Source organism: Mesoplodon mirus, assembly GCF_964341445.2.
Source record: "Mesoplodon mirus genome assembly, chromosome: 12".
NCBI classification, from domain to species: Eukaryota; Metazoa; Chordata; class Mammalia; order Artiodactyla; family Ziphiidae; genus Mesoplodon; species Mesoplodon mirus.
In genome coordinates, this window is record NC_138988.1 from 84,528,915 (window position 1) to 84,601,003 (window position 72,089).

At 40.9% G+C, this 72,089-nt stretch overlaps 2 protein-coding genes across 2 annotated transcripts; both read left to right on the forward strand.

Annotated features, from left to right (window-relative positions):
• Positions 1-11,388: 11,388 nt before the first annotated feature.
• LOC309813166 (glutathione peroxidase 6-like) lies at positions 11,389-18,945 on the forward strand (the record flags this gene model as incomplete). Its single annotated transcript, XM_082637746.1, is given in 6 exon segments — positions 11,389-11,475; positions 13,297-13,450; positions 13,618-13,642; positions 17,876-17,975; positions 18,753-18,880; positions 18,882-18,945. Coding segments are annotated over 6 exon segments (558 nt in total).
• A 42,293-nt stretch (positions 18,946-61,238) lies between these two features.
• Positions 61,239-63,009, forward strand: ZSCAN23 (zinc finger and SCAN domain containing 23; the record flags this gene model as incomplete). The annotated part of the gene is made up of 3 exons (XM_082637641.1): positions 61,239-61,646; positions 61,893-62,040; positions 62,396-63,009. 3 exons carry the CDS (start codon positions 61,239-61,241, stop codon positions 63,007-63,009), a joined length of 1,170 nt encoding a protein of 389 aa, XP_082493767.1.
• Between the last annotated feature and the right edge of the window lie 9,080 nt (positions 63,010-72,089).

Consider the following 72,089-nt stretch of genomic DNA (forward strand, 5'->3'; position numbering starts at 1 on the left):
ATTGCTTATGTTTACATAGAATTTGTAGTTGACAAATCTCCTTCACATCAAGGATTTCATTTAGCCTTCACAATCAGCCAGTTAAAAAGGTAGAACAGGGGCTTCCCTGGTGGCGCAGTGGTTGAGAGTCCGCCTGCCGATGCAGAAGACACGGGTTCGTGCCCCAGTCCGGGAAGATCCCACATGCCGCGGAGCGGCTAGGCCCGTGAGCCATGGCCGCTGAGCCTGCGCGTCCAGAGCCTGTGCTCCGCAACGGGAGAGGCCACAACAGTGATAGGCCCACGTACCGCAAAAAAAAAAAAAAGGTAGAACAGGCATTATTTGCTCAGATTTTCAATGGAAAAGTGAGGTTCAGAGAGGGGAAGTGACAAGCAAAGTCTCATTAATAGTGTAGACCTAGACCATAAATCTGAGTTTTTATTTCAAATCCATTTGTCTCTCTACTCTAGGTTCAACTCCCAATAAAATATACGTTTGGAAATGAAGGGACGTTCTAGAGAGACCACTGTCCTTTTGCATTTAATTTTCATCCTCATGTGTTCTTAACCTTCTGACCTCCTTCCCCAAACATGATAAGGAAGCTCACTTCTGGTCCAGGCTGATTCTGGCCCTGAGCCTTCACTGAAACAGCTGGTCCTGACACACAGATTTTCTGAAGTGTCTGTCACTCATGCCAAGCTTTCCTCCTCCAACCTGCTACAGGAAGAATTCTGCTTCCTGGAGGTTGGGGGAGGGGGATAGGGGGAGGCAGTGAGAGGAAGGATGTGTATATACTCCCTTAGGCAGTGTTCTTGTCTGTTCAGTCTTAATGGGCTGGGGGAGGGCGTGGGAGAGAGAGCTCTATGTCCATGCACAACCACAGGAATTTGAGTAAGGCACACCATTCAAACCCAGATGCCCTCCCACCTGGAAATTCTCCAGTCTGTGTCTCAGGCCCTTGCTGCTCCCAGAGAAAGAATAAATATGCCCATTTCACCACTACACATTGCAAGCCATCACCAACTCAATACAACTGTGGAACATTGAGAAAATATCAAAATCACCAAAGTCCCTTCTAAGGCTGACATTCTTAGTTTATTTTATCAGTTTTGAACGATTCTGGTCACCTTTAAAACTGATTTGATCAGTTATTATCCCTAGAAGATTAGGAAGCGAGAGTAGGAAGCCAGAAATTTTACAAATTTTAAGCTCTAATGTGTCTTATGGTTCGTGTTTCCCAGGCCACAACTGTATACATGAGAAGAAAATGCTCAGTAAAGTGGAGGGACTGCCTCATCCAAGTCACAAGGCCAGGGCTAGACACATCGACAACTCTGCCCCTACAACAGTCTCTATCCTTGTTAACAGTTAGATCAGATTTAGAACAACTAATTTATCCAACAGTTCCTAAACTGACTTTATAACTTCTCTTTCAAACCTGGATTCATTCAAGGTTCATGTTTTGATATTGATTATGTCTTTTTTGTATCTTTTATTTTAAATCTAGAACAATCCCACTGTTTCTCTTTTATGGCATTTTTGAAGTTATAAGTCCAGTTGTCCTGATAAATATCCCACATTTTAGTTGTCTCATTTTTTCCTCACGGTGTCATTCTTCCCCTACACAGGCAGACCTTGTTTTATTGCCCTTCACTTTACTGCACTTTTATAAATTGAAGGTTTGTGGTAACCCTGAGTTGAGCAAGTCTACTGGCACCATTTTTCCAACAGCATTATTTTTTAAATTTATTTATTTATTTATTTATTTTTGGCTGCATTAGGTCTTTGTTGCTGCACGCGGGACTTCTCTACTTGCAGTGAGCGGGGGTTAATCTTCCTTGTGGTGCACTGGCTTCTCATTGCAGTGGCTTCTCTTGTTGCACAGCACGGGCTCTAGGCGCGTGGGCTTCAGTAGTTTTGGCACGTGGGCTCAGTAGTTGTGACTCGTGGGCTCTAGAGCACAGGCTCAGTAGTTGTGGTGCACGAGCTTAGTTGCTCCAAGGCATGTGGGATCTTTCCAGACCAGGGCTTGAACCCATGTTCCCTGCATTGGCAGGCGGATTCTTAACCACTGCACCACCAGGCAAGTCCCGGCATCATTATTATTATTATTTTTTTTTGCAGTACGCGGGCCTCTCACTGTTGTGGCCTCTCCCATTGTGGAGCACAGGCTCCGGATGCGCAGGCTCAGCAGCCATGGCTCACGGGCCCAGCCGCTCCACGGCATGTGGGATCTTCCGGGACCGGGACACGAACCCATGTCCCCTGCATCGGCAGGCGGACTCTCAACCACTGCGCCACCAGGGAAGCCCCCCGGCATTATTTTTTAATTAAGGCATGTACATTGTTTTTTTAGACATAATGCTATATTAAACACTTAATAGCATAGTATAAACATAACTTTTATACCCACTGGGAAACCAAAAAAAAGAAAGTTTGTGTGACTCACTTTATTGCAGTGGTCTGGAAGGAACCAAACCCACAGTATCTCCAAGGTGTGCCTATATTTCTTGTTTTGGAAGTGAGATTAAAACTTGGATGGACTAGAATTTTGTGAATGTTATAGTCATCCCTGAGTATCTGCCAGGAATTGGTTCCAGGAGCCCCTATGGATACCCAAATCTGCAGATGCTCAAGTCCCTTATATAAAATAGCACAATACAACGGATACAGTCAGCCCTTTGTATCCACGTGTTTCGTATCCATCGATTTAACCAACTGCAGATGGCTGACTGTATAAGGTAGGAGTAAAGTTTTAATTTCTTTTCCCATGGATATCCAATTGAATCATCACTATTTATTTAAAGACCATCCTTTATTTTTCTATTACTTTGCATTGTACTTTGTCATAAATCAAGAGTCCTTATATACACAAGTCTATTTCTGAGCTCTCTATTTCTTTCCATTGTTCTATTTGTTTATTCTTAAAACAAACAACGTTTAATGTACCTTGTTTTTCATTGAACAATCTTTTATTGAGCTTCTATTATGTGCCACACATGGTTAAAAAACAAAGACTTTATAAATATGAAAGCTTAGTTTGTTCTTTACCAATAAACTGAATCAACTGAAAGCAAGCTCTTTGTTCCCAAGAATGAGTTATAATTTAGCTGCTTCATTTTTGTCAGTAGAATGCCAACTGAAGTAAAAAATCCCAAAATAAAAGGAACCAATGATGAAATTATTTATGTCACTGATGATAGTGAAAAAGAATTTGTAGATATTGATGAGGATCTTTTAGAAGTAGAAACATTTACACAGGAGGAAATGGATATACACCCATCAGACTATGAAGGTCAGTTCATTTAGCTAATCTTTTTGTTTGACCTTACTAATTTGATATTGGTGACTGATTATCTGAGATAACTTAGTCTTAAATCTGAATTGGCATGTTTATAATAACCTATAGCCAAATATTTAAAGAGAACTTAATATTTATGAAATGCTAAGCATGTTTAATGTAGATTTTAACATATAGTTTTAAAAATGAATTTTGATATTTTATGAAGCAAGTTCTCCCACCTTCTTCAAAAGTGTCTTGACTATTTTTGTCCATTTGTACTTACACTTAAGTTTCTTAAGCACCTTTTCCAAATTCCTCAGGAACGTCTGATAGGATTTTGGTTGAGGTTGCATTGAATCTATAGAATAGTTTATGTAGAATTGACATTTTTACAGTGTTTACTCTTCTAATCCATTAAGATAATATACCTCAGAATTAATTTAGAGTTCTTCAGAACTGTGCCAGTTAAGACATATTTCTCATCATAAAGATCTAGTACATCTTTTGCTGAGTTTACTGCTAGGTATTTGATTATTTTATGTAATTTTAAAATTAAGTTTAATTTTTTAATGGTTTCTGAAAATATATAGTATAATAAAATTTGTATTGATTCTCTTATCTAGCAACTTTGCTAAATCCACATAATTATAATAATTTTTATTTTTTTTTATTATTTTATTTTTTTTTTGCGGTACGCGGGCTTCTCACTGCTGTGGCCTCTCCCGTTGCGGAGCACAGGCTCCGGATGCGCAGGCTCAGCGGCCATGGCTCACGGGCCCAGCCGCTCCGCGGCATGTGGGATCTTCCCAGACCGGGGCACGAACCCACGTCCCCTGCATCGGCAGGCGGACTCGCAACCACTGCGCCACCAGGGAAGCCCAATTATAATAATTTATTGCTAGTTTCTTTTTAAATTATATGTTCATAAGGTATGCTAATGGTAGTTTCATTTGTTTCTAATCTTTGTACGTTTAATATCCTTTTTTTGCCTTCAATTCACTGGCCAGGTTTGCCAATACAATACTGAATTGAATTGAATACTGAATTGAAGCAGTAGTAGAGACATTCTTTCCTTGAATATTATTTCAAGGGGTAATGATTAAATGTTTCACCATTAAGTATGATATTTGCTGTAGACTTGTGTTAGATACTCTTTATCAGGTTGAAAAGGTCTCTTGTATTCTTAATGTGAGTTTAAAATATGAGTTGTTGATCTGAAACAAATAGGCTGCCAGATATTTCTCCAGCAAAGATGAGTTTATTCAGGATGAGCAGAGAATTGCATTTCAGGGTCTGCAACCGTGGTGAGCCACGTGTAAGTCCCCACAGGCAAGGAAAGAGGCCACTTTTACAGAGAGGAAAAGAAAGTTGGGAGGGCTACAGTAAACAAAGAATCCATGGCTTTTCATTGGCTGAGTTCAATTGCCAGAAAAGAAGTTTTTTTTTCTTCCTGTTGGGCTCTGCTATGGTCACAGACTGTGAGAGCTCCCCCTTCTGGTCTCCTAACTCTATTGAGGTTTCTGTTTATTAATTTTTTATAGATTATATAATTATATGTTATATCACTGGTATATTTAAACATAAATAGATATTACCTATCTAAATATATAAAGAGAAAGATGTTTACATGGTCAATCTTAGTAATACATTTACTGTGATGGTTAATTTTATGTGTCAATTTGATTGGACCATGCATTGCCCATATATTTGGTTAAAGTTATTTCTGAGTGTGTCTGTGAGGGTGTTTCTGAAAGAGAGTAACATTTAAACTGATAGACTGCATAATGCAGATTGCTCTCCACAATGAGGGTGGGCCTCATCCAATCCACTGAAGGTTTAATAGAATAAAAGGCTGAGCAAGCAAGAAATCTCTCTCTTTCTGCCTGTCTTTGAATTGGTCTTCTGTCTTTGGATTCAGACTCAGAGTGGAACTTATACCATCAGCTCTCCTGGTTCTCTCAAGCCTTCAGACTCAGACTAGAACTATACCATTGACTATCCTGGGTCTCCAGCTTGTTGACTGCAGCTTCCTGACTTGGGACTTCTCAGTCTATAACATGTGAGCCAGTTCCCTATAATAAATCTTTTTAGATAGAGAGCTAGATAGATAGAGAGCTAGATAGATAGATCTAGTATCTATTTATCTCTAGAAAAAAGAACAAATAGAGATAGCTCTATCTCCTTATCTATCTCTCTCCTATGGGTTCTGTTTTTCTGGAGAACCCTGACTAATTTTCCTTGCATACCTTGTCGTTGGGTGAATTGGTGTTTTCTAGTTTGTCCTTACCAAGAGGTAAGGACAAGCTGTTTACGCTGTTCAGACCATAGCTTAAGGTAGGCAGACTCTTACTGAATGGACCCTAGGACTTGGTGTCTGACCCTTGTGGTAGAATAAAAATTAAATATTTTCTCTTTGTCCCCACTTCCTGGCACAGAGCTTCTTAAAGTTGTTGAAATCTCCTGAGTGGGATGCGTGCTAATGAGAAGGCTGGTGGCTGGGGGCTCCTGCATAACTTCAGGATGCAAGCTGCTAGTCAGGAAGACCAAGTCATACTTAGAGAATTGGAGCTTCCAGCCCCACCCTCTCTCCAGAGAATGGAAAAGGCCTGGAGATTGAATTCAATCACCAGTGGTCACCAATTTCATCAATCATGCCTTTGTAAGGAAACCTCCATAAAAAACTCTAAATGACAGGGTTTGAGAGTTTCCTGGTTGATAAACACTGGAAGCATTGGGAGGGTGACATACCTGGAGAGGGCATGGAAACTCCATATCCGCACCCCCCCCCATACCTTGCCTTGCATTTCTTCCATTTGGCTGTCTCTGAGTTACATCCTTTATAATGTACCAGTAAATGTACGTAAAGTGATCTCCCGAATTCTGTGAGTCATTCTAGTAAATTATCAAAAGTGAAGAGAGTGTCGTGGGAACCCTCAATTTATAGTTAATCAATTAGTAGATGGGTGCCCCCATGCTGGGATTTACAACTGGTCCCTGAAGTGGGGGCAATCTTGTGAAACTGAGCCCTTAAACTGAGAAGATTTGGGAGTTGGTGTCAGAATTGAATTGAACTGTTGAACACCAAGTTGGTGTCTGGAGAATCACATACCCCCTACATGCAAGAGGCCTTCAAATCAGAAATTCAACTCTACCTGGAGAGATATTAGCCCTTCATGAGAAAAAAATGTTATTAGTGTTCAGTTTCTTTTTCTGCACAATTGGCTTGGTAGTGCGTTACCATCTTGTCAGTTCTTAAGCACTCTATGAGAAAGATTAGACTACAGACAGAAAGAGAGAGGGCAACGTGACCATGAAGGCAAAGATTACGGTGATGCAGCCACAAATCAAGGAGAGCCAGAAGCACAAGAAACTGGATGAGGTAAGAAACAGATTCTCCCCTGGAGCCCCCACTTGATTTGGTTCAGTGAAACTGACTTTGGACTTCTGATCTCTAGAACTATGAGAGAATAAAGGTTTGTTCTTTTAAATCACCAGGTTTGTTTGTGCTGTGTTACAGCAGCCAAAGGAAACTAATATGGACTTTGGTAACTAAAAGCAGGGTGCTACTGTAACAAATACCTAAAAATATTGATGTGGCTTTGGAATTGGTTAATGGGTTGAGGCTGGAATAATCTTGAAGGACATGATAGGAAAAGCCTAGAATGCCTTGAACTAACTGTTGGTAGAAATATGATATTAAAGGATGCTTCTGGTAAGGGATCAGATGGAAATAAGGAACATGTTATGGAAAATAGAAAAAGAAGTTTGTGACTCCTTCCTGGTATCACTCCAACCTCTAGCTTCAATTGTTATATCTCCCCTGTCTTCTGTAGTAAAATCTCCATCTGCTTTCCTCTTATAAGAATACACGTGATTGTATTTAGGGCCCACCCAGATAATCCAGGATAATCCATTCATCTCAAAATCCTTTACTTAGTCACATAAGTAAAACCTTTGACATATAAGATAACATTTACAGGTTCCAGGGATTAAAATATGATATCTTTGGATGTTATCATTTAGGCTACTACAGACTTTGGATTTTGGATCAGAACACACTTGAATGTGAGTCCCAGTTTGACACAGATCTGTAACTTAGGGGAATTATTTCTACTTTGTATTCATAACATTATTTATAAAATGGAGAAAATATTAACCTTATGGCTATTTTGGTAATGATTAAGAAAATCTATAAAAATATGCCTGATACAGAGTAAGAAGGGAGTCAATACGTGTTAGTTCTCCTCCTTCATACTTTGTTCTTTATCTCCCATCTCCCTTTATCACTACCTTATTTCTTCTCTATTTCCTCCCCCATTCTATCTCTGGGAGCAAATTCCTCCTAACATCACTTGTTTCTACTGACTTATCCTCCTGAGGTTGTTGTCCAGGGAATACACAGAGTTGGCCCTGAGATCTGTTGAGAAGTGCAGGAACCTACCAGCTGGTGTTGAACCATTCGAAGTAAGGATCATCTAAACTGCTTCTGAGCTTCCACTGCAGGGAACACTGGTTCTAAGATCCCACTCGACACGTGGTGTGGCCAAAAATAAATAAATAAATAAATAAATAAATAAATAAAGTGGGAGAAGTCAAACTTGACCCACTTCTGTCAGTTGCCCCTAACTTGATTTGCTTGGTCCAGTGACAGAGGCTATCCAAGGTCAGAAGTGTCGATTACTCCACTTTTTGGGCCTCTGCCTTTCCATACATGAATTAAGGAAGCTGCAATACTCGAGCACTGCAATTTTAGAGTTTGATGAGTCAATACTCTCACTTCTCAGTCTTCTCAAGGTGAAAGTTGGTCAAATTAGATAACCAAGAGATCTGAACATATTAAAAGATGAGGAAATATTAAAAGACTATTAAATGTGAAAGGACTTAAAGGCAGTCATCTTTTAGTCCAAACTCCTACCCCCAGGTTAATTGTTGCATTGTGGTTTGCAGTATTTGATGAGATGGCATAGTCTTTCCTTCTGAGGGAGGAGCAAGGCCTGAGTCACAGAAACTTTGGGACTATGCCTTGTTGGGGGATGTCTGGTTCTGTGGCCAAATAAATTGCTTAGCTCTTGTGGCTGCTGTGGGTGTCTCAGATGCCTGTGGCTGTGCATGGACACAGTGGCACTTTCCTGGTACATTAAGGTGGAAATAATAGATACGGGCCCTACCTGGGAAAGTACACATTCTTCTTTACGCATTATCCCTTTTGTCTCACCAAACCCTAGAATTATTTCTTGGAGCAGATGAGGATGGAAACTTTGGCAATAGTGGCAGAGCCTATAGGAATACTTTGCTTCAGGGCAAGTTGCCTTAAGGTCCCCAGAAGTGGTCAAAACAGGCAGCTTTTATACGTTTTAGACAAAGACCAATAAATATGTGAGGACTTGACAAGACAAAGAAACTTAGGCTTTGGGTGCTTAATTAGTGAAAAATCTAAACAGAGTTTGGGCTTGGGGTAGTAAATTGAAGAAGTAACAAGGTTTGTTTATACAGGCTTCTCTGCCCGAATTCCCTTTCTCTGGTGATAAGCGTGTCCTGATGCCTCTACACGCAGGGAATGTACCTTTCACATGGGAGATTTATTTCCTGCTTTCAGGGAGACAGAGAGGAGGGTCAAAGTGTCTCTCTTGCATCAATCATTTCTTAAGTAACTAATTCAAAATAATCAACATGCCATTAAGGCACATAAATATATATACTTTAAACAACAGCAATTTATTTATTTATTTTTGGCTGTGTTGGGTCTTCGTTGCTGCGTGAGGGCTTTCTCTGGTTGCGGCGAGCCGGGGCTACTCTGCATTGCGGAGCGCAGCCTTCTCATTGTGGTGGCTTCTCTCATTGCGGAGCGCGGGCTCTAGGCGCCCGGGCTTCAGTAGTTGTGGCATGTGGGCTCCGTACTTGTAGCTCGTGGGCCCTAGAGCGCAGCCTCAGCAGTTGTGGTGCAGGGCTTTTGTTGCTCTGTGGCATGTGGGATCTTCCCTGACCAGGGCTCGAACCCGTCTGCCCTGCATTGTTAGGCGGATTCTTAACCACTGCACCACCAGGAAGGTCTGCCATTAAGGCATATTTTGGGGTGGCCTGCCCTGGGCCCCAACGGAAGTGAAGAGACAAACTAAGGGATGAAAGCAAAGCTCCTGGGTGGAGCTAATAGGGATGTGAACTATGGCTCCGGAGGAGGAGGAGTGAAGGGGAATTGTAGCCCTGAAATACCTTCGGGGGATCAGGCACATGACATGTCTGCGCCTGTCCTCCTGCTCAGTGTGTGCTGTGTACCTTCACTTCTCATCACTGGAGGCCAGGACCCAGGGTGCTCAAAAGCTTAGGAATATTGGAAGAGGAACATGGGAAGTTGGGGTTTTAGACTATTTGACTTACTGATAAGGTCTATTCAGAAGTGTCTCCTCGCCACTCAAGGGCTAGTTATTGCAAGATGAGCGAAAGTAAATCGCCTCAGACATTGATGATTTAGTCACAACAACTGATGATCCATGTGGAACCAGAGCACGTGTTCTATGGTAAGAATCAGGAATTTGCTTTCACTTCACCATTACTAACCTGTGACCTTTGAGATGTCCCTTCTCTCTGTGGGTTTCAGTTTTCTGATGCATAAAGATGAACATGTGGATGATAAATAGACTTCCAGTTGCTTACATGTTTCAGGCCCTGGGCTGAGTTCTTTTCCATCCTCAAACAGCCCTAGGAGGTAGACACTATTATTACCCTGATTTTACAGATAAGAAAACTAAGGTACAGAGACATTAGCTTTTTCTGAGATAAGGAGCTAGTCATGGGTGTTGAACTCAATGGTCGCTATAGCTTCACAGTCTAAGGTTCAGCCATTTTTAAAAATGAGAATGGCGAGAGGCCAAGAAGCTTGGAAATGTGTGTAGGTCTGTACCAAAAGAGGGACGCCTTCTGCATGACTGCTCTAAATGCCTCGAGGACCTGCCTGGCTGGATCAGGTATCAGCCGTCAGGCCATAGATTATAGGCCTTTGAGAAGAAATCTGAGATAACAGAAAGCTTATCTTCCAACAGAGTTCATGAGAATTCAACCCCATCCAGACTTAAGTTTCAGGAGCAGAGAAAGGCTTTTGTGCAAACCTGGAAGAAGCAGGGCAGATGGAGGGGACTGGATGTCAAGGGGCTTAGAACTGAAAAGGAAGAAGTTATCACTTCAATAAACAAGGGAGTTTAGGAAAGCTGAGCTGGCAGTGAAAAGCCGGAAGGGAGCAGATGGGAGGGAGGAGGGGTGGGAGAAACAACTCTGACTCTTCACCGATTCAAATACTTTGCAACAACTTTCAGATTGTTACCTTATTAGGACCTCACAGTAAATAGTTTTATGGAGTAAGTGGGGTAGAGATGATTACAATAACTTACAGAGAATGAAGCTCAGTCTAGCCCAAGGCAGTTCCCTAATGCACAGTTTAGATCTTTCTCCTGGATAACTTCCCCCTGTGAATGTGTATCCGTCATCTGTGTTACTCCTGCATTAACAAGCCCTTCTCCAGGAGACAGATCTCAGGGCAAAGGGTCTGAGACATGCAGGTCCCCACATCTGGACTTCATAATTAGAAAATACAGTGCGCTGTTGACTAAGTGATGAATGTCTGAGGGGACAGTACAAAGGATTAATAGTCATCTGGGACGATACTTCTTAAACTTTAACTTGTGTGTAAATTACATGAGGATCTTAATTTTAAAAAGCCGATTCTGATTCAGTGGTGGTGCCTTTACTTCCTGGATGCAGAGCCAGCACCTAGGAACTGCCTGGAGAAGGTAGAGACAGTACTTCAAGTTCCAAAGAGGGAATCCTCCGCCTTCACCTGCCAGAGCACGGGGCGCCAGAACACCAGCGGGTGGCCTGACCCGGAGGCACTGAGTGCGCTGAGTCTTCAGGGCTTGCAGGAGTGGGCGGAGGAGTGAGGGGGAGGGGAGGGGAGGTTGGAGAGAGGGAAGAAGAAAGGGGAGGGAGAGCGGGGTGGCGGGGAAGCGGGGGTTGCCCGTGTGCTAATGCTGCTCTGCGATTGGAGGGCGCATCTTCAAACTGGTCCCTGCCAGGGGCTCAAAAGGAGCCGAGATCCCTGGGGACCTGAGGCTTGCCTATAACTCCTAGTTCGAGCCATGATCCCGCAGTTCTGGGCCTACTGTCTTTTCTCACTGTTCCTGGTCGGCTTCGCTCAGCCGACCCCGAAGCAGCAACAGATGAAGGTGAGTGTCCCGCAGGGAACCCAGACGGATCTCAGCACGTGATGACTAAATTGGCCGCCAAGGATGCAAGGAGTTCTGCCTTCTCCCCCTCTACAAAGGACGAGATCCGTCTTCCCAGCCCTTCCAAACTGACACCTGCCACTGCCACTGCTGTCCTGTGAGGCAGAGGCTCTCCTAAACTCTCTTTACGTGGATCGTCTCCCCTGAGCCTGGTGGGTCACTGGGCCGAAAGTGGGCTAAGGACGCAGGCTGCTCTCGCTGCGTTCCGCTTTGCTACTTCCCCTGGTGGCCGCTTGATACCCCAGAGCCCGTCCCCTCCACTCTGGTCCGGAACCTCAGGCACCATTGCGGGTCCGGGAAAGAGGACATGAAGTAGCAACTGTATTAGAGGGAAGCTGAACTGGTTGCTCTTAGGGAGGGTGAAACCCCGGGGCAGGTGGAAAAGAAGCTGGTGCTGAAATGTGCCCTAAGGAGTTTTAGGGTTGGGAGAGGGTTATTTTTTTTTTTCAGGGAATAATAAAACACAAAAGGCCCAGAGAGTTGCTGGCCAATTTTAATTTCAGGGGAGGGATGTGGCATCCTGGAAACAAAGCTTGGATCACAGGGTGATATCCATGTGTGAGACAGACAGCTGGAAGCTGTTGAGCCCAGAGCTAAGGCAGCATGAAGACAAGGAAAATGGAGGCACACGAATGACAGCTCACAGGATGATTTCCACTTTTAAAAAAAAATTGTACTAGAAAGAAAGGCAAATGCTAGAAACTCTTCAGCAGAGAGCTGAGGTAGCATGAATGCAAAAGAGAATGCAGGCACATAGATGACAACCCTTTCATGGTGGCTTTCTTAGGCTAATACTCTCAAATATTTGGATTAATGTCTGTGCACCGATGTGTATGGATGTATGGAACACAGGGAACGTGCCTGCCCTGCGTCAGCCTCCTTCTCTCCAAGGATAGTGAAGGGGAAGCTATGCCTGGTATCGTAGTGACAGAACTAACAGGCTTAGAAAATGATAAAAGAGTTTTCTGCCCCACTTTCCCCACAGGAGCTGACCCACAAGCAATTCCTTCACTGCATGGGGCAGACATTTATGTACATAGAATTTTAGAGTAATTGAAACTCACTTAAATTACTCTAAAATTCTATGCCTTTTCTCCACATCTCCAGGAGTCCCTCTCCTCAGATAACAGCATTTTAGCTTTTTGCTCCAGGTTCTGTCAGCTCTTTCCCTTGGCATGCTTGTGCGTAGGAAGTCTCTTCCCTTTGCTTCCTGTTTCACATAGAGATAAGAAGAAAGGGGTATCAAGGATGAATTCTGTAGGTACCAGTGAGCTCCCACCAACAAAACTCTGGAGAGTGCCTTCAGTGGGATCCAGAGGAGGAACAAGTAATTTGCTGGGCTCTGGGGGAAGGAAATTACAGTGTAAGAATATATAGATGAGAAATTTATGTAAAACATATTTGTGTTATGAGAAGCTCTGTCAAAGTCTGTTAAGAATATTTGAGAAGGGGTGGGATGACTGGAATGCGGTGTTAGGATGTGGAGGAGAGTGCAGGTAAATTGTAGGTCGGAGAATGGAGGGAAATTGTGTTCATGTTCCAGGAATGGGAAGAGGATTATAAAGTGATTGTCCCACCGTTAAAAAAAAAAAAAGATTGTAAGTTAGAAGATATAAGTTCTACCTGTGGCATTAGCCATAACTTAAAATATCACTTGGAAAATTCTCTTCAGTTCTTAGAGTTTAAAAAAAGTCCACAGATATTGGGGATAATCGTTTGTCTTATCATTGCATCATTATGGTTATTTGTGTCACATTCCAGATGGATTGCTATAAGGGGGTGACAGGCACCATCCATGAGTATGGAGCCCTCACCCTCAATGGCGAGGAGTATATCCAGTTCAAGCAGTATGCGGGCAAACATGTCCTCTTTGTCAGTGTGGCCACCTGTTGAGGCTTGGCAGCTCAGTATCCTGGTAAGAACTCATGTTTCACCTCTCTTGGAACTAGCTTTGTCAGATGACCATATTCTAATTCCAGAAGGTTTTGCTACTTTGTTATTAGGAGGAAGCAGGGGGATGGGGGGGTAGGTGATCATGTGACTCTATTCCCTTAAATCCTGCCACTGCTCTCTGCTCCTTAGAATGCCAGGAGAATTACCTCCAGATGTGAGAATGAAGATTCTCCCAAAGATTTAGTCAAAGACCACCAGGAACATATCTGTAGTTGAGTTTGTTGCTCAATGTTCTGAGGGAAAACATATACTGTAGACAACCATGGGGCTCTCAGTAAGAAGATGTTAGAATGGACTTGAGGATCTTGGCTGTGTTAGGTGATTTGGGGAAGGGTGCAAGGAATTGAAGCTTTGCTCTGGGTTGGATGCTGTCAGGAAATGGGCACAGGTAAGTGACTGGGTATCTTAATAAATCATATCTACAGAGTAGGAGGAATAAAGCAAGGGTAAAGAAACAGCAATCACTTAGATTGGTAAGAATAGGATGATGCTTGGTCATTTTTGTGATCTGGATAATGTTCATGTTTTGTGTGGTTAAAACATGATTAAGGGGCTTCCCTGGTGGCGCAGTGGCTAAGAATCTGCCTGCTAATGCAGGGGACACGGGTTTGAGCCCTGGTCTGGGAAGATCCCACATGCTGTGGAGCATCTAAGCCCGTGCACCACAACTACTGAGCCTGCGCTCTAGAGCCCACGAGCCACGACTATGGAGCCTGCGTGCCTAGAGCCCGTGCTCTGCAACAAGAGAAACCACTACAATGAGAAGCCCGCACACCGCAATGAAGAGTAGCCTCCGCTTGCCACAACTAGAGAAAACCTGTGCATAGCAACGAAAACCCAACACAGCCAAAAAAGAAAACAAAAACAAAAAACATGATTATGGAGTGGTCCTTGTTTTTGCCTTGATTCATCATGGTCACTTGTATGATATTGATCTTCTGTGAAACTGTTTATGTTTAACAGGAGAACACCAAACCCTAGCTGTGACTCCCAGGCCAGAATCTAGCCCTCAGGGGCTGATTTTATCTTTCTCACTGGTGACTTCTGGTAACAGGAAAGAGGATTGATCTTTGATCTTTTGGAAAACACCTGTTGGGTTCCGCAGGCACCTCCAAATGGCAGAGAAGAGGAAATGTAGTTTACTATCTACATAGTATTTAACTGGAGTGCGAGCTATTTGGGAAAATGCTTCATCTCTCCAAACTTGGCTCAACCTTTGGTGACTGAGGTGGATTTTCCATTTTCTTTGTGCACTCACGGGAAAGAGTTTGGAATTCCTGATGATCCGGAAAAGGTTAAAGTTTTAGATGGATTATACTAGAGATAGATGCAGTTTTTGACATGCCAAAAACTTTATTTTCAGCTTTTTTAAAAGTTCAAGATAAATTCAAAAGATTAATTATACCAGTGCCACCAAAAAATGCATCAAAATAATACATGAACGAATTTTAAGAAATTTTTTCACATATTGACATCAGTATCTAGTCAACTGATCAAAAATATAAAGTCCTATCAATTTGTCTTAATGGCGCTCCAATAATAAGAAATCCAACAATTTTCTCCTTTTTAAACACCACTTAAATTTAGGCCTATTGCAAACTCACTTCTAAGATATATGGTTCACCAAATTTTTTTAAATTAATTTATTTATTTTGGCTGTGCCAAGTCTTAGTTGCAGCACGCGGGATCTTCGTTGCAGCATTTGGACCCTTAGTTGCGGCAGGTGGTCTCCTTAGTTGTGGCATGCTTGTAGGATCTATTTCCCCCACCAGGGATCGAACGCAGGGCCCCCTGCAGTGGAAGCACAGCGTCTTACCCACTGGACTACCAGGGAAGTCCCGGTTCACCAAATTTTGATATTTGAAAATTAACATTCAGCGGGTGCTACAGTTTGAATATTCATGTCCCCCCACAATTCATATATTGAAACTAATGCCCAATGTGATGGCAATAGGAAGTGGGGCTTTTGGGAGGTGCTTAGGTCATGAGGGTAAAACCGTCACAAATGGGCTTAATGCTCTTACAAAAGATACCCTACAGGGCTCCCCAGTTCCTTCCACCATGTGAGGATACAGGAAGAAGTTGGCAGTCTGCAACCTGGAGGAGGGTCTTGTTCAGAACCCTACCGTACTGGCACCATGATCTTGGACTTCCAAGTTCCAGAACTGCAAGAAATAAATTTCTCATTTATTTATTTACCAGCCACCCAGTCTGATATTTTGTTTTAGCAGCCTGAATGGACTAAGACAGTGGGGACTGCTTGATTCAGGCAAAAATTATATTAAAATACCCACTCCACCAAAGCACAACAAAAACCAAATGATTCACATTTACCAAAAGAAGCTAAAGACCTTTTCAATTTAATGTTGAAATTGTGCATAAAAAGATACTCTCAAATTACAGATTTTGAAAAGATCAAGACATTTAAAAGAATTTGGGAGTCACATTATATTTATTATTTTTATGTACAATCAACTTTAGGGAAAACCTGAAAAGTTAAAGACTACTTTTTAAATTTTTATAAAAATCTCAGGATCTAATTATAAGAGGCTAAACAACAGTTTAGTATCATTTAGCAAGTGGGGATTTTCCTCCCTTCAAAAAGTTAAGCTTGAAAAATATGGTAAGCTTAAAAAGTTGTGAGGTGTAAACAGAAGTTCCATGGAATGTAAATCTGCTTTTATATCTGTTTTAATTTAAACTTATTGAATAGGTAATACAGTCACAAGATTCAAAATTTAAAAGGTACAAAAGGGCTTTACAGTGAAATCTTCCACAGTCTCTTCCCTTTGGGCAACCAGTGTCATCAGTTTGCGGTGTACATTTCCATAAATCTTTTTTAAAAATATTTATTTTGTTATTTATTTATTTATTTGGTTGTGCCAGGCCTTAGTTGCAATAGGCAGCCTCCTTAGTTGAGGTACGTGGGCTCCTTAGTTGCAGCATGTGAACTCTTAGTTGCAGCATGCATGTGGGATCTAGTTCCCTGACCAGGGATCGAACCTGAGCCCCTCTACATTGGGAGCTCTGAGTCTTAACCACTGCACCACCAGGGAAGTCCCTGCATAAATCTTTAATGCATATGCAAGCAAATCAGTTTCTCTCTCTCCTCTCTCTTTCACACACACACACACACACACACACACACACACACACAAATGATTCCACACAGTGCTTTTTAACATAATAAAATATCTTTGACATTATTCCGTATCACCACATGATGAGTTTCCTCATTCATTTTAAGATATAGTTTTCCAGGGAATTACCTGGTGGTCCAGTGGTTAGGGCTTTGTGCTTCCATTGCAGGGGGCACAGGTTCCATCCCTGGATGGGGAATTAAGATCCCACATTCCACGTGACGCAGCCAAAAAACGAACAAGACCAAAAAAAGAAAAAAAAAAAAGGATATAGTTTTCCATTGTATTGCTGTGCTATAATTTATTAAACTAGTTCATGTGAATTATAAAGAGCATCTCATTCAAATTTTACTCCAGATGAGGACACTGAGAGTTTAAGGAACTTGCCAAAGGACTAGAACCAAGGTTTGCTAGGTATTTCCGCAACAGGAAGGAAATATTCTTGATGGCTAAAGATAAGAGGGATAGTAACTGAATAAATATATAAAAAGAAGAAGGCACTTCCTTTTAAGAAGAGGTCCTTGGGGGAGATGCCAGCAGATAGAGCTGAGTCTGAATAGGACTGGCTGGTGCTGGTCATGGAATCAGTAAATCTGAACTGAAGATGGCTAAAGTTGGAAATAATGGTACAAGTCCAGACAGAGAGTTGGAAAGCTTCCTGGCAGTGGTAAAGAGCAGTTTGGAGTTTGTAGCCTTGAATCCCAGTGAGTGTTCCAGGAAATGACATCAGTTATGTCACTGGAACTGACAAAAAGGTAGAGAATGCTCTGGAGCTAAGCTTAGCATCTCACTGATTCCTTCAACAACTCCCAGGTTAGAGCACCAAAGAGTGCTCCTGGGAAGGTGACTGGAGTGTCAGGTTGTGTCATCATGGGGCATAGTGAGAGGAAGGGGGTAGCATGTCCATTTTGTTTGCCTTTCCTTAAAATATTTTTGATCAATCAATCAATCCATCAACTAAGGAAGGCAATGGCATTTAAATCTGACTTCTCTTCAGAATCAAGCAGAACCCCCCTCCCCCCAACACACACACACAGAGTACTAACCAATCTGTGCTTTTAAAGGAGGGCTCCTATTGGAGCCTGTGCATGAAGTCCTGATTCCCAAAGACCTCTTTCCTCACCTTCCCTGTCTACGGCCTCTCTTTCTTTACCTCTAATTTCCTTTTGTGGTTAAGTTGTGGTGGCCATTATTATCCATCCTTTTCTTAATTTGGATCCTCTCAGGAACACTCTGGTTCATTGCAGGTATGTACGTCCAGGTGGTGGCTTTGTTCCCAATTTTCAGCTCTTTGAGAAAGGGGATGTGAATGGAGAAAAAGAACAGAAGGTCTTTAGCTTCCTGAAGGTAAGCAAACATAAACCTGGCAAGGATTGGTCAGGTAGGTAGAGATGCCCTGAAAGTGTGGGGCTCAAGTCTAGGATGGAGTTTGGACTCCTTGGAAAGAAATGCTCAGTTCACGGATCATGGCAATATCTGTTGTGAGGCTTTAGCTTCAAGCAGAGGAAACATATAACATATGATTGCTCTAACATAGACTGACCTTCCCTACAGAATGGTAATGATTCATTCATTCAACAATCATTTATAAAATCCCTGGTTGTGTGCAAGAACTGTGCTACACAATGAGTTAACAAATATTAATAGGGCATAATCTCTTCCCTGAAGGAATTCATATCTAATCAGAGAGACAAACATAGAAATAGATATGTAGAGTGTCATGTGGTAATTAACTTTAGAGTCACAGAGTGTTAGAACCACATAAGCCCAGAATGGAAGGACCCCTTTTTTCAGCTAAAGAAACTGAAGCTAAAGAAATGTTATGACTTACCAAAGAAAACAGAAGATAGTCTTTCATTGAAGCACCATGATATAATCATGGGAGTGAGGGAGAGACAGGGAAAGGAGGAAATTTTTCTATTTGCTATCATACTCTCTAGCTCTTGGTTGTTTGATTGTACTGGTAGTGATGTATTGAAATGTCTGTGGTTCGTTAGGAGCATGTCAAGTAGTTAATATACTGAGATATATAATGGTGAGTAGAATTTCTAGGGGTAGGGATAAGCCTGGACCACACAGAAGCAGAAAAAAAACTGTCTTGCTGTTTCCATATCTCTGCTCCAGAACTCTTGCCCTCCAACCTCTGATTTTTTTGGCTCATCAAGCCAACTCTTCTGGGAGCCCATGAAGGTCCATGACATCCGCTGGAACTTTGAGAAGTTCCTGGTGGGGCCTGATGGAGTCCCTGTCATGGGCTTCCATCAGCACAGTCAAGTCAGACATCCTGGAGTACATGAAGCAGTTCAAAAGCAAATAGGAAGGGCCAGATAATCAGAAGTTGCCTCCTACCTTAAGAACACATTTAAGGATCCATCTTTGCTCCAGATTCCATCCTACCCAGCTTCCACATGACCAAAACATCCTGTACGGCCCAAATACGTGTGTGTGTGTGTGTGTGTGTGTGTATCCAAATACCTGTGTGTGTGTGTGTGTGTGTGTGTGTGTGTGGAGATAAAGGGAAAGAAAACCTATCTCCCAACTGTCTGATCCCAAAGTATCAAGTTTATTCCACTCCATTCCAAAGGAAAATCATATTACAGGTAGATGGTTTGGACTACCCATGTCCCTAAGAAAGTAATCCCCAGCAGTCCTGACACCCATCTTCCACATCCTGAAGGTTTAAAGAAAACAGAAACTGGCAGCAAGACTCTCAAGATCTCCTTAATAGCCTCTTCCCTCCTCCAAGACAGGCATGCAACGTTAAACTCTTCCTCTCCCTAGTTAGTTTTCCTTTAGTTCCCTGACACCTGTAGTTCTCTTGTAGGATCTCTGAAGGCAGAGTGAGAGCAGAAACCTCAACTCACATGAAAGGAGGGGCATCTCCATGATGGTGGATCCCAAAGCCCCTGTGGGTTGGACCCTACCAGAAAGCTTCCTTGGTGCCTGTCCCTTAATGCATTCAGGTCATGGCACCTGGGCAGGGATGTTCCTTCTTTCTGAATGATGGGCTTTTTCCTCACCTTTTAAACTCATCATTATCACTACCTCAAATTTAAAAAAAATCTGCAGCATCTGGCTTCCCATTGGTGTTTTCCCAGTCCCATATTTTGTGTGGAGTCATACCACTTCCTCTCTCACTTTGTTTCTGTTTCCTTGACTACCTCACCTAGCTCTTTAGTATTTTGGTTTTCTCAAAAGTGCTCTAATCCTTTTTTTGGCCCATCCAAGAACACTGGGTGGGACTGGCTGCTCATAGAGTTGCTGTGACATGAACACAGACCTCTTGGAGTCAGCCACCTGTACCCCTCCCCCCATTCAGGTCTCCTGGGGAACCCCTATGTGAGAGGAATCTTTGCTTCTTAAAAAATCTCTCTCCTCTCTCTCTCAACAAATATGCATATATTTCTGTTTACAAAATTAATTTCTGTTCACTGCTAAAAATCTAAAATCACATTAAATTAGAAGAAAAGCGTAACAAAACCCACTCCTAATCACAGGAGTAAAGAACATGCTGGCAGCTTTATCTAGCCCATGTTGTTTTATGATTGAAGTTCAGTCTTTTATATGAAGACAGATTTCAGAATATCAGAAACAGGAAAGAGAAGATTGCATGAGGAATAAAATAGGTGTTTTTCTTTTCCTTTTCACAAATTACTATGAACATAGGTACTTGCACTTAAAGATTTTTTTGCACTAAAAAAAGTACACAGAATTTAAATATGGGTGGGTAATGTCAAACATTATAATCCTGTTTAGTACCTAAACAGAAATGTGGTCCCTGACAATCTTTATACAGCAACATGAAAATTGACAGACTAAGCCAGAAATGACCAGGAAAGTGATTCTTAAGACTCTAAAAATTCATAGGTGATAGCCACACATGAGAAATGGAAATATTTTCAAAATATTTGGATGTTTTGTCTTCTTGAACTCAAAATCTAGTAAGAAAAAGATGGATTTAAAAAAAAAAAGAAGAAGCCTGGCTGTCCTTGGCCATAACCCACAGGATTTGAGACGTCATAAGTCTTTTACTAGGCACTATGGCAGTTAGGGCAGTGAGGAGATTACAGAACCAGCTACAGTGATGTTGAGAAATGCGTGTTTCATTTTTTAGTTTCTTTGAAATCTCTGCAGTTCTTGAGAACCTCCAGGAACTTTAACAGTTCTCAGAAGGGTTCCAAATCTGTTACTATTTTCAGATCAGAATACTCAAGGTGCAGGAAGTGGGTGGAGGAGAATGGGATGATACGATGTATAGAATTCTCTCAAGATACTGGTTCAGCCCAAACCAGGAAACTGTAGTTGCTGGACAAAAGTGAATTCTCCAGGGGAACAATATTACCTGTTCCATAGTAAAGACCTAAAGTGATGAAGGTGGAGGACTGTGGCTTCAACCTGAGTGCATTATGCCCGAGTGTCAGGAGAGATCTCAGTCCTGCCACTGCTCTGGAAAATCCAGGTGTCATATTCCTGGTGCCCTCCAGTGGCTGCCCTGAAGAGAAAAGAAAGGTGGTTCTGGGGAGAGTCAAGAACAGAGAAATGAAAAACAAATTTCCTTGCACTGGGAGGTGAGCGCAGGTGAGGGGCAGGTGTGGAAGCAGCAGTCCTAATCAGAATGTTGCAGATTATGATGATGATGATGATGATAAAGTCTTTATAAAGAGAAGATCAAGGGATACAGATTTCCACTTCTCCCTTCCTCACCAATTCATGTAACAGACTTTAGTCCTCAAGGAAAGTCACAGGCAGAACTTTCTGGGAGGGGCAGACTGCCCAGGAGGGTCTCAGGAATGCTAGTCCGTTATAGCAGTTAAAACTTTACTATGATGGAGTTCCCTGGAGGTCGAGTGATTAAGATTCCGGGCTTTCACTGTTGTGGCCCTGGGTTCAATTCCCGGTCTCAGTCGCTGGCTGGAGAACTAAGATCCTACAAGCCGCGCGGCACGACCAAATAAATAAATTAATTTAATTTAATTGCTGGCAGATTTTTTTTTAAATTTTTGGCTGCATTTGGTCTTCATTGCTGTGTGCGGGCTTTCTCTAATTGTGGCCAGTATTCTTCGTTGCGGTGCGAGGGCTTCTCTTGTTGCAGAGCACGGACTCTAGGCTCGCGGGCTTCAGTAGTTGTACCTCACAGGCTCAATAGTTGTGGCTTGTGTGCTCTCGAGCACAGGCTCAGTAGTTGTGGCATCCGGGCTTAGTTGCCCCGTGGCATGTGGGATCTTCCCGGACCAGGAATCGAACCCATGTCCCCTGAATTGGCAGGCGGATTCTTAACCACTGCGCCACCAGGGAAACCCCCCAGCTTTTTTTTTTTTAACTTTACAGTGACTATCATGGTGATCATCATCATCATCATTACTGGCACTACTATTGCTGCAAATTTTTTCCTCGAACCAGAGGTTGCCACAATTTGTCATTTAAATTAGATAGACTTGAGCTAATTGAATCTAAGACTAGTGTTGTTGCATAAATCTACTACCCCAGCAAACCACCTAGTAGGCATCTAAAATCACTAAGGCTCCGCTAATCACAAAACCTTTGAGGAGAGTCCCTGGACAGGACAGCGATGTTCTAAAGTTCAGAGAACCAGGACTCAGACCTTCTCTAATCATCCTACTCCCAGTTTGTTAAGCAGCCCATCCCTGGAAGTAAGGCCCCAATACTGTCTCCCCCATGACAGTTATTGCATAGATGTAGTATCTTCCCTGTAGACTGCATGGACACTGGTGGTTGTTGGACTTTGAGAGTGCCCGTGTTAGTTCTGGAAGCTGGATTCCCCAAATCTGATAAAGAGTAGCCAAAGTCCCTCCCATAGCCAGCACATTGAATCTTGCTCTGTGGTCTCGTGAATACTCTTTGACTTCTTGGCTTCGGGTCTCAGAAAACAGAAGCTGGGACTAGAAGTCAGGTACACATAATTTACTGAGAGAGTGGTCTCAGAAGAGGGAATCAGTGAAGCAGAATAGGGCAGGGTAAAGAGAGAAGTAAGGATGCAATTTCTGATGGAATTTAGCTTCAGGTAAATTGCACTATAATTATTTCCATCTTGAAGGAAGAGAGATGGCCTTTTGTAACTCATGTCTGTCAATCCTTAGCTATGGGCTCACCCTCGAGCCCCAGGGGCATAACAGATGTGAGACAGTTCCCTTTGGCTGAAGGAAATTTTCTGAAGAATATGGCAGCTGAAGTTAATACTCTGAAAAAGGGGCAGCTATGGGCCATTAGGAGCCAACACTCAGAGCAGGTAGGGATGGATGCACAATCCTTCAAGCACATCTGAATCAGGCCATGGAGACCATCTACTACCCTGCATGAACAACTCATTATTCGGAGCAATCCCCAGTAGAGGCCCTCACTCAGTCAACGTTTTCTCTTTCTTGCCTTCTATCTCTAGGGAATTGATTCTCAGAGCATGGTCCCCTGACCAGCAGCCAACAGCATCCCTTGAGAACTTGTTAGAAATGCAGTTTTTAGCTCACTTTCAGACTTACTGAATCATAAATAAGGGTTGGGGAGGGTGGGGAGGCCAGGGTGTGGGTGGGAACAGCAACCTGTGTGTGTGTGTGTTTTGGTTTTTTTTCTTTGTGGTACGCGGTCCTCTCACTGCTGTGGCCTCTCCCGTTGCAGAGCACAGGATCCAGACACGCAGGCTCAGCGGCCATGGCTCACGGGCCCAGCCGCTCCGTGGCATGTGGGATCTTCCCGGACCGGGGCACGAACCCGTGTCCCCTGCATCGGCAGGCGGACTCTCAACCACTGCGCCACCGGGGAAGCCCCTAGCAACCTCTGTTTTAAAAAGACTTCCAGGTGATACTAGTACAGGCTAAAATTTGAAGACCACTGCTCTAGGGAATGGAGAAGCAGCAGAAGGTGTTGAAATTTTAACAAAGGATGAATGAGGAAAATCTCTGTATTCCATGTGGCTACCATGTCCTCTGCATGACCATGGCTACAGTGCCTCCCCCGCTCAGCCATTAGGTGTTCCTAGGACCCCAGGGCTGACATGGACAATTCAGCCCCTTGGTTTTCTGTTTCCTCAGTCTCTGACCTTTGTGGTTTCCACCTGGGTCCAAATTCAAGGTGTATTATCTGACAGACTTCCTTTTTGACCAAACTTTAGTCAGGCTTCTCTGAGCCCTCTTCCCTACTAGTCCTCTACCTTGGCCTGTCTTTAGCAAAAATCCTGTTCTTTATGTTTCACTGTGGAATCACTCCAAGATATTAGAAGTGATTAAGGTGCACAAGAGCATGTTTGATACACTCTCATTGAGTAAAAAGTGGGTTAATGCTATATGCATGCACTTGTCCTTGGAAGGAAACACAAAAATGAGTATGTGTGTCTGTAAGGCTGTAAGGCTCCCTCTCTGGGAGGTGGAGATGAGGTGGGAGACTGGGGAGCAGGGAGCGGGGGCACGGTGGTGAGGGGTAAGGAGGGTCTGTCTGATACTTTTTCAGGTTTGAGACTTGCCAAAATGTTACATATACAACATAAAATCTTTTTACAAAAAGAAAAGTCTATCCTTTTGGACTACAAGTCTTGACCAAAGATCTGAAAAATGAGGGGAAATATGGGGAAAGCTTTTTTTTTTTAACTGAACCTTAATTATCCTTAATTTATTATGGTAAAGACAAAGTTCTTCCCTGAACACGTCTTTGCCAAATTATCAACTCCCCAAAAAATGACTGGAAGGGCTCTCTCCCCTTTATGGAAAGGTCTGTAGAAAAATGATTGGCAGGGGTGAGATTTGAATCTCTGTACCCCGAGAGACTAGCGCCCTCCCCCAGCGCTTTGGATCGCTTAGGCAATTTACCTCTATGTACATGAAAAAAAAAAAAAAAGCAAATTACTTTACAGCTATTTCTAATGCTCAGAAGACATGTAAGGAAAGTAAGTTCAGCGTGAACTTTGTGTATATTACCTTCTCCACTCCCTTTCAACAGACACTCGTCGGGAACTTCACATCCTTCAAGCAGGCAAAATTAGAGTTAAAATTGTATGCTCAGACTATTCCTAGATTCCCAAGCACCAAATATCAGGTGCTCCATCCTCCCTGATTCTCTGCGCTGTAATGAATCTTCCCAGCTACCGAGAAAGAGCAAAATTCGGTTTCGGGTGGTCGCCCCTCTGTCCGTCCAACCCGGACCCAGCACCCCCGAGTTCCGCCTCTGGTGCGGTCTCTTATGAGAACGAGGAGGTAGACAGAGAATAAATCCATTAGAGTCTAGAAAAATCAACCATCGAGAAAACGTTTGAAAATCACCATGGCCGACCTGGCTTTGGAACTGTGACGACCCTGAGATGAGTCTCAGATTTGCCGGCTGAGTTTAGGCGTCGGCGGAGAGAAGTTATATTTCTTGTCCGCAACCGGGAAGCAGACTAACTCCCCTCCCCACTCCCTGCCCCCGCATCCCTACCACCTGGACTTCGAGTCTCGACTTTTTAATAAAGACCCTGTTAAAAGACTATGGAAAGAAACATCTGTGCGATAGACCCACTTTTTTGCTGAATATGTTTATGGCCTGAATTCCCAAAGTTCAGGGCTGGGATGCGTGATGCGCGTCTTCGTACCCACCCGGGTCCTGCGGGTTCTGACCCTGCGAACGCAGTCTGGACTGGTCCTCGGGTCTTCCCTCTCCCGTCCCGGCCTCCCTGCCCGCATCACCTCAGTTGTCTCAGTTCCCGCCTGTCCTGGGGGCCCCCAGACTCATCCCGACTCCCACGGCCCTTCCCCCACCCACGCGGGGCCTTCTGGGGGGCGCGCAGCCGCGAAGTGGTCCAAAGCCCTCCAGCCTTGCTCTCTGCTCGTCCCCGAGGGGATGCGACTGGGAGGTGCGGGGAAGGGGGGTCGCCGTGGGGTGCAGGAACCGAGTTAGAGAGGAGAAGGCGTTACCTCTTCTACGAGCTGATTTTCAGAAGTACCTGAGTGTGAAAACCTAGTCCGAGAGGAACAGAGGAGGACAAAAATTGGGAGGAACCGAAGTAAACAGCCTTTTTCCTGGTTGGATTTTTTCAGATGCTCACCGAATTTCCTGAGGCGGAAGCTGCAGAGGTTCCTGCCTCCCTGTCCGCACTCCCACCTCCACACCCCTCCTGAGAGGCTCCAGGTAGAAGGTTGTTACAACAGATATTGACCGTGCTCTTGAGAATGACAGCACGGGATTTGGAGGGAAACTAAACGGGCTGACACCTGTAGCTGAAGGAAGATGGCCTTAACGCCCAGCCTCCTCGGCTCCACCCGAGAGATGCACGTTCCTCCTCTCACCAATCCGGCACCTTCAGGTACCTCAAATGAGTTACTTAGTCACATATGGCCAGTTATTTCATGCAAATCCTTGAGGGTTTAAAAAAAATTACATATAGTTTTTAAAAGACATATTTCCTTGTAAAAGTCTTTACCACTTATTTCCTAGCCTCGACTTTCTGTAATGCTTTTCCTTGGGATAACAGAAAAATCCTTTGTCTAACGCTACACCTACCTATTACTTTTCCTTTTGTATTTTTCCGTCTCCAGCGCGTTCTGAGGAAGTGAAGCATCTCCCTGGAGTTGGCATATTTTCTAAAGGCAACAGATTAACACTGGACAGTGTAAAGTCATTTTTTTCACCCAATCGAAGTAAAATGGGGTAGATTTGGCTGTGCCCTCACATTTCAGGTGGCTCTATGGCTTAGTTGGTTAAAGCGCCTGTCTCGTAAACAGGAGATCCTGGGTTCGACTCCCAGTAGGGCCTTACGTTTTACCCGGAAGTCAACTCTTCCTGAAAATTTATTTTATATTGGCGAGTTAATTGTGTCTTACTACTAATCCCCCACAAATTCTCACCAAACTTACAGCGCTAGAACTCAATCAGATACATTACAAGTTATTCGACTGAAGTTTGCTCAGATTCCTTACTTCTGAAGAGAAGTAGATTCTTAGGGAGATGACAATTCAAATGCAAACCACCTCCAAAGAATACTGCACATGACTTTACCTCAATCACTTTTCAAATAGGTTTTGCATTGAACTGTGGTAAAATGTTTCTGAGCACCTACAATGTGTTACAGTTTAAAGTACCCAAACAGGAAGGTATGTATAATCTCTCTAGAGTCTAACAATCTCCAGCTCTAAAATTGATTTCATTAAATAAGATAAATTAACGAATAATGAATCCACTACTAGCTATAAAGGAAAATTAGGATGTTTGCAGGGGCATGCTTGCCATTTTGAACAGTATATTCCCATGTTATTTCTCTTAAGGAAAACACTAGAATACTTCAGGAATGATGATCAACTAACTGGAAGGAAAAATGTCCTAAACACAAACATTCTAGAGCTAGGACAAAATTGCTGTGAGAAAAGAGCAAGTTGGAGAATTCTGCCAGATATCTAAAGCAATTGAGTTTCAACCCTAAAGATTTATGGAACTTCTGTGTCTTTTTGTCTCACATTTATTCATCAATTAATTCAACAGCGTAAACTGCTGGTCTTTTAGGTACCAGGCATATTTCTGTCTTTCTTCTTCTTTCTTTCTTTCCTTTTATTTTCAGTTACATTTTCCCCCCATGTTATGGGAACTTTTAAGATCTACTCTCTTAGCAACTTTTAAATATACAATTCAGTATCATTAACTATAGTCACCAACCTGTACATTACATCTTCAGGACTTATTTATCTCATAAGTGGAAGTTTGTACCTTTAACCACCTTCACTCATTTTGTCCGCCACCCCCAATCCCTGCCTCTGGTAACCACCCCAGGCATATTTCTAAGGGCAGGAAATACAGCAGCGAACAAAGCTAACAAAAAGCACTACTCTTACGTATCTTACATTCTGGTGGGGGGTGACACGGAAAATAAAGAAATGAGTGTGTAAAATAAGTAAGCATATAAGATACTGATGAAGTCTGCAGAGAAAAATAAAGCAATGAAAGAATATGGGGAGAGTATAGGGTGGAAGCAGAGTAACCAAAGAGTGTCATCCTGTCCTTTGGTAAAATCACTGGCAAATGTTAAAAAATTATTTTTTAACTTTTTAATGAGAAATAGTTACAAAGTGCCTACTATTATTACTCTAAGAACCATGAGTAGCAATATTGAATAATCAGAAACCTGACTCCCAACAATGCCTGGATCTCACCTCCATTCATTTTGATTAGGGCTTTATTGAACTAGTTCACACTGCCTGTATTCAAACCTCAGCTGCTCCACTTATTAGCTAAGGGACCTTTGGCAAATTGCTTTATCTCAATGGTCATCACTGTGCTCATGTGTGAAACGGAAATAGTAATAGGACTACCTAATAGAGTTAATGGGAGGACTTGAGAGGTGAATACACATAAAATATTTTAGAAGGATATCTAGCACATAAATAAGCAATCAATAAAGTAAAAATTGTGCCCAGAATTGATTATACACAGAGCCTCACTCATTCCAAATTTAGGTGATGATATTTGCAATTTTTGAACTGACGAAATTTAGATGTGTCGATGCTGAAAATGAGTTAAGACTTCGGGGGAACTTGGAATGGCGTTAATATTTTTCCATGTGAGATGGGTGTGAATCTTTGGGGACCAGCAGGTAGACTAAGATGTCCTTTTCCTAATCTCTAAAACCTGTGAATATGCTATCTTGCAAGGCAAAAGGGATGTGATTAAGTTAAGAATCTCGAGATAGGGAGATTATCTTGGATATTTGGATTGGTTCAATGTAATCATAAGGTCCTTATAAGAGGGTGGTAGGAGGGTCAGAGTAAGAGAAGGAGATGAGACAACAGAAGCAGAGGTCAGAGTGATGTGAACATGAGCCAGGGAATAGGGGCATCATCTACAAGCTGGAAAAATCAAAGAATGATTTCTCTCCAGGGCCTCTAGAAAGAAGGCAGCTCTGCCACACCTTGATTTTAGCCCCTTAAGGCCCATTTCAGACTTCTGACCTCCAGAACTGATAAATAATAAATTTTGCTATTTTAAGGTGGTAAATTTTTGCTAATTTTCTAGGGCAGCAAATAGACAATTAATACAGATTTATGGTATGGGTGTGCACTGTAGTCAACATATTGAAAAACTGTCTTGCTGCCAAAGGAAACTGGTACCAAAGAAACCTGCTGAATTTCTTGAAGGACTACAGCCCCATGTATAATCACATCAGATTGACTGACTGGGAGTTAGTCCTAGTACCTACATTTCACATCTCAGAGCTCGATTAGTGGGATAATTTTGTTTACTACCCTGTTTCTTTCTCAAAGGAGAGTCTGTAGAAGTGACAAAACTCTTTTGCCTTCTCTGAGGTTCGAACTCAGGACCTTCAGATTATGAGACTGACGCGCTGCCTACTGCGCTAAGAAGGCACTGACTTATTATTTTTTTCAGTAGAACTATCGATTCTCTTTCATGTTTATACGAACTTTCTAGGAAGTTATATTTTTCGAATAGAGTGAAAAATAAGTATGTGCTAGGGCATATGTTTACCGTTGTTCCGAGTATGTCATAATGATTGATCAAAACTATTTCAGGATTTTATCCTTGATTAAATATGCCACATGGTGAATTTTTTTCCATTATGCCTTAAACATCACTTAGTGCTGGGAGACATTAGACTTCATTAGATTTCACACTGCCCCACTTCACAACATGTGTAGAAAGTGACATACAGATACGAGGGGCCTGAGCTGGGTCCACAGGCATGAAGATTTCCAGACTGCAACAATGAAGGACACACAAAAATGTTTAGCTCTGCTGAGGGCAAAGCTGCTGTCTCCTTATCTAGCTCTGGAACTTCCTTGCCTGCCAATGTTCCTCTTACAATTGATGTCTTTGATCATGATCATGACCATGACCATGACCATGACCTGAAGGCCCCTCTCTTCTGGCTAGAAATCCAGAATAATGTAAACAGAGGCGAGATAAGGTGGAAGAGATGAGGTGAGATGATTGGGAATGGAGAAAGAATATACTGGATTTCAATCCGGCAAAGTAGAAACAGTCCCAAAATGGAAACTGTAGGACTGAAGTGTAAATCTTGTATGTGCCATCTATTAAGTTAGGAAAAATAATTCACTTGGTTTTCTTGGGAATATGTCAATTTTAAAAACTTCATTATCTGTAAAATGGGATAATATCTCACAGTATTATTTAAAAGACTGAACACTTGACACACACAAAAAAGTTGTTCAATGAATACTAGTAAGTGATACAAATGATGATAGCAAACTGTATTAAGTGCTTATTATGGGCGAGGTACTCTTTTAAGCAATTTATATGCATCTTACATGTATTGACCATCTATCTATCTATCTATCTATCTATCTATCTATCTATCTGTCTGTCTATCTACCTACCTACCTATCTATCTACCTATCTATCACTTTAGGCAAGTCTTATTATTGTCTCCAGTTTACGTATGAGAAAAGTAAGACCCAGTAAGTTTAAGTGACTTGCCAGTAGGCTTGTGGCTATGCAGTCGATGTGAAACAGTGGCACTAGGGCTCACTTAAACGGTGCAGCATGTAATGGATAGGCCGGTCAGCGAGAGGATGAGCCGCCTGCAGGCAGAGACCGGGCGAAAAAAGACCAAGGGACTCGCCCAGTTCGCATTGGTGGGGTTGGAGCAGGTAGAACGCGTCCTCTCTGGGCCTGGAGAGGATGGGACGCCCCGCACCAAAAGCAAACTAATTCCCTCCCTGAACTTTGTAAATTAAGACCATGATCACATTCAGCAAAAGGTAGGTCTGCTTGCGCAGTTGTTTCCTTCAATAAGAAATCACACACAGACATACAAACCCTGACTCAAGTTCCGAGTGAGTGGGAAAGGGAGCTTCCTTTTTCTAGGTGAGGACATTAAAAGTAACTTCCCGCTGCTGACGCCCAAACGCAGTTGACAAATTGGAAACTCTTGATCTCTGCGTCCTCAGAGTTCCGGTGCTGCATCGGCGGCGGTGATTTCTAATCATTTTTTGTAACGACTGATTTTCTTCTTTTGAGGGATATTATGCATTGGCTGCTTCTCCCTTTACTTTCGAGTATCACAAACATAGCATAGGAGGCAAAAATGTGTCTCCCGAAGTAGGAATCTATTTGCAGATTTTATTGGTAGTGGGATGACAGTTGTCTGGGGCGGGGGGGGGGGAGGGCCGTGGTGGCAAATGCTCTAGAAAAAAAAATAACACGCGAGAGAACAGACTTGTGTCTTTTAAAGTGTTAAGGAGAGCTTTAAAATGTTCAGTTGTGTGGTAGCGTGGCCGAGCGGTCTAAGGCGCTGGATTAAGGCTCCAGTCTCTTCGGGGGCGTGGGTTCGAATCCCACCGCTGCCAGCCTTGTTATTAAACCCGCTTCTTTGAAAAAATTGCTTAAGGTTAAGAGAACATTTTTTTCCAACTTCAGGGGTAACTAAGGGAAAAACAAAAAAAGTCTGACTGCCAATTGTTTGTATCGAAGAACAGGATTTAGTATCTAAGGGAATTCTTTTGAATGTTTTTTAAATATTCGTACAGAAATAAGTGAAATTTCCACATGGTTCAAAATTACTAAAATAGATATACAGTGAAAGTCTACCTTCATCCCATTTCATTTCCCCTCAGCACCGGATTCTGGTTCCTCACGCAAACATGTTAGAGCCTGGAGTTACCTTGAAGGTATACTTTTTGCATGCAAGCCAGTAGAAGTCTATTATTTTCCTCACATTTTGCACTTTTCGAACCCATTCTACTGCATCTTGCCTTTATTACTTTTCGTATTTTGCCATGGTTTTCATATCAACATAGAAAGAGCTTCTTTTCTTTTTCTTTTGTCTCAAAAGTATTCCATGTTATGGATATATCTTAAATTTAACCAGCCACATTTAACAAATAAACAATGTTGAAATAAATAATATCTGCATTTCATAAGGGTGTATACTAGAGAACTTTCTAAAAGTGCAATTGCTAAATCAAATCATATGTGTGATGGTAATTTCAGTGGTTCTTGTCTTAGTCTTCCCTAAATGTTACTAATTTATCCTCTTATAGAGCCAAGGAAGGGCCTGTTTCCTTGACACCCTGGCCAGCACAGAGCATTCCTGTGACAATGAGAATTAACAGCCATTTAGTTCTTACTAAGCCCCAGATACTGTTATAGTTCTTTACATTGTCGTATTATGTTCTCAGTAATATATAAGAAAGTTCATATGATTATTCCCATTTTACAGAGAAATAAACTGAAGTTATAACCAGTTAATCTCTTGCTTGTGGGTGGAGGAATCAATATGTTAATACTGTAGGGTAGACTAAAAAATGGTCTTCCAAAAGATATCTCCATCCTAATCCCTGGAAGCTGTAAATATTACCTTATATGGCCAAAAAAAAAAAAAAAAAACCCCAAAACAAAAGGTGGAGTCTTTGCAGAAGAGATTAAGTTAAGGATCTCAAAATGGGGACTTTATCCTTCATTATCCAGGTGGAGCTTAAATGCCATTGCAAGTGTCCTTGAGAGGCATAGGGAGAGTACACAGAGACAGAACAGGAGAAGACAATGTGAATACAGAGGCAAAGATAGGAGTAATGCAACTACAAAGCAAGGAAGGCTGGCTGCCACCGGAAGCTGGAAGAGGCAAGGACAGATTCTCCCCTACGGCCTCAACAGGGAGTATGACCCTGTCAGCACCTTGATTTCTGCCCAGTGATACTGACTTTTTGGACTTCTGGCCTCTAGAACTGTGGGAAAATAAATTTCTGTTGTTTTAAGCCACTGAGCTCTGGTAATTTGATACAGAAGCCACAGGAAACTCATACAATGTCTTCAAGTGCTAATAGGCAACGCTACCACAAACAATTTTTGTTTGTTTGTTTACCAGTCTGTTAGGTAGAAAATATTATTTCATTGTAGTTCTGTAGTTTGGGTGTCTCTGAGAAACTCACGAATTGGAAAGAAGAAAGGACTGGATTAGGAGAGTTTCCCACACCCTTAGGTTCTTGCCCTCGGTGAAAGAACTCTTCTCACCTAAACTAATTCCCCGAAGTGTGAATTCTCCGTTAGCTTTTAGGGAAGAGCTTGTTTACTGGGGTTCCACTTGCCGACCTGAGGGGGCTGGGATGTGGCGGTGGGATTTGAACCCATGTTTCTAAAGAAATTAGAGACTTAATGCTGCATCCTAGAAGGCTCCCACACTACCTCCAAACGTTTTAATCAAACGTTTTTCTCATTTCCAAAAAATATTAAGAAAGTTCTGTGCTTTCTTTGTACAAAATAGGAGCTTCGATTCCTACCCCTGGGAATATCAGAGGCGCATCTGCGAGCGTCACCTGCTTAATCCTACCACGATCCCCCCAGTCAGCTCCCCGTAAAGCCTTCTGGGCGTTCAGGTGGCCCGCAGTCGCGATCAGGGGACCGCCCTCAGACCTAGCTCTCTGCTCGTCCCCGCGGGGGATGCGACAGGGGGGGAAAGGGCGAGTCATCGCAGGGTGAAGGAACCGAGTTAGAAGGAAGAAGGTGTTGCCCTCTGCGAGTTGACGACCTATTGCACTGGAAATCAGGCACTTGGTGGGCAGGGAGTGGTCAACGGGTGATTCTCTGGAACCGTAAGGCTCTTCACCTAAGGAGGATTGTACCTGGATCCAGGAAACACCTTGTGGCCAGCAGGGGACCATTCCGCCTCTCCCCGTCCCCCACTCCAAGGGGCTCTACACCTGTGGTTGTCTGATCGGAGTCTTTACAGCGACCTTGACATTGGCGTTTTAGGATTTTGAGAGCGATGTGACTGACTGTGTAGCTGAACTCTACACTCCCAGCCCCCTCTTCTCCGCTCCCGATTCTTCCCCTCCAAGTCACTGCTTGCTAAGTGCAAGTGACGTGTAGGGACACTAGGTGCCCTAGCCCGGCGGTCTAAGAGCCTTCTAGTGGAGTTCCATTTTTAGAGTTCCTCACTTAGTTTATTGGAATGAAGAATTTTAGTTACAGAAGACGAGGTGCAGTAACAGCAAATTTTGCTTTTAGAAGACTTTATCCTAATTGGAAAAAGTGAGTAGCCTCGACTTTTACTGATGGTTATCCTTCGACTAATTGAAGTGCTATTGGTCCCAACATTCAAGCTGCCCGAAACTTTTCCTGCTTGTATTAGCTCTGCAGCGCATCTAAGTAAGCAAAACGTCTTCTTGGAGTTTGTCTCTTTTCTCACAATAAGCTGCACTGAATCACAAAAACTACGTCAGGAATATTTAATCTCACGGTAAGGACAGATCTAGAACAAAATGACACTTATGTGTGGGCTCCATGGCTTAGTTGGTTAAAGCGCCTGTCTTGTAAACAGGCGATCCTGGGTTCGAGTCCCAGTGGGGCCTTGGCTTTTTTCCCTCTCCCTAGGAAGACAAATTCTTCAGCAAACCCTCATTACTACTAATTCTCCACCGTACTCAGTATTACTGTGAATTCTGATCCACTCATTCAAAAGCAGCTGTGACTACAAAAATTCTCACTCCTAAGGAAAAGGTGGTGGGTCACTTTATGGAAACAGAAAGAAAATGACCTTCTGTTTTTCATCTTTGCTGAAGTTCCCTGTCCTCTCTTTTTTAATTGGGGGCGGGGAGCAACAAAACTGTACCAACTCTTAAAGCTTTTTTCTGAATTCCCATGTAATTTATTAGTGATTCTAGGAAACTCAGCATTATGTTATCTGTTTTATATATGATTTTCCAAATATTACTAAATTGTAATAACAGTAATTTACATTTGCTTATACGCCCTCAGTCTTCAAGGAAGGGCTTTAGTCCCAAAGGAAATACATATATTGGCCCCACTAAAAACTGAACTTTAATTCTGCAATTTAAAAAATGGAATGATCCTATAATGCAATGATTCCCAAGCTTAGTAGACATTTAAATCACCCAGGGAACTAGTTAAAACACAGTTTCTTGGGACTCATCCCCAGAGGTTTTAATTCTGTTTTGATGAAAGGCCCAGAAATGTGTGTTTTTAACAAGCACTCCAAGTGATTTTGAAGCAAGTGAATCACATTTGCAAAAATCCTGTTTAAAATATTACACACAGAGCAGAACTGAAAGTGAGGTCCAGCTATGCTATTAGCACGTTTGTACTAATTCATGAACATCTACTTACCCTCTTTGTCATCTAGTTAGCATTATTGGAAGTCTACTACATTCCAAGAGTTTCCAGACATGCTGTCATTTAATCAGCCCAACAATCCTGTCAAATATGTGTTATGATCAGCTCTTTGAAGATGAGGAAATAGGTTCAATAATATTCACAGTGACAGAGTAAGTGACAAAGTTCAATTTCAAACTCAGGTCTGTCTGATTCTGGAATCCATGCTTCTCTCATGATATCTGTCTTCTATTTGATTAGAGTCAAGAATGAAGTTTTTGGCTGCAGAGCTAAATAAAATTAAGCAACTTAGACTGATCTCAAACCTTAATCCTAGGGGTTAGGGATCCTGAGATAACTGTCTGTTTTCTGCTAGAAGATAATCAGCCCAGTGAACAGTTGCTTAACTCGTTTGACTTAGGGAGGAGGAAAATATAAAATAAAACCTCAGAAATCTATGTAGGAGGTTCTCCACAAAAAAATGAGCAGGACATATAACTAACAAACTGAGATAATCTTCTTCATCTCCTAGGCTCTGTTTGTTTGGTTGGTTGGTTGGTTTTGGTTTTTTGTTTTGTTTTGTTTTTTTGCCTTGGACATGCTGTCTTCATGCCCTGATTCTTTAGATTTAAACACAGTGTATTAGCTAGGGCTGCCATAAAATATCACAGACTGGGTGGCTGAAATAACAGAAGTTTATTTTCTCATAGTTCTGGAACTAGAAGTCCAAAATCAAGGTGCCATCAGACTTGGTTTCTGGTGAGACCTCTCTTCGTGCCTTGTAGAAGGCTCCCCCTCTGACTGTGTCCTCACATGGCTTTCCTCTGTACGTGTAAGGGAAGAATGGGAGTGAGAGTGAGAGCAGAAGGTAGCTCTGGTGTCTCTTCCTCTTATAAGGACACCAGTCTTATTGGATTAGGGCCCCACCCTTATGACCTCATTTAACCATAAATTACGTCCTTAAAGGCCCTGTCTCAAAATGTCACATTAGGGGTTAGGGCTTCCAAATGTGAATTTTGGGAGAACACATCCAGTCTATAACAAGTAGGAAGAGGGAGGACTGTATGGCCTAGCTCTGAGCAACAACTCAGTCATGACAGCATCTAATAACTTTTGAAGTTCAGCCTGAAAAGGGAGTTTTTGGATGTGAAGAAAGTGTTGAGATAAAGGTTTTGTCAGACACTTTGTATTAGGTAATAAGATTTAAATGTAAAAATATGTAATGTTTATGTAAAAACAGAAAATACTGTTATAAAATATTTAAAGTAAAAACATAAAATATTACACAAAATGTAGGTAATATTTATAATATCTTGAGGTGGAGAAGGCCGTTCTCAACATGGCACCAAATGTACAAACTATTTTTTAAAAAAAGTGAATGATTTCATGAATAAAAATAATTTTTATTACAAAATTAACATCCCCCCAAAATTAAAATACAAAGTATAAAAAAGGAGAAAAAAAAGCATTGTCAGACAATTAGGCAAGGATTTGTCCTTTAAAGTACTTATTCAGTTGCTTCTTTAGTTCTACGTTGTTCTGAGGAGTGACCTGCTCTGAGGTGGTCTTCATGTGATGGAGATGTGGATATTATACCTGTATTCATAAGAAATAAAAGAAGAATCTTAATTTGATCAGCACTGTGCTTTAGCCAGTTGAAAAAGAGGACATAAACCTTGCCCCCATGGAGCTTTCAATATGGTTGAAAAGACCAAATAAGCATGTACCCCAAACACTACAGATATTTTAAAAACCTGTGTTTACTCATGACATTTGCAGAGCATCCACCTGGTGTGTGAGTTCTGGAAGTGTGTGAGCCTTATGAACCTTGGACAAATTACTTACCTTTTTTAAGCTTTAAGTCCCTCAACTATAAAATGAGGACAATAATAGTACCCACCTCAAGGAGTTGTTAGGAGACAATTCATATAAATTGTCTAGAATGTGTTAAGCCATTATTATCATCATTATTGTTAATAGCACAATATTTTTTTCTTTCTGAAAATTATTGGGGTAAATCCTGCTCTCCCTTGCTATTAAGATGGGATTAATGAGTGGAAGAACTGATGCAATCTATAATCACAACCAAAAGTATAAATAAAAGATAGATACTGTCTCCAGGAAGATTAATTCACCAGTGACAGCCCCTATGGGATCACTGGCACATTGGATGTGAACTTGTTTTATCTGCCTTTGAATCAGATTTGGAACCAGGAGAGATTATCCAATGCCTCCAGAATCACATTCACCCTACCTGCCGTATTAAGACTTTTGGTGGCTTTTATTGAAGTGCTGACCTGATCATACTGGCTTCCCTCTCTCAGGACTGTTGGAATCCAACCCTTCTGCAACCTTTCTCCTGACTAAGCTTCTATAGCTAAACACATCTGCTTAATACAGATTCAAATAAGAAGAGGTAAGTTCTAGTGATGTCTCTTTCTATTCACACCAGCCTAGATGGTATTGCATTTTGTTTTGAGACAGAAAACGAAGGTTCTGAGTTTTGGCAATATTAGGCAGGGTAAGATGCCTCCTTGAGCTAAATGAATTCTCGTTATGCCAAACAAATGGTTGTCATTTGTTCAAAATTATGTTGATCCCAGAATTATGTCCAAAAAGTCCAATTATCTAGGAGATGGGGAGGAATGAGAAAGCAGGTCAAGTCACTAAAAATCAATTCTCTAAAACCAATACTCTGTCATTTTTGTCACATCCCTATGTGAAGACCAGCAAGAATTTCCCAGTAATAAAGTTTTTATCTTTTTGCTTTAAAGTGAATGAATGAATGAATGAATAAATAAATGCCAATACTGTGAAGATAAATTTGAGGATCAAACAATATAAGGAATAACCAATGATAAAATATTGAGGATTTGCGAGGTGGGGTGGGGGGCAGTGGGATCTTGTTTTACTCTTTTCCTCAGCCATTTTATACACAAATGCATGAACTTCCTGGCAAATGTAGGCGATTTCTTTTCTGTTTTTGGAGACACACTCCCTTCCTCTCCCTCTTTCTGTCCCCGTCCCTGTCCTTGGTGGTTAAACAGCTGCAACAAACCATCCTAGCCATGAATTCAAGTGGTTGTATGTAAATGTATAGTTTGTCAAATTGACCTAGACGTGTCTGGATGAAGCAGGAATCCATCCTCTGGTGAATGGACCCTCAGGGCCAATTGTTATGAGTCAAGCTTTAAATTTATCTTTTTTGGGAGGTCTTTTTTGGTTAAATCACGTATTCTGATCGATCCTCATATACATGCTTCTTTCTCTTAATTGAATTTCCATTCTTTCAGCACCTCAGATTAAAACTTCAAATGTTCTTTCAGCTCCTTCCTCTCTCCTACATTCATACCTTGCTCTTGATTCCCACCACCACTCTCCGAGCTAACGTTCTCAGCCTCTCTCCCATAGACTCTTGCAGTAGCCTCCCCACTGAGCTCCCAACTTCCAGTCTCTTCTTGAATCCCTCGTTATTCAGCCATAATAAATGTTTTTAAATGCTGCTCCAATCATTTCACACCTCTTCTGAAAAATAAAAATCTTCATTTGATCAGACTCCTTAACCTAGTATTCAAGATTTTCCATATCCTGGACCCAAGTTATTTTTGCAACCTGGTTTTCCACTACACCATGTTATGCACCCTATGCTGCAGTAAGTGATGATATGTGCTTTCCATGCTTTCAAACAATGTGTACGACTCTAATGCCTTCACCATCATTGACAAATATTCAGATCCTTTCCATTCCTTCTTATTTAATTTTCATTTATATTAAAGACATATGCGTTCAAAGTTAAAAAAAATAAAATAATACTATGGGCTTATAATGAAAAATAGCAGTTCCCTTCTTCATCATTCCTCACTCTCAATTCCTGGTCTCCCAAGGTAACACATTTTTAATAATTTCAGTGTTTTCTTCTATTTACCCATACTTCTTAATAACAAGTCTTTATTCTATTTGTGTTTTTTTAGTTTTAAATATGACTTATTTATCACTTACTATAAAAAATGAGAAACTTTAACCTTTACATAACAAAGAGAAAGAGCGAGGACAAGAGACAGAGAGAGAGAGAGAGAGAGAATGTCTATGTCTTACTCTCCAGATACTCTTATATCATCCTTTTTGGTTATATCAGCATGGAGAGTTTACACTTTCATGACTGCATAAACATTAGTCACAGTGGAATCATTTAGTGAACTCTGGTTACATAAAAAAAAAAAAAAACCTTCTCAATTCTCACAGATGGTCAGATGGTACAATTCCTGTTGTATTTGTTTGTTTGTTTTTGGAGACATGACAAGGGATCTTGTCCTCAACACCAGTCTGTTTTTATTACATAATCCACACACATCTTCGGGGACCTTCTACTATATGCTAAGGGAATTCTGACAAATCAACATCATTTAGATGGGTCACTTTAAAGTGACCAGGTTTTAGTGTTGACTAAAAAAACAGAAAAAAAAAAAAAAACCCACCAACAATTAAAACCGTACTCATGGGGCTTCCCTGGTGGCGCAGTGCTTGAGAGTCCGCCTGCTGATGCAGGGGACGAGGGTTCGTGCCCCGGTCCGGGAAGATCCCACATGTGGCGGGGCGGCTGGGCCCGTGAGCCATGGCCGCTGAGCCTGCGCGTCCAGAGCCTATGCTCCGCAACGGGAGAGGCCACAACAGTGAGAGGCCCGCGTACTGCAAACAAAACAAAACAAAACAAAACAAAAAAACCGTACTCATGGCTCTAGATAGTAAATTGAAACAAGTCTCTCTGGTAGATGTAACAATTATGACAAATTCATATCTAATTTCTTGGGTCAAACACTCTAAGAATTCATTCCCATATACGGTCTCCAAATTTCTGCCCCAAATTAACAAGGACCTGTAATGTTTCTTGCCCTGGCAGAGCCTGCAGCAATCGAACCCTGTTTACCTGATGGGTTTGGAGAGGGCCATCAGGAGAATTGTTCCTTTTACTCTGCATCCCACTCAGTAAGGAAGTATCACAATTTTCTTAAGATTTTATTTTTAGAACAGTTTCACATCATAGCAAAACTCAGCAAGAGTACAGAAATTTCCCATATAACCCCTGCTCCTACACATGCATAGCCTCCCCCTTTACTTTCATCCCTCACCAAAGTGGTACAATTGTTAGAGCTGATGAACTTACCCAGACATATCATAATCACCTGAAGTCCACAGTTACATTATGGTTCACTCTTGGTATTGTACATTCTATGAGTTTGGAAAAATGTATAATGACATGTATATACCATTATAATATCATACAGAGTAGGCTCACTGCCTAAAAATCCTCTGTGCTCTACTTAGTCATCCCTCCCTCCTAAACGTTGGCAACCACTGATCTTTTTACTGTCTTCATAGTTTTGCATTTTCCAAACATACTGTATAATAGTTGGAATCATACGGTATATTACCTTTTCAGATTGGCTTCTTTCAGTTAGTAATTAGCATTCAAGGTTCTTCTATGTCTTTTCATAGCTTCACAGCTTGTTTCTCTTTAGCGCTGAATAGTACTCCATTGTCTGGATGTACCACAGTTCATTTATCCATTCACCTTTGGAAGGACATCTTGGTTGCTTCCAAATTTTGGCAGTTATGAGTAAAACTGTTGCAAACATCTTTGTGCAGGCTTTTGTGTGGATGTAAGTTTTCAGCTCATGTGGGTAAATACCCAGGAGTGTGATTACTGGATCATACGGTAAGAGTATGTTTAGCTGTGTAAGAAACTGCCAGACTGTCTTCCAAAGTGGCCCTACCATTTTGTATTCCCACCAGCAAACGAGAGTTCCTATTGTACCACATCCTTGCTAGCATTTGGTGTCATTGTTCTCGATTTTGGCCACTCTAATAGGTGTGTAGTAGAATCTGATTGTTGTTCTAATTTGTATTTCCCTGATGACATATGTCTTAGTCCATTTGGGCTGCTATAACAAAATGCCAGAGACCAGGAGACCTATTGCAACATTTATCTCACAGATCTGGAGGCTAGGAAATCCAAGATCATGGCACTGGCAGTTTCAGTGTCTGGTAAAAGCCCACTTTTTGGTTAATAGATAGCACCTTGTAGCTGTAACTTCACATAGTGGAAAGGACAGGAATTGCTGTGGGTTCTTTTATAAGAGCACTAAGCCCATACATGAAAGCTCTACCTTCATTACCTAAGCACCTACCCAAGACCCCACCTGTTAGGTCACATATTCCCTTAGCTGCAAGGTAGCTGGGAGAAGACCACCTCTCATTGACTTCTTTAATCATACAGAAGAGCCATAACAAATAATGAATGTCCACTAGCCCATCACATAGGGCTTTGATTTAGGGGGAAAAAAATGAAACCACTTTCTCTACTGAAAGGATTTTTCAAATGTGACTTATTAATTATAATTATTATATGCATTAATGTTGTTATGATTTCTACTGAGGGTGTATCCCATTGCTCCCCCATAAAAACATTTTTTTCCTGTTATCGTCAAAACTTCTGCCAACTCAGGGTTTTTAAAATCACCCTTCTCTTCCTTGATTTTAGCAGGTGTCTCCCATCAAAATTCAATGAAGCACATGAATGAAAGTTTTCCAGAGGATTTCATTCTCATGGGCTTTACCAAATATCCATGGTTGGATCTTCCTCTCTTCTTTGCCCTCCTAATCTCCTACATGTTCACACTGTTGGGAAACATTGCTATTATTCTGGTCTCTCAAATAGATTCCCAACTCCAAAGTCCTATGTATTTCTTCCTCACAAGCCTCTCTTTTTTGGACCTCTGTTTCACCAGCACAACTCTACCCCAAAAGCTGTTCAACCTGGGGGGGCCCAACAAGAACATCACTTATACAAGCTGTATGACCCAGGCCTATGTATTTCACTGGCTAGGCTGTACTGAATGTGTCCTGCTTGGCACCATGGCCTTACACCACTATGTGGCTGTGTGTAAGCCTCTAAGCCTTTGTGTGTTGTGTTTACCACTTCTGACACCAAATGTGTTGGGTTTTTTCCCCACAACAACCAATTCTCTGAAACAAACTGGGTGTCCTACATTCAATTCAATTCTGACACTAACTACCCAGAGTTATCATAGGCCCCACAGGTTAAGGGCTCAGTTCCACAAAACTGCCTCTGTTACTGGAGGGTAGGTTCTTGTCTCATCTCAGAAAGATTTCAGAGACGAGACACAGAGGCTAAGAAAGCAAAGTGAGGATTTATTAATTGATAGTACACTCTCAGGAGGGAGAGCAGGCAGGCTCAGGTGAGCAGCTGCTCTGAGTTCCTTCGGCAAGCTGGTTATATAGGGTGTGGAAATGACTGGGCAGAAAATATTCATTGAGGAGGGAGGGGTTTGGAGTCAAATTTCCTGATTTTCATCCCAGCTCCACCTTCCCCGGGGGAGGAGGAATTTTTGCCCTTCCTTGGTCTTGATTGTAAGTGTCATGGTGTCGGTGCATCATGGGTACTTCTTTTCTGCAAGGCTAATTTTATTGTAATGAGGGCGTAACAAGCAAAAGGTTACATTTGGAAGCCAGAGATTCCCACCTTTTGCCGCCTTTCTTTGCCTCTAGGACTCCTGTCGCCTCAAGATGTAAGGTTTCCTGTCACCTGACCCGTGCCCCCCACCCCCTTTCTCTGCTCATATCTAGCTATCTGCCTACTCTAATACCTCCTCTTCAGATGCCAATCACAAGTTCAGGCCACCTGTACTTCTGACCAACTGGCTACAAAATCAAGGGTTCCTAGAACAGCTCACCAAACTCAAGAAAACATTTTTTAAAATATTTATTTATTTGGCTGCGCTGGGTCTTAGTTGCGGCACTTGGGATCTTCGTTGGAGCGTGCAGGATATTTTAGTTGCAGCATGCGGGATCTAGTTCCCTGACCAGGGATGGAACCTTGGACCCCTGCGTTGGGAACCCAGAGACTTAGCCTCTAGACCACCAGGGAAGCCCCTCAAGGGAACATTTCACATATTTTTACCAATGTATTATAAAAAATACAACTCAGGAACAGCCAAATGTAAGATATGCATAGGGCAAGGGAGGGGCAGTGGGCAGAGCTTCCACTCACTTTCAGGGCATGGCTCCCTTACACCTCAATGTGGTCACCAACTAGGAGGCTCTCCAAACCACATTACTCAGTGGTTTTTATGGAGGTTGCCGTATGATTATGTAAATCACTGGCCATACGTGACTAACTCAATCTCCAGCCTCCTCCCCTCCCCAGAGTCAGGGGATGGGGCTGAAAGTTCCAACCCTCTAAACACATGGCTGCTTCCCTGTGGCAACCAGCCCCCATTCTGAAGCCTTCAGTGGAAGTTCTGACCTTACTAGACATCACAGAATTCACACTGGGGAGAAACCCTAAGAATGTGACAAGTGTGGGAAGGCCTTCCGACTGAGCTTAAATCTTACTGAACACCAGAGAATCCACAACAAAGAAAAACCCTGTGTGTTCTAAGTGTGGAAGAGCCTTTAAACAGAGATCAGGTCTTTTTCAACATAAAAAAAAAACAAAACACAACTAATCAAAATCACTTTGGGAATTCCCTGGTGATCCAGTGGTTAGGACTCTGAGCGCTCATGGCTGAGGGCTCAGGTTCGATTCCTGGTCAGGGAACTAAAATACCGCAAGTGGCGTGGCAAAAAAAAAAAAAAAATCACATTGCTTTAATTACTCTAGTAAGAATGTTAAGCAGCATTTGTTTCTCATAGAATTCAGAGAAGCTACATGAGCACTCTCCATATCTGTCACCGTCTCAATTTCTCTGACATCAAAGTATCTACAGACTAGATTCTCTCTCAGAGTGAGCTAAGCCAGATTTTCTATTTCTAGGCCTCAAGTCTGACTAATTTAAAATGTAAAGCTTCAGAATGGCCTGTTTCATCCTATCCACAATGAAATTTAGAGGAAAATGCATACCCATAACCCAGAGTTGAAAGTACCATAACATTTCTGAAGTGAGTAGTTAAAGGTTTAGACATTGCTTTTCTTCCTCACTTTTTCTTCCTTTGCTTTATGTGTGGTGATCAAGACTTTAGTAACTTGTTAGATGTTGCTTTAAAAGGGGGTTGACATGGGGTGAGGAAAGATACTAGGTTCTAGTATCCACTATGCCACTGTGTGATCTTAGGCGAGTCGCCCACACATTCTAGGCCTTAGATTCCTCATCTGTGAATTATGGAATTAGAATATATATTCTCTCAAAGATCCCTTGAACCTCTACAATTGATTTTTGTGAATGCCTTCAAGCTTCTGTATTTAATTCCTCAACCTGACATTCAAGAGGCTCCTCTACAGATTAGTCCCAGGAAGAAATGTTATTTTCTTCACTATCCTACAAGAGCTCTCTGCTCTTATTGTATTGGTCTCACTTTCCCCAGCTCCCCCCAGTACACTCCAGCTTCCATGTCTTTGTTTTCCATTCTAACCCCCTTCACGCCCTGAATGCCCTCTTTATCTTTGTTGTTTCTCCAATTAAATTTGATGTATGTCTTACTGTAACTCCACTTAGAATAAACAAGTTTTCTGAGCACTGAACCTCCCAGAGGCTGTATGCAGTACTCCTAAGTTGTCACTTAAAAATGGGCTTGGGTTAAATAGTATTGACCCTCTTGAGAATCTCTCTTCCCTTTTTTTCAGACCACTTATAATACCATAGGCGTCATTTCTTTCTAATTCTCTGCCTTCCCTCCAAACTTGCGTTTCCTGAGTATCATTGTTTCAGAGGAGGAAGCAGAGATAGTGGGTTCAATCAGAGATGATGGCATCACATTTAAGGGAAAAAAAAGGAAAAGAAAACCCTAGATAGGGAGTCAAAGTACAGACACCTACATCAGAATTTATGATCAGCTACTGTAATAAAGATCTGAAAAATACACAAGCTGTATTCTTCTCGAGTAAAAGAAGTCTAAAGGTAGATAGTTTAGGGTTGTTGCTTTTACTCCATGGAATCATCAGGGATCCAGGTCCCTTCCACTTTTCACCATCCTCTGCATGGCTGCTGAAGCATCAGCCATCAATTCTACATTCCAGTCAGCAGGAAGGGCCAAAAAGGGACTCCCAAATCAGTCAGCATCTTTCACGGAGCCTTCTCAGGACAGTATATGTCTTCTTATATTGAATTAGCCGGAATTTAGTCACATGACCACAACTCAGCTTCAAGGGTAGCCGAGAAATGTAAACTTTATTCCAGGTGCCAAAGGACACAAATAAAAAATTAGATTTCTGTTATCTAATAAAAAGGAGCTACTTATTTAGTAGGCAATCAACAGCCTGCCACAGTCCCAAATAAACTCATGGCATTTTGAGTTCTAAAGTGCAGGTACTAACTCGTGTGTGTGTGTGTGTGTGCTGTGAGTGACCATCTACTTTTACTTACAGCAGCTCTGGTCATGGATTATTTGTGAAGGGTTTTTCTTTTTTTTTTTTTAACTTTATCTTTTTATTTTATTTTTGAAGTATCCTTTTTTTTGAATTTTATTTTATTTTATTTTTATACAGCAGGTTCTTATTTGTTATCTATTTTATACATATTAGTGTATATATGTCAATCCCAATCTCCCAATTCATCCCACCACCACCCCAACCCCGCATTTCCCCCTTGGTGTTCATACGTTTGCTCTCTACATCCATGTCTCTAAACTGGTTCATCTGTACCATTTTTCTAGATTCCACATATATGCATTGATATAGGATATTTGTTTTTCTCTTTCTGACTTACTTCACTCTGTATGAAAGTCTCTAGGTCCATCCACGTCTCTACAAATGACCGAATTTTGTTCCTTTTTATGGCTGAGTAATATTCCATTGTATATATGTACCACATCTTCTTTATCCATTCCTCTGTTGGTGGGTATTTAGGTTGCTTCCATGACCTGGCTATTGTAAATAGTGCTGCAATGAACACTGGGGTGCATGTGTCTTTTTGAATTATGGTTTTCTCTGGATATATGCCCAGTAGTGGGATTGCTGGGTCATAAGGTAATTCTATTTATAGTTTTTTAAGGAAACTCCATACTGTTCTCCATAATGGCTGTATCAATTTACATTCCCACCAACAGTTCAAGAGGGTTCCCTTTTCTCCACACCCTCTCCAGCATTTGTGGTTTGTAGATTTTCTGATGATGCCCATTCTAACTGGTGTGAGGTGATATATCATTGTAGTTTTGATTTGCATTTCTCTAATAATTAGTGATGTTGAGCAGCTTTTCATGTGCTTCTTGGCCACCTGTATGTCTTCTTTGGTGAAATGTCTATTTAGGTCTTCTGCCCATTTTTGGATTGGGTTGTTTGTTTTTTTTAATATTGAGCTGCATGAGCTGTTTATATATTTTGGAGATTAATCCTTGGTCCATTGTTTCATTTGCAAATATTTTCTCCCATTCTGAGGGTTGTATTTTCGTCTTGTTTATAGTTTCCTTTGTTGTGCAAAAGCTTTTAAGTTTCATTAGGTCTCATTTGTTTATTATTTTTTTTATTTCCATTACTCTAGAAGGTGGGTCAAAAAAGGTCTTGTTGTGATTTATGTCAAAGAGTGCTCTTCCTATGTTTTCCTCTAAGAATTTTATAGTGTCCAGTCTTACATTTAGGTCTTTAATCCATTTTGAGTTTATTTTTGTGGATGGTGTTTGGGAGTATTCTAATTTCATTCTTTTACATGTAGCTGTCCAGTTTTCCCAGCACCACTTATTGAAGAGACTGTCTTTTCTCCATTGTATATCCTTGGCTCCTTTGTCATAGATTAGTTGACCATAGGTGTGTGGGTTTACGTCTGGGCTTTCTATCCTGTTCCATTGATCTATATTTTTGTTTTTGTGCCAGTATCCTATTGTCTTGATTACTGTAGCTTTGTAGTATAGTCTGAAGTCAGGGAGTCTGATTCCTCCAGCTCCTGTTTTTTCCCCTCAAGACTGCTTTGGCTATTCAGAGTCTTTTGTGTCTCCATACAAATTTTAAGATTTTTTTGTTCTAGTTAGTTCTGTAAAAAAATGCCATTGGTAATTTGATAGGAATTGCATTGAATCTCTAGATTGCTTTGGGTAGTATAGTCATTTTCACAATATTGATTCTTCCAGTCCGAGAACATGGTATATCTCTCCATCTGTTTGTGTCCTCTTTGATTTCTTTCATCAGTGTCTTATAGTTTTCTGAGTACAGGTCTTTTCCCTCTTTAGGTAGGTTTATTCCTAGGTATTTTATTCTTTTTGTTGCAATGGTGAATGGGATTGTTTCCTTAATTTCTCTTTCTGGTATTTCATTGTTAGTGTATAGGAATGCAAGAGATTTCTGTGCATTAATTTTGTATCCTGCAACGTTACCAAATTCATTGATTAGCTCTAGTAGTTTTCTGGTGGCATCTTTTGGATTCTCTATGTATAGTGTCATGTCATCTGCAAACAGTGAGAGTTTTACTTCTTCTTTTCCAATTTGTATTCCTTTTATTTCTTTTTCTTCTCTGATTGCCATGGCTAGGACTTCCAAAACTATGCTGAATCATAGTTGTGAGAGTGGACATCCTTCTCTTGTTCCTGATCTTAGAGGAAATGTTTTCAGTTTTTCACCATTGAGAATGATGTTTGCTATGGGTTTGTCATATATGGCCTTTATTATGTTGAGCTAGGTTCCCTCTATCCCCACTTTCTGGAGGGTATTTATCATAGATGGGTGTTGACTTTTGTCAAAAACTTTTTCTGCATCTATTGAGATGATCATATGGTTTTTATCCTTCAGTTTGTTAATATGGTATATCACATTGATTGATTTGCATATATTGAAGAATCCTTGCATCCCTGGGATAAATCCCACTTGATCATGGTGTATGATCCTTTTAATGTGCTGTTGGATTCTGTTTGCTAGTATTTTTTGAGGATTTTTGCATCTATATTCATCAGTGATATTGGTCTCTAATTTTCTTTTTTTGTAGTATTTCTGTCTGGTTTTGGTATCAGGGTGATGGTGGCCTCGTAGAATGAGTTTGGGAGTGTTTCTTCCTCTGCAATTTTTTGGAAGAGTTTGAGAAGGATGGGTGTTAGCTCTTATCTAAATGTTTGATAGAATTCGCCTGTGAAGCCATCTGGTCCTGGACTTTTGTTTGTTGGAAGACTTTTAATCACAGTTTCAATTTCAGCGCTTGTGATTGGCCTGTTTATATTTTCTATTTCTTCATGGTTCAGTCTTGGAAGTTTGTATCTTTCTAAGGATTTGGCCATTTCTTCCAGGTTGTCCATTTTATTGGCATAGAGTTGCTTGTAGTAGTCTCTTATGATGCTTTGTATTTCTGCAGTGTCTGTTGTAACTTCTCCTTTTTCATTTCTAATTTTGTTGATTTGAGTCCTCTCCCTCTTTTTCTTGATGAGTCTGGCTAAAGGTTTATCAATTTTATCTTCTCAGAGAACCAGCTTTTAGTTTTATTGATCTTTACTATTGTTTTCTTTGTTTCTATTTCACTTATTTCTGCTCTGATCTTAATGATTTCTTTCCTTCTACAAACTTTGGGTTTTGTTTCTTCTTCTTTCTCTAGTTCCTTTAGGTGTAAGGTTAGATTGTTTGTTTGAGATTCTTCTTGTTTCTTGAGGTAGGATTGTTTTGCTATAAACTTCATTCCTAGAACTGCTTTTGCTGCATCCCATAGATTTTGGATCATCGTGTTTTTGTTGTCATTTGTCTGTAGGTATTTTTTGATTTCCTCTTTGATTTCTTCTGTGATCTCTTCGTTATTTAGTAACATATTATTTAGCCTCCATGTGTTTGTGTTTTTTACATTTTTTCCTTGTAATTGATTTCTAATCTCATAGGGTTGTGGTCAGAAAAGAGGCTTGATATGATTTCAATTTTCTTAAATTTACTGAGGCTTGATTTGTGACCCAAGATGTGATCTATCCTGGAAAATGTTCTGTGTGCACTTAAGAAGAAAGTGTAATCTGCTGTTTTTGGATGGAATGTCCTATAAATATCAGTTAAATCTATCTGGTCTATTGTGTCATTTAAAGCTTGTGTTTCCTTATTAATTTTCCGTCTGGATGATTTGTCCACTGGTGTAAGTGAGGTGTTAAATTCCCCCACTATTATTGTGTTACTGTCGATTTCCTCTTTTATAGCTGTTAGCAGTTGCCTTATGTATTGAGGTGCTCCTATGTTGGGTGCATATATATTTATAATTGTAATATCTTCTTCTTGGATTGATCCCTTGATCATTATGTGGTGTCCTTCCTTGTCTCTTGTAACATTCTTTATTTTAAAGTCTATTTTATCTGATATGAGTATTGCTACTCCAGCTTTCTTTTGATTTCCATTTGCATGGAATATATTTTTCCATCCCCTCACTTTCAGTCGGAAGTGAGGTCTCTTGTAGACAACATATATATGGGTCTTGTTTTTGTATCCATTCAGCGACCCTGTGTCTTTTGGTTGTAGCACTGAATCCATTTACATTTAAGGTAATTATCGATATGTATGCTCCTATTACCATTTTCTGAATTGTTTTGGGTTTGTTTTTGTAGGTCCTTGTCTTCTCTTGTGTTTCCCACTTAGAGAAGTTCCTTTAGCATTTGTTGTAGAGCTGGTTTGGTGGTGCTGAGTTCTCCTAGCTTTTGCTTGTCTGTAAAGCTTTTGATTTCTCCCTGGAATCTGAATGAGATACTTGCCTGGTATAGTAATCTTGGTTGTAGGTTCTTCCCTTTCATCACTTTAAATATATTGTGCCACTCCCTTCTGGCTTGTAGAGTTTCTTCTGAGAAATCAGCTGTTAACCTTATGGGAGTTCCTTTGTGTGTTATTTGTCTTTTTTCCTTTGTTGCTTTTAATAATTTTTCTTTGTCTTTAATTTTTGCCAGTTTGATTACTGTGTGTCTCGGCATGTTTCTCCTTGGGTTTATCCTGCCTGAGACTCTCTGTGCTTCCTGGACTTGGGTGGCTATTTCCTTTCCCATGTTAGGGAAGTTTTTGACTATAATCTCTTCAAATATTTTCTTGGGTCCTTTCTCTCTCTCTCCTCCTTCTGGGACCCCTATAATGCGAATGTTGTTGCATTTAATGTTGTCCCAGAGGTCTCTTAGGCTGTCTTCATTTCTTTTCATTCTTTTTTCTTTATTGTGTTCCACAGCAGTGAATTCCACCAGGTGGAATTCTTCCAGGTGACTTCCAGGAAGATATCCAGGAAGTCTTCCAGGTGACTTATCCATTCTTCTGCCTCAGTTATTTTGCTATTGATTCCTTCTAGTGTTTCTTTTTTTAAATAAATTTATTAATTTTTGGCTGCATTGGGTCTTCACTGCTGTGCATGACCTTTCTCTCATTGTGGCGAGCAGGGGCTACTCTTTGTTGCGGTGCACAGGATTCTCATTGTGGTGGCTTCTCTTGTTGCAGAGCAAGGGCTCTAGGCACGTGGGCTTCAGTAGTTGTGACACGTGGGCTCAGTAGTTGTGGCTCACAGGCTCTAGAGTGCAGGCTCAGTAGTTGTGGCGCATGGGCTTAGTTGCTCCGTGGCATGTGGGATCTTCTGAGACCAGGACTCGAACCCATGTCCACTGCATTAGCAGGCAGATTCTTAACCACTGCACCACCAGGGAAGTCCCCTTTCTAGTGTATTTTTCATTTCAGTTATTGTATTGTTCATCTCTGTTTTGTTGTTCTTTAGTGCTTCTAGGTGTTTGTTCTTTAATTCTTCTAGGCCTTTGTTAAACATTTCTTGCATCTTCTTGATCTTTGCCTCCATTCTTTTCCCAAGGTCCTGGATCATCTTTACATCATTATTGTGAATTCTTTTTCTGGAAGTTTGCCTATGCACTTCATTTATTTGTTTTTCTGGGGTTTTATCTTGTTCCTTCATCTGGTACATAGTTCTCTGCCTTTTCATTTTGTCTGTCTTTCTGTGAATGTGGTTTTCATTCCACAGGCTGCAGGACTGCAGTTCTTCTTGCTTCTGCTGTCTGTCCTCTGGTGGATGAGGCTATCTAAGAGGGTTGTGCAAGTTTCCTGATGGGAGGGACTGGTGGTGGTTAGAGCTGGGTGTTGCTCTGGTGGACAGAGCTCAGTAAAACTTTAATCTGCTTGTCTGCTGATGGGTGGGGTTGAGTTCCCTCCCTGTTGGGTTTTTGGCCTGAGGCGACCCAGCACTGGAGGCTACAGGCTCTTTGGTGGGGCTAAGGGCAGACTCCTAGAAGGCTCATGCCAAGGAGTACTTCCCAGAACGTCTGCTGCCAGTGTCCTTGTCCTTCTAGTGAGCCACAGGCACCCCCTGCTTCTGCAGGAGACCCTCCAACACTAGCAGGTAGGTCTGGTCAGTCTCCTATTGGGTCACTGCTCCTTCCCCCTGGGTCCTGATGCACATACTACTTTGTGTGTGCATTCCAAGAGTGGAGTCTCTGTTTCCCCAAGTCCTGTAGAAGTCCTGCAATCAAATCCTGCTAGCCTTCAAAGCCTGATTCTCTGGGAATTCCTCCTCCCATTGCCAGACCCCCAGGTTGGGAAGCCTGACATGGGGCTCAGGACCTTCACTTCAGTGGGTGGACTTCTGTGGTATATTTGTTCTCCAGTTTGTGAGTCACCCACCCAGCAGTTATGGGATTTGATTTTATTGTGATTGCACCCCTCCTACCATCTCATTGTGGCTTCTCCTTTGTGTTTGGATGTGGAGTATCTTATTTGGTGAGTTCCAGTGTCTTCCTGTCGATGATTGTTCTGCAGTTAGTTGTGATTCCGGTGCTCTCGCAAGAGGGAGTGAGCACACATCCTTCTACTCTGCCATCTTGATGTGCAGGCATCAACTCAATAAATTTGTGCTAAAAGGTCAATGAACAAATGAATGAATGCATGAATGAATAAAAATGTGTGCAAGGAACAAAATGAGAACCAGGAGATATAGTGGTCTAGTGGATATTAAGAGGGGAGGAATAGAACAAGGACAAGGAAAAGAGGAAAGTGGGGAATGAGAATTGATGAAACTTCCTGAGTTGGAGTTTCACTAAGCTTTCCTCAGTGAGTTCACTAAACTCACTAAGCTTTCTTCAGTAAGAGTTTAAATCCATTCCTAAAGAACTTTTTTAAAGAAAAATATTCCTCTAGAATCCTACCTCTTAATTTAAGAATTATTTTCATTTCTTACATTGTGTATTTAGAGAGATTGATAAATAGGTGTATAATTTTACATAATTTTATTTTCTGTATTTAGAATTTTTCTGCTCTATTTTTATCAATTACTCTTATTTAAGAAAAACTTCCCATGTTTCTATATAATAATAGTTATCACCTTATGGCTTGTATAATAATTTTAAGTCACTTTAGGCTTTATATTTATTAAGGCCACCTCTATCTCTATTTGGAATACATTTCATATAAGGTAGAATAGTTGATTAAGAAGATTGTCATACATATATATTTAAACATTACTAATAACTGCATTTTTGTCTAATGGACACTATGTTAAACTTGCAACCAAAAAAACAGCCCCTTTAAGATCTGTATGTAAGGATTCCTAGGCACTGATCCCTCAGAGCCAAGGGAGCTAGCTGATCAGGAAACATGGATTTGAGTCCTGGTTCTGATGACCTCAGCAATACACTTCATTTCTCTGAACTTTAGTTTCTTCAGCTGTAAAAAATGGTTTGAATTAAAAAAAAACTTTATTGAAATATTGTATACATATGTAGAAAGTACACAAATCACAGGTGTACAGCTAAATGAAATTCACAGAGTGAAACCATCAACATAATCACCACCAACATCAAAAAATAGATCATTACCAGTTCCCCAGAAGACCCCAGTTGCACTCCCTCCCAAACTATTCATTTCCTACTCCCTATTGTGACTTCTAACACATATTTGTTTTGCCTGTTTTGAACTTTATATAAATGGAATCATGAAGTATGTATCTTTTTGTGTCTGGCTTCTTTCACTCATTATTATGTTTGTGAAATTTATCACTGTGACTTGTAGCTGTAGTTCATTCATTTTCATTGCATAGTATTTCATTGTATGAATAAATTTCAATTTTTGTACCAATCTTATTCTTAGTAGACTTTTGGGTTGTTTCCAGTTTAGAGCTATAAAAATGCTGCTAAAGTGTGTCTTTAGATGTAAATATCTATGCATTTCTGGCAGCAATATAACTAGAAGTGAAAGTCTTGGGTCATAGAAAATGCATATGTTCAACTTCAGCAGATATACCAAAGAATTTCCCAAAAATGTTGTTGCCAATTTACACTCTCATCAACAGAGTATGAAAATTTCCATTGCTCCATAATCCTTGCCAACACTTCTCACTGTGAATTCATTTTTAACAGGGATTTCAGCTTTCAGTTTGCTATTTCTTAACAAATACCTAATGACCTATCATATTGGCAACATTCAAAAGCCTGAAAACATACAGTTGGGGAGGCAGTGTGAAAACAGGCACTATCTCGCATTGCTGTTGAAAGTGCAAAATGATACAACCCTTACAAAGACACTTCTCTCCTCTCTTCATTGTTCATTGCAGCATTATTTGTTAAAGCAAAATATTGGAAACAATCCAAATACCCATCCCTAAGAGACTGGTTGAAAAAATAATGGTACATCTATGCAATGGAGTACTATACCACTGTAAAGAGAGAAAGAGGAATATTTCTATGGACAGATTTAGAATAATTTCCAGGTTATTCTATTAAGTTATAAAGCAAGATGCAAAAGAGTATGTATAATATAATTTATAGTGGTAAAAGGGTAAATGCTTATTTTTGTAAAAGGAAGGAAGGGAAGGGATGAGAGAAGGAAGTAGGAAGGAAAGGATAAATTAAAAACTAATGAAAATGGAACAAGAGTATATATAAGATAAAGGAATTAGGGATGGAAGCAAAACTCTGAATATATCTTTTTATATAATTTTGATTTTGAACTGTTTTGCATGTTCAGAAAGGAAGTGAAAAAGATGAAAGGAAAGCAAACCTTGAAATTAAAACAGAAACAAATGACTAACTGTATATCAAGTTTATAACATAACTACACAGAGAAAAGAATTCAAATAAGGTATGTATATGTACTCTGAACTATACTCCCTTAATGGGATACAATTCAAGAACAAATAAAGCAAGCAAAGAAATTTTGAACTGTACATAGTAGGTGTGTTGTTGCTAGTGATGTTGATATTTTAATTTTGAAAATTAAAAAAGAAAGCTTGTAAGAGCAAATTGAGTGAATATATTGATGCTGCTGGGAACCAAGGTGTTCACTGTGGAAGAAAGGAAAATCAAATGTGCAATAGTGAAAATGAAAAAAAAAATCTGTGAAGTTGTATTTGAATTGGAAATATCTTATAAAATCCCTATCATATGTATATTTTATTCCAGCTCTAAGGTCCACTGATAGGGCCTAGACGCAGTGACCTATCCCAGTAGCAATGAGCTTATCTATTTTTTAAAATCTAGATCCTGGGGCTTCTCTGGTGGCGCAGTGGTTGAGAGTCCGCCTGCCGATGCAAAGGACACGGGTTCGTGCCCCGGTGTGGAAGGATCCCACATGCCGCGGAGCAGCTGGGCTCGTGAGCCATGGCCGCTGAGACTGCGCGTCTAGAGCCTGCGTTCTGCAACGGAGAGGCCACAGTGGTGAGAGGCCCACGTACTGCAAAAAAAAAAAAAAAAAATCTAGATCCTGGTCTCTGTATATTATTCTCCATTAAAAGGAACCATAGCTTCATGGAGCAATGGTGGATTCCAGGTCTAAGGCAGAAAAAGTGTAAAATGAGCCTGAAATATCTCGTGTGAGAAAGTAAAGTTCACAAATCTTTGCAGGAAACTTTCTTTGCAACTGATAAATGTAGAAGGAATGTGCCTTAGGTTCCTCATCTGCTAAATGGGGATAATTATACCGAACTCACAGGACGGTTAATGTAGAGTGAGTTAGCATGTGTAAATGAGTTAGTATGAGTAAAACATTATATTAGCTGTTATTACTGTATATTAACCCCCTTGGAAGAGACTATGCCACTTAGCGCCTCACTACGCCTGGAAGGGGATTCAGCGTGGCGACCACAGAGGTGTGAAAACCTCCGGGCTTACTAGAAGGAACGCGGCCAGAACAGCTGTTCCCCTGGAGAGAGGCGGTGTGACGCACTTCCGGCCTTTGTAGTCTATCATTATTCGGGCTGCGGTTGTCAAGGATTAAGAGGTGGTGCCACGGCTACCCGGTGAGCTTCGGAGTCCGGCTGCCGCAGGGCCTTCGGAAGGTCTGGGCTGTGCGCTGCGACTCTGGACTGGGCGTGGGGAGGAGGCAGCGGGTCTTCTTGGCCAGAGCTTGGCCGGACAGTTGAGGGGCAGAGGAGGCTGCCCCCGAAACTAGAAGGGCCCTGTTAACTGAGTCAGCGTCCTTGCCCCCACCCCCATCCCCTTCGTCTGTTCCTGAGCCCTTGAACCACTCCGTCCTAGCCCCCGTGCCCCTCGGAACTCTCCTTCCCCGCATCTAAGGGTAAGGGTAGATTCGGGTATCCAGGATGGTTTCTATTTTCCCGTCTACCATTCTCGACTGGGGGCTTATTTTAAACAACGAGCAAGGATAGTTTTATAACATGCCACAGCCTCTCTTAGTCTGATTCACTCAAGAGTGTAAAGGCTCTTTGCCACCTGTTGATTAAAAAAAAAAAAAAACACGAATATTTAAATAGCACTTATGTGTCAGCCAGCACTGTTCAAAGCACTTTCCAAATATTAACTTATTTGCTTTTCATAACTCTATGAGGTAGGCACTGGTAGTATGTAACTTCTCCCTCCTCCCCCCTTTATTTAAGGTCCAGGAAGAAAATGAGATTAAGTAACTCACCTCAGTTGATACAGCTGGTAAGGGGTGTAGTCAGGATTCAAATCCAGGGAGTCTGGCTTCAGAGTCCATTTTCTTAAACCCTTTGCTATGCTGTCTCTCTCTTTTTCTCTGTATTAGCTTTACAGTCACAACCCAGGAAGTGAGTTCCCTTATTTGAATCTGGTCCTACCCCTTTTCTACCTTAGTAATCCTGAACTTCTAGTTAGGATTTAAGATTAGAGAGAGGTATATACCTGAAGACATGTCAGTCTGTCAGAGTGTGTCTGCAAACCTAATGAAACAGCCATTTCTTTTGTGTGTGTACATGTGTTTCCCCACCCACTCACTGGCGTGGTGCTTAGAGCAATAGAAAAGATGAGTCTTGGCCCTAAAGGTAGATAGCAGCTGTTGATCAAGCCACCCTTGTACCAAAAATTGTACATTAAATTGTACATTATCTCATTAAAAGGTGGTTAATTGGCATGTTTAGTATGTGCTGTGCCCTTTGTGCAAAACTACTTTATAAGCATTATCTCATTTAATTCTCTCAACGACTTTGCAAGGTAGTTGTCCTCATTGCATACATGAGGAGATTGAGGCTCAGAAAAATCAATCGGGTAACTTGCCCAAGATCACACTGTTAGTAAGTCAGAATTCACAACCAGATCTGCCTATCTATGTTCTCTGCTGCCTCATACTATCTTCTACTTAGCTTAGTTAATAGGAAAAATATGAGCTATGTCGTTTGTGTGTGTGTGTGTGTGTGAGTGATTGCAGACACATAGAAAGGATACATTCCAATTTTTAACAGTGTCTTTCTCAGGAGTAGAACTTGGTGAAGGAATTCTAAATTCTGTACTTTTGGGGAGTTTTTGTTTGTTTTAATAAGAGTAGACTGGGATGGATGAGGAAGACGTCAGGGAGGATGTGAGATTTTAATCAAACTGCAAAGATCGGGTAGAGTTTGAATAATGCAGAAGGCAAGACCAGTGACATGGAACAGGGACGAGAAAAGCCTGGTTAAAGAAACGCCTAAGTGGAGCTGGCAGTTTCTGCATGTGGAATATAGGAAAACAAGAGTGGGGCCAGACAGTGGAAGCTAGAAGTGTAATTGGTCTTTAGCCAGGTTTGAGAGTTTGGGATAGAGAGTGAGGAGCCACAGATGGTGACATCAGAAGTGAGGGTAGGGGGATGTATTACGATGAAGGCACCTTTGCATTGAGTGCTGCTTTGTCTTCACTACATGCATATCCTTGGTAAAGAGCATTGCTCCACAGGAATGATGTAGATTTAAGGGTGTTGAGCTGCCAAGGCTCTAGGAGAAACCAGCTTTAAAATGCAGGTGTATTTTTTAAGGTAGGGGAGATTATTATGCTAATTATATACCTGGTATATACAATGGGGTGGTGATCCTGGATGGGAGATTAGAAGCTGTATGCTTGAGACCAGGAGGGCAGGGTTATAAAAAAAAAACTTGGGAAGACTTTCAGAGACAGTGGCTTCAGAGAACTAAGATATGCTGGTGTGAAGACCTGGGTATTCAGGCCACCAGATAAAAGCAAATTCAGGGGAGGGAAAGCAAAAGGGAACCTAGGATATACAGAAAATGGAGGGAAATTGATCTTAGTGAAACTGAGTAAAGATTTGAAACACCATATACCGGAAATGATTTTCTATTGGCAGAGCTCAAAGCTTCAGCTGCATTGTCTGTGAATAGAAAAACTTTGACTTGAAACCAAGGTGGGTAGGCAGCAGATAGGAAGAAGACATTTTTCAGGGGCCTGGAAGGTTGAGAAAACAAGCGGTTGTTTAATTCTTTGAACCCATGCTGGGTTAACCGAGTAATGTGAGAGCACATATTCTTAATTTACCTATTTGATATTTGTACCCCCCAAATTTCTCACCCTAGAACAAGCTCAGCAGACCATGGTTCATGCTACCATCATCTCTCCCCTAGATTATTACCGTAGCTTCTCTTCCTGCATCTGCTTTTCCCAGTGGTCTATTGTCACAGCAGCCAGTTATGTTTTTATATTAAAATGGAATAAAATTTTATCACCCCTCTGCTCAAAACCTCCTCCTCATCTCTTAGAGTATGAGGCAGAGCCCTTACGATGGCTTTTCATGGTCTGTTCCTGTCTTGTTTGCTTCCTCTATTCTAGCCACATTGGTCAACTTACTGTCCCTTGAAAAATGCAGGCATGCTTCTACCTCCAAGAACTCAGTGTTCCCTTTGCATGGAACAGTCTTTCTCCAGATAGTCATGTGACTTGCTTCTCACTTCCTTCAGGTCTCTGCTCAAATAATGGTTTGTCAACGAGGCTTTCCTGACTACAGAGACCTTTCTTCTCCCTTACTGCCTATCTCCTTTACCTTTATTCTTCTATATAGCATTTATCACTACTTGACATATAATTATTGTCTGTCTCCTACGGCCCCCTTTCCTCATCCTGTCCCCTTCTTCTTACCCCCACATAGAGGAGAGAGAGTGGTGTAGTGATTAAGACTATAAATTCTAGAGTTAGCTTTGCTGGGTTTGAATTGCAGCCTCACCACTTACTACCTGTGAAGCACTGCATGAATGACTTAAACTCTTTGTGCCTCAGTTTTCTCATCTGCAACATGGGGGTAATAATAGTACCTTACTCATAGTTGCTTTGAGGATTAATTGAGTTAATATATGTAAAGCATCCAAAACAGTGTCTGCTACATTAAAAGCACTATAAATGTCAGCTATTATTATATTGCTATAAAAATGTAAATTCTTTGAGATGAGAAAATTTTTTTGTTTGTAGCCTAGAACAGTACCTGGAATGTGGTAGGCTCTGAGTAAATATTTGCTCAATGAATGAGTGGAATATGAAAAGTTCTGACAGAAAAAGATAATGTGGTGGTCAGAGTGGTGGTGAGTTGGGGGGAAACATGAACTCAGGGATCCTGTCTTTTGAGTAAAAACCCTCTCCATTCTTCCTAGGGTGGTCTATAGAAGTCAAGCAAGCCAAAGATGTTAGAAATTTGTGAGGGGATAATGTTCACAGGTTATCCAGAAGGATGCTGTCCCACACCAATGTGGGTTTTTTTGTCTTTGATAATTATAACCAATAATGTCAATATGAATTTAACTTTTCTTCTAGTTGTAGTATGATCAGTGTTCATTTATAATTTAAATAATCTACCCTCGGTTTTTAAAATTTTGCAATGTATGCCAATACTTAAGAATAGTGTAGGGTTATTTTTACAGTGAATTACAGTAATTTTACTTAAAATTAAAACAAAAACATTTTAAAACTATAGGTCATGATCCCTTTGTGGGTCGTGAAATCTATGTAGTGGGCTATGACCAGGGTATTTTGTTTTTTCATTTTATGAAGTAGGATTTAAAAAATAAGAGTATATATCACATAATGTAAGGGTACATAGTATTTTGTAAAAAAATTATTTGTATATGTGTATCTCACACATGCACAAACGTATTCATATGCACATGTATGTGTGTTCTGGTCACAATATACAATGTTTCTTACTGAGGGTCCTGGTCAAATAAGTTTGAAAGCTCTGCCCAAAAATGGTGCTTGGCAGCTCATGCAGCTCAATATCAAAAAAACAAACGACCCAATCCAAAAATGGGCAGAAGACCTAAACAGACATTTCTCCAACGAAGATATACAGATTGCCAACAAACACATGAAAGGATGCTCAATATCACTAATCATTAGAGAAATGCAAATCAAAACTACAATGAGGTATCACCTCACACCAGTCAGAATGGCCATCATCAAAAAATCTACAAACAAGAAATGCTGGAGAGGGTGTGGAGAAAAGGGAACCCTCTTGCACTGTTGGTGGGAATGTAAATTGATACAGCCACTATGGAGAAGAGTATGGAGGTTCCTTAAAAAACTAAAAATAGAACTACCATATGACTCAGCAATCCCACTACTGGGCATATACCCTGAGAAAACCATAATTCAAGAAGAGTCATGTACCGCAATGTTCACGGCAGCACTATTTACAATAGCCAGGAGATGGAAACAACCTAAGTGTCCATCAACAGATGAATGGATAAAGAAGATGTGGCACATATATACAATGGAATATTACTCAGCCATAAAAAGAAACAAAATTGACTTATTTGTGGTAGGGTGGATGGACCTAGAGTCTGTCATACAGAGGGAAGTAAGTCAGAAAGAGAAAATCATATGCTAACACATATATATGGAATCTAAAAAAAAAATGGTTCTGATGAACCTAGGGTCAGGACAGGAATAAAGATGCAGACGTAGAGAATGGACTTGAGGACATGGGGATGGGGAAGGGTAAGCTGAGACGAAGTGAGAGAGTAGCATTGACATATATACACTACCAAAAGTAAAATAGATAGCTAGTGGGAAGCAGCTACATAGCACAGGGAGATCAGCTTGGTGCTTTATGACCACTTAGAGGGGTGGGATAGGGAGGGTGGGAGGGAGACGAAAGAGGGAGGGGATATGGGGATATACGTATGCATATAGCTGATTCACTTTGTTATACAGCAGAAACTAACACAACATTGTAAAGCAATTATACTCCAATAAAGATGTTTAAAAAAAATAAAGTATGTATTAGAAAAAAAATGGTGCTTGGAAATCATTAGGTCACATACTTATTTTTCTTTCAGAAAATTGCCTTCATTAATTACTATCCTGATTAAGGTTTAAGTGGTCATAGACGTTTGTCTCTTTATTAGCGCTTATTTTATTTTACATACGATTGCCCACTCTCCATCCTCAAGGAACTTCAAAGAGAAACAATTTCCAAGAAATTGAAGAGCAAGGAAAAGCTAAAGTTCTGTGTTTTAAAAATATTAGAAGTAATATTTCCTTCATTTTAATATCTATGGATCAAGACCACTCCAGTCGACTACTTTCTGATTCTTTCACCTTAGTGTTTAGATCACTAGGATATTCATTTAATCTGTCAATAAAATTTATAAGAAAAATAACAATAGTGGTAATTTATAATACTTTCGAGTTTACCAAACTGCCAGCTTCTTTGTGCTCTTTATCTGTGATCTTATTTTATTTCTATATCAACCTAGAAAGGCAGACAAGGTTGGCTTTAGGATCCCTATTTAACAGATTGAGTAGACTAAGGCTCAAAAGATGAAGCCCAAGACTGTGCAGGGAGTACCTGGAAGATCAGTCTCAATTCCAGATCTTCCCCACTCCAAGCATACATCTCTTTCCTCCACACCTCGCCTGATGTGAAGGACTCTGCTTCTCTTCCCCAAGCACATTTTTTTTGCTCCTCATTGTGTCTTTTTATCTTCTTTACTTTCCCTTCCTCCTCCTTTTTCTTTCCTTTCTCTCCTTGATTCTTAGTGTCTTCTGTGACCACTTGGGCCCAAAGTCTTTGTTTACCCCCATTCAACTAAAAACTGACTATGAGTCCAGTATCTTGCCATTCAAATGGAAACCCAGTACATCCAAGCTGATTTATTTGAGCTGATTCATTCAGAATGATCAAAATGGTCCCTTCCTTCAATAAAACTCGGGGGGGGGTGTTTTGGTTTTGTTCGCCTTCCTATATTCATCAGTATTTGCATAGTCCTTATTAATCATGCATTTATGGTCTTCATTAGACGAAGTTACTGATTTTAGTATAAATACTCCCAGTGCCTACCAGTAGAAAAGATTTTCTACATTTTAATACTTTTTTTCCCTGCAAATTATTTCTTAGATTTTGGGATTTCCAGAAGAAAAGATCAAGGGGGAATTATCAAGAATAGATTCTTTTTCTGAATAGTTAAACCTCAAATGACCACAGCCTTGGCCCTTCAGACTCCAGAGATGCAGGAGGGACTTATAGCAGTGAAAGTAAAAGAGGAAGAGGGAGACCATGCCTATGGGCAAGAATCTGGCCTGTCAAGAGATAACCCTCACACCAGAGAGATCTTTCGTAGACGCTTCAGGCAATTCTGCTACCAGGAGACACCTGGGCCCCGAGAGGCTCTTCGAAGACTCCGGGAACTCTGCCATCAGTGGCTGAGACCAGAGATGCACACCAAGGAGCAGATCCTGGAGCTGCTGGTGCTGGAGCAGTTCCTGACCATCCTGCCCGAGGAGCTCCAGGCCTGGGTGAGAGAGCACCACCCAGTGAGTGGAGAGGAGGCGGTAACTGTGCTGGAGGATTTGGAGAGAGAGCTGGATGAACCAGGAGATCAGGTGGGAAGATGGGAGAACAGGGGTTTGTACTTGTATGATCAAGAATGGGGTTTCAGTGCAGTAAGAGGAAGAGGAGGAAAAGATGGATTTCTTTATGCCTAACTTGATCTGTAATAGGCTCTTAATCTCTCTGCCTTTTTTTCTTTGCCAGTTTCTTGAGCCTTCTTTTCCTATCCACTGGTCCTGAGAAGGCCTTGTAATGTCTTCTCTGATATTTGGTTCCTAACTGTCCTTGACTTTTACCAGGTCCCAGCCCATGATCATAAACAGGAAGAGCTTGTGAAGGAGAAAGCAACTCTAGGAGAAGCCCGGGAGTCGTCTGGTGGCCAGCTCCAAACCTTGGAAGAGCAGCCTCAGTGGAACTTGCGAGGCATGTGCCCGGTTCAGGAGATTGGTGAGGATTAGAATTTCCTCAGGAAGCCTAACTCATTCCCTGAATGGTCATTTATTCAGCACATTTACTTAGTGTCTGCTGTGTGCCAGGCACTGAGCTGGGTACGGGGGAAGCAGTGATGAGGAAGGTAGACGTGGTTCCTGCCCTCAGGAAGTTTACAGTCTGGTGGAAGAGGCAGACAGTAAGCAAGCAGTTACAATACAGGGCATCTTCTCCTGAAGCCCTGGTATAATTGCTGAGAGTGGGAAAGTAAACAGAAAATGTGTTGCTTGTCCCTTTCCACCCACTCTCCTGACCAGTTTTTTTCTTTCTTCTTTGGAAACATAACATTCATGGCATCCATTTATTATTTCAGATGATGAGGCTGGGACTTGGAATGTGGAGTTAGCCCCAAAGAGGGATCTGTCTAAAGAAACGAAATCTCGTGTGGAAGTACCTGAAAAATTGAATGGTGATATTATTCCAGTGCCTGAGTGTGGAGAGACCTGTGACCACGAAGGCAGATGGGAAAGGCAACGGGTAAGCTCTTCGGTGGAGAGACCCTATATCTGTGGTGAATGTGGGAAAAGCTTCACCCAGAACTCCATCCTCATCGAGCACCAGAGAACGCACACGGGCGAGAAGCCCTATGAGTGTGATGAATGTGGGCGGGCCTTCAGCCAGCGGTCAGGCCTCTTCCAGCACCAGAGACTCCACACTGGGGAGAAACGCTACCAGTGCAGCGTTTGTGGTAAAGCCTTCAGCCAGAACGCTGGGCTTTTCCATCACCTCAGGATCCACACGGGGCAGAAACCTTACCAGTGCAGTCAGTGCAGTAAGAGCTTTAGTCGACGTTCTGTCCTTATTAAGCATCAGAGAATTCACACGGGAGAAAGACCTTATGAATGTGAGGAATGTGGCAAGAACTTCAGTTACCACTGCAACCTTGTCCAGCATCGGAAAGTCCACCCTGTGGCTGAATCCAGCTAGCTCCTTGGAACAGGTAGGGCAAAATTTCATGATGTCAGACCACTAGGCATGGTAGCAAGGGTCCTGGTTCTTACTTTGCCTCTGAGAGAACAATAAGAGATTAATCCTCTAGTACAGGAAGACCAGTGAAAATGTCCTTATTTTTATGCTGAGAGATGCTTAATATCTTAAATACATCTGTCAGAATCTCTTTGGCCAGTGACATCCATACTTTGCAATACTGAATATTGTGTTGACTTCATCAACATAGTCTCACACACATCTGTCCCAAAAGTCTTCTACATGTACTTCAGGAAAACTCCTTCATCCTAGTTTTTAAAGACTTTAAAAAAAAGTCTTAAAAATTATATGCAGTCTGAATACAAAATGTCAAAGGTAGTTCACTGAGTATTTAAAAATTAATTTAAAAATAATTGCAGTAAAATCTGTAATGTAAACTATTAGATTAGTTTCCATTCACATAAGATAGGATAATTTGCTTTTAACCTACAAAAGGGGGCAGATGAATCCTCCCATAAATATACAGAAGGCTTCTCCCTGTAGAGGTTTAGTAATTCAGCCTTCAGTTTAGGAACAAAGGTATTGAAGCAACCATATATTATTAGTAGCTCAGTGGCTAGTCATAACAAATATTGCTCATGATTTTAAATTTTGCAAAGACCAAGACACTTAGCTAAAAATCTGATATCTCACTTCAGATCATTATTGTGAAAATATAGGCCTCATTGTAATTTTCCTGTGACTTATGAGCATTTTTGGGTTTTTCTTTATTTAAACTTTTGTTATGGAAAATTTCAAACATATACAAAAGTAGACAGAAAAGTATGATCAGTCTTCCATGTTGATTGCTTTTTATAACCTCCATGCCTCTCAGCACTACCTATTGATTATTATCAAGGTCATACATAAAAAGATTTCTTTTCCTTAACACTGACTGAGTGTTAAAAAAGTTTATACTAAGGCCAGGAGACAAAAAAAAAGAAAAATCTATGGTGATAACAATCTGGATTGGAATACCAAATACACACACAGGTAACTTCAGAGTAATAGAAACGCCTAAGGGATCTCAGAGATCACTTCTACGTGCCCTTATTTGACAGATAGGGAAACAGAAGCTCTAGGAAGTGACTGTGTAAGATCATACAGCTAGTTAATGGAGCTGGAACTAAAACCCTCTCTCCTAATTCCTAGTGCAATGCTCTTTCTACTAAGCCACTGGAAGCACTGTATTGCCATATAGAACTTAGAGCACTTATAAGGCACTGAGGTTTTGCTTTTTAGCTCAACAAACCCTCCCATCTATATGTTTCAATAAATGTACAGCCTATTTAATTTACAGTGGAGTTCCAGGAAACATTCTTCCCACTTATCTCTCATTTGAGGCATTTTTTTTTGTAGTGAGTGATTATTTTTAATTTTAATTTACTTAGAAAGAGTTTTTAAAAAAAATTAATTCTTGACCTGGTTCTAATATCAAAACAACACTAAAAAAAGGTCACTATCTTTCCCTTATAGGTAGTCATTTACTAGTTTCTTATGTATCTTTCAGTGTCTCTTTATGTAAGTACAAGAAAATATGAATATATAATCTTATTCCCTTGATTACACAGAACGATGGCATACTATTTATATTCTTCTATACCTTATTGTTTTCATGAAACAATATAATCTTTAGAGATTTCTGCATTATAACAGAGGACTTCCTTATTCTATTTACAAGTTGACAATATCTCATTTGTTGGTGCTCCATAGTTCAACATACTCCTACAGATGAAAAATCACTACTTCGAAATGTTATATATTGTTTCATTCTTCTCCCCAGTTTAGTCCAAGTCAAACACTTTCTATTTAAAAGCTAACAACTTCCACATGAGCTAGGAAACAAGGTTTGGATGACTAGAATTACACATAATGCTTCTGTGGAGAATGGAGAAGTGATAGGTGGTATTTTTCAGTTTCATGTATTTTGTTCTGTTATATATTCTTAGACCTAACATTTCAAACTATTTGTATCACTACTTGTGACTAATTGTAGGTATTATCAACAATCTTAGAAGAAAAAAACATCTTAAATGTCCTCAAGAGTATATTTTATTGTCTTGAGGTTTAAATTATATCCAAGAGAAATACATAGGGATTTTAGGATGAAGTTAAGGAAAATATAGTAGACGTAAGTTTGAAATAAAATCAACTTCTCAAAAAAACTCAACTTCTCAAGTTAAAAATATATTCCATATAGTGATATAGTACATATACTATTACAATCTGAGTTCATAAGTATTTTAAATGTTTCTCCAATATGCTGAAGCAGCATGTTTGGATAATTCAATTATATCAGCTCTTAAAAGGTTTAAAATATGAACAGATTAGTATTTTAGAGGATGAATTTCTAATGGACTGAGTTTTTACACTTGCAGTTGAAGGTTGGATATTTGGTTTGTTCTGTGCCTGTTTTTTTGTTTTGTTTTGTTTACAGCTTCTCAAACATTCTCAATTTTCTCAACAACTGGTAAAACGCCAAGAAACAAAATACATTATATATGCTGTAGAGACAGATGTACTGCTTAGAATGCAATGATGGTTAACACAATTAAAATGACTGACAGTTCACCAAACTAACTTTCCTTGTTTTCTGACACTAATTGTACTAATTCTCTTATACTAATTCTTTTATCTAGGATGCACATTCCTCATTATGTGAGAAATAATATTTGTCTCAACCTATAGACAGTGGCATGTAGACTTTGACTTCTTTTGTGATTATTCCAGTCTTCCTGGCCAGAAGTCCTTAGTTGTCTCCCTTTTACGTTTCTAAATTTCCCTCACTTCTCCTCTCTTTTCCGCCCTGGCTCCTTTTATTCAGCCTATGAAGTCGCTAGTATTGATCTCATTTCAGGTGTTCCCTGGACCAGTATCCATCCCTCCCTATCCCCTTGAAAAGTTCAGTCTGAGAGAGCAGAGTTTGGTTTTATGGTTGAGCAAGGTGTAAGAAATATTGATTCAAATCCAATTAAATAGCCTTACTGGTTCTTGAAGGATAGTCCAGCACCCCTTTGAGCACTGTTAGGACAGTGGACACTGCATCAAAAAATAGCTAAGTATCTTGCAACCAAAACCTGCCTAGAGCTGTAGATAGAGCCCTGAAGATTCTCTTTCACTATAATTTTGAGTTGAAGGTCAGGATAGCAGGAGAATCAAGTCTCTGTCCATATTTTGTATTTGGAAATGACTCCTATTTTCTATATCTGACAATACTTTTCTTTTAAAAAACATAGTTATAATTTATAGTAGAAGATTGTTTTATATTTTTCTAGTAAGACAAAAATTATCTCTGAGGAAATTTTAAAATAAAAATAGGTCAAAATTATTATAAAATATAAGTATTTTCTGTGGAAGAATTTTGAAATATAAAATATATATGAATATACAGGTGTCATTGGTTAAATGTTGAATTAGTAATTGAGAGAAACGTAGATTCTTTGCAGAGGGAGGTGGAGGACAGAGGACAGTGTTTTTGGCACAGGGAATAGGGTGAGGCAAGACCCCCATTTTAAGATATGCTCAAGAGCCAGGGGTTTTCCAGTTTGGGTCATGGAGTTCCTGCAAAGAAGTGCAGGAGTGGGAGATTGTAGGTGAGGGCCAGATTGAGAGGACCTTGAACACTTTCCTAATACATTGAGTCTTTGATAAGCAGTGTAGAATCATCAAAAGTATTTTTTGTGTGTGATGGGAGCTTTTTACTATAGAATCAGAGCATACTGAGCTTTAAAAAGAAAATTGGGAGTTTCGCTCACTTCATACCTACATGAGAAAAGTGAAACCCAAGTGGTTGAGTACTTATAGTGATCTTTCTAGTTTTTAATCACATTGTTTTTTTAAAACAAAACTATGAACAAAGATCATCGTGAATTATATGTAGTTTCATGGACACTTAGACTTGGAGCCCTGAGACACATTTTAGGCATCTGCAAAAAACAAATGGGATGCAAAGAGAAAAAGGATGGACAAAATGTGAGAACATAAAAAGGAATCAGACAGAAAGCAAAATGAGACACCAAAACTCTGGCCAACAATGGTGACCAAAGAGAAGGAAAAACAAGATAGATGCAGAGAAAGCATTACCAAGATAAGTGCTTCATCTTCACAGTACTTATTAGAAATTCCTCCATCTCAGTTGTTCCAAGTGTCTTAGGTACAGGAGTCTCAAGCAGTGAAAATAGTCTCACTGCCTTCCCTCCTCACTCATTTTAGTACTTTCCATAAAAAGGAGAACAGGGAGAAGATCACAGTCTATAAGTTGCTCTGTGATGTTTTTAGGTCTCTCTGGACCCACATCCAGATTTCCATGCCAGCTACCTTAGCTTTATGGTGAAGCCACTGTTTCGGTGTATACCTGCTTTAGAATCACCTGGGCTGTTTGAAGTGCAGTTGCCTGGGCCCCACCCCAGACTGACTAAATCGGTGGTTAGGTTACCCAGAGGGACCCGATTATGCAAAGATTTAAAACAGTGGAGAGCAAGCCGACCTCTGCCCCTCTTGTTGGCGCTTTCCTTAGGTGGATGTTGATTATTGCTTCAGATCCTGGAAGTTAACTGACAGTTGGTACCTTAAGAGACTGCAGGAGAGGGACCCTGAAGGCTGGGACGTCAGAGGACCGGGTCCTAAGGGAACCTAGGGTTGTGAGAATCCGGTGAGAGTGGCCAGGTGTCCTCAGTGGAGTAGAAAGATATTAGCCCAGACTGAGTGGCTGCTGGACCCCAGAGGTTACGAGCCCTCGTCGATTTTCCTGCCTGAGCCATTAGGAGAAAGCCAAGCACGCGGAGGCGTGCCAGATTGCCAGATCAACCACTGAGATGACGGGTCCTCCAAGTTTCCTAGAGGGGCGGCTGAGGAGCCAGCGGAGATGCGGGTAAGCGTTGTGACTTATTTCCGGTTCCTGGTGTGAGCGGTAGCCCAAATATCCCGTTTTCGGTCGATGCTTCCCGACCCTGGTCAGGTATAGGTGGGTATCTGGCTGCTCCCCACGCAGGATGCTCTGTACCTCTGCAAAGACCTTGGGGTTGGAGGTTGGGGTGTTGTCCCCTTTCTCCAGGACTGGCTTGGGTTCTTCTCCCTTGCCTTACATAGATCCCTCAGGATACGACTCCCTTTTCCGTGTCGGTGCTTCCGGACGTTTCAGAGATGCAGAGAACTGAACACAAATGCTGTACATAGCCTGGTCTGTGCAGACTACTTGCTTCTCGAAGGAGACATAGATTCACCAGCGGGGAGCACCCTCCGGTGTCCGTCGGCTGGCGGATCCTTAAGGCTAAAAGATGGTTTCTTATACCTTACCTGAATTTATCTGAGCAGTTTTTCAATTTTCATTAAAATCCGTTATAGTAATGGTCATGATTACATATTTGTACCGTAGAGGCTTAGCTCTTTTAAAAACTATTTTACTATAATGTGATCCTCGCAATTTTGCAAAACAAAGCTAAGTGCCACGTGAATTTCTGTGGCTAAGAAAACATTAAAGAGTGTGGTAGGGGAAGTAGGGGAAGGTAGCACCTCATTACTACCAGATAGAGGTAGAAGTCCAGGTTCCCCACCTGATTTACATTGAGCTCCTCCTTACTGTTGGGTAGGGGTGGGAGTTCTGGCTTCCACATGGTCACCACAGACACTGTGTTAGCGCAGACTTGTTATTGCTGGGTGATGGTAAAAGTCCTGACCCTCTACTGGCCCTTTTCTGGCATTGCCTCAGTGTCACCTTCCCCTACTTCCCCTGCCTCAATAGTTTCAGAGAAAACCAGTTGAAACCTAAGGTTTAATTAAGATCCAGTCTCATAACAATACAAAATGCCCACATTTCAATAAAAAATCACTCAAATGTCAAGAACCAGGAAGATCTCAAACTGAATGAAAAAAGAAAATTAAAAGATGCCAACACCAAGCTGACAGAGATGTTAGAATTAATCTGACAAAGCAACCACGATTAAAAAAAAAAGCTTCAGTGAGAAATTGTGAACACATGTAAAAAAATGAAAATATAGACAATGAAAATATAGAAAGCCTCAGGAAATAGAAAGTCCTAGCAAATAAATAGAAGATATAAAGAAAAACCAAATGGAAATTTGAGAACTGAAAAATACGTTCTCAACAACAGAATGGAGAAAAAGCATCTGTGAAGTAGAAGATAGAACAACAGAAATAACTCCATCAGAACAACAGAGAGAAAATAGACTGGAGAAAAAATATATATAAGGGAACAGAATGTAGTAGGCTGAAAAAACAGCCCCTCAAAGGTATGTTCACTTCCTAATCACCAGAACCTATAAATATTACCTTATGTTGCAGAACAGTGAATATTATTTTATATGGCAAAATAAGTGATTGAGTTAAGGATCTTGAGACAAGGAGATTATCCTGGATTATCTAGGGGGGTCCAGAATGCTATAATAAATATCATTATAAGAGAGAGGCAAAGGGAGATTATACACACACAGAGAAAAAGGTGATGGAAAGATGGAGGCAGAGATTGGAATGATGTGACCTCGAGCCCAAGGAAAACCGAGGCATGACCAGCTAGCAGCTCCAGGAGATGGAAGAGACAAGAAACGGTCTGTACCCCAGAGTCTCTGGAGGGAACACAGCCCTGACAAGACCTTGAGTTCAGACTTCTGGCCTCTAAAATTGTGAGAGAATAAATTTCTGTTGTGTTTAATACACAAGTTTGTGGTAATTTGTTATAGAAGCCAAAAGAAACTAATACAAAGAACTTCAGGGACCTGTGCAACTATAGAAAAGATGTAATGTTCATGTCATTGAAGTCCCAAAGAGGATGGGGCTGAAAAAGTACTTGAAAAAGTAGTGGCTGAGAACGTCCCAGTTTTGGCAAGAGAAGTAAACCTACAAATTCAAGAAGCTGATCAAAACAAAAACAGGATAAACCCAAAGAAATCCATTCAAAACCATGTCACATTAAACTTCCCAAACACAAAGGCAAAAGATTTGAAAGCAGAGAAAAATGACAGCTTACCTATAGGAGAAAATTCAAATTACAGTGGATTTTTTATGAGTAATAATGGAGACCAGAAGGAATTGACATAGTATTTTTAAAGAACTGAAAGAAAGGAACTGTCAAGCCAGAATCCTATACTTGGTGAAAATATCCTTCTGGAGTAAAGGAGAAAATCAGGACATCCTCGGATGAGTAAGACATAGAATTTGTCACTAGGAAACCTACCTTTAAAAAATGGCAAAAGGGGGCTTCCCTGGTGGCGCAGTGGTTGGGAGTCCGCCTGCCGATGCAGGGGACGCGGGTTCGTGCCCCGGTCCGGGAAGATCCCACATGCCGCGGAGCAGCTGGGCCCGTGAGCCATGGCCGCTGAGCCTGCGCGTCTGGTGCCTGTGCTTCGCAACGGGGGAGGCCACAACGGTGAGAGGCCCGCATACTGCAAAAAAAAAAAAAAAAAAAAAAAAAAGGCAAAAGGAATTTCTCTAAATAGAAGAATCAGGAAAGAAGAAGGAATATGGGTAAATCCAATAAGCTTCCTTCTCTTGATTTTTCTAAATTATGTTTAACGGTTGAAGCAAAAATTATAACATTGTCTAATGTGGTGCTAAATACATTTAGAGGAACTATTTAAAATAATTATAAATGGGGAAGGTAAGGGATGTAAAGGGAAGTAAGGTTTCTATATTTCACTCAAGCTGGTAAAATGATGACACCAATAGAATGTGCTAAGTTGTGTCTATATGATATGAAACCTAGAGCAACTACTAAAAAAGCTATACAAAGAGATACACCAAAAATGTTAGAGATAAATTAAAATACAATTTAAAAAACACTCAAGTAACCTACAAGAAGGCAAGAGAAGAAAACAGAGATGAAAAAACCAAATATGAAATGGCAAAATTATAGAAGCAGAGAACAGAGTCCTGGTTGCCAGTAGTTAATGAGAAGATGGGAGTGAGTAGGAAGTGGCTGTGTTCATAAAAGGGATTGTAGTGGTGGAAATGTTGTGTATCTTGACTGTAACAATGTAAATATTCCAGTTGTGACATTGTACTATAGTTCTGCAACATATTACTATTTGTGGAAACTTGGTAAAGAGTAAATGAGATCTCTGCATTATTTCTTACACTATATGAATCTACAATTATATTAAAATAAAATTTAATAAAAAAAAACAAAAGAAGTATAGTGTTTTGGGATATGAGAAGGCTATATTGAATTCAAACTTCAGTGTCCAGAAATCAAGCTTTATTAGAACAAAACAAGTTGGTTCTCAACTAAGAAAACCTACCTTAAGGTCAGTTGAATAGAATTAGATTAATTTGATCTGCAACCTGAATTCCCCCTTGTCATGTAACATAATAAATTCACAGGTTCTGGATATTAGGTGAGGAGTAAACATCTTGGGGGAGGGGGTGTCATTATTCTGCCTACCACAGGTAGTATGCTATCAGCACCTGTCAGTCATTCCATAGCAGTACATCATGATTTCTCATTTCTTTTTGTAGCTGCCTAGGTAGTTATGCCACAGTTTATTCAATCAGTCACCTATTGATGGACATTAGGTTTGTTTCCAGTCTTTTAGCTTGAATACCTGAACGAATAACCTTGTGCTCATGTCATTTCATATATTTGTTAATATGTCTTTGGGATGGATTTCTATAAGTGGTATTGCAGGGACAAAGGGTAAACTTACGTAAGTGCTTTTGCTACATTTTCTTATTTTTCCAAATAGGGGTTGTATTATTTTGTGTTCCCACTGAGAATGTATAAGAGTTCCTCTTTCCTCATAAATAGAGTATACTGTCAAACTTCTGTATTTGAGCCAATCAGATAAAATGACTAATGGCACCTCGGTGTAGTTTTTAGTTTGTATGTTTATATTTTGAGTGAAGCTGAGCATCTTTACAGACATTTGAGCGCTGCTACAATTTCTTATTCTGTCAACTGTTCATTTCTTTTGCCCATTTTCTCCATTGGGTTATTGGCTATTTTCTTTTTAGGAAATATTTTAGGAATCCTTTATATATTAGGGATATTAGTCCTTTGTGATATGTTGCAAACATTTTTCCAGCGTGTC